This window comes from Oncorhynchus tshawytscha, linkage group LG22, assembly GCF_018296145.1.
Source record: "Oncorhynchus tshawytscha isolate Ot180627B linkage group LG22, Otsh_v2.0, whole genome shotgun sequence".
NCBI lineage: Eukaryota > Metazoa > Chordata > Actinopteri > Salmoniformes > Salmonidae > Oncorhynchus > Oncorhynchus tshawytscha.
This window is the reverse complement of record NC_056450.1, coordinates 5,233,088-5,305,176: the sequence shown is the minus strand read 5'-3', so window position 1 is coordinate 5,305,176 and position 72,089 is coordinate 5,233,088. Positions and strand designations below refer to the sequence as shown.

Here is a 72,089-nt window from a genome sequence, read left to right as displayed (position 1 = left end):
TTCCGCAAATATCACTATTAGTTTGGCTTGAAACTAAAGCTAGCCAGGTACATTTATGATTGTATCAGGCCTTACATTTGTCATCATTTACTCAATGACTAATATCCCATATCCAGCAGCTTCCCATCCTGTCACTGAGTCTGATGCGAGTCTAGAGCTAACAAAACATAGACACTGTACCACAGTGATTCATGACTGCTCATACTTTGCGAGACAGGTTTAGGAGACAGAATCATACACACTATGTTTACCAACACACAAGCCGTTGGCAAGGAACGTATGTCTAGAGGCATAACAGAGATTGAAAATGATGTATCCTTTACATTTTTGTCATTTAGCGGATGCTCTTATACAGCGGGACTTGCACTCGCTGCACTGAAACTGCTGAGTCATAGTAAACATTTCCTCACCATTTCAGTGATTTGCGATCATCACTCATTCATTTGCAACATTTTGACAGCAATATGTCCATAAATAACAGCCTTTGAAAAACAGTTGGTTGGAAAGCCTCACCTGGTAGGTGAGTCCAGTAGTGTTGTTGGAGACGAAATGAAGGTGTGTCTGGAAAAGGTCCAGGTAGCAGTCATGCACATCCTGGAGAGAGAGAGAGAGAGAGATCATAGCCGATATCGTCAAACCAATCTATGCAGGATTTAAGGTCTGGAACTTGAAGCGAGAACAGTATAACACCAGAATCCCATAATCTACTTTCAGTTTGTCTAATAACACCAACTGGAATATCACGTCATGACTATATGTCCATTACGGTCCTGAGGGGCAACATAGTCTTTGTTTCTACCCAGACCTCTGCACCTTTTTTTTTCTTAACCCAGTGCAATTTATGTGTCCTATTCCTTATAAATTACAAAAAAAATTGTTTGTTGTTTTTTGTTGTTGAATGTTACCCTCAATTTCGTGGTATCCAATTGTTAGAGCTACCTTGTCTTATCGCTACAACTCCCGTACGGGCTCGGGAGAGACGAAGGTTTTAAGTCATGCGTCCTCCGATACACAAACCAACCAAGCTGTGCTTCTTAACACAGCGCGCATCCAACCCGGAAGCCAGCCGCACCAATGTGTCGGAGGAAACACCGTGCACCTGGCAACCTTGGTTGGCGTGCACTGTGCACCCGCCACAGGAGTCGCTGGTGCGCGATAATACAAGGATATCCCTAGATATCCCTGTGCGTTGCCCCACGGACAGAGCCTGGGCGCGAACCCAGAGTCTCTGGTGGCACAGTTTATTAACAGTGAGAATCGAAGAATGGTGAACTTAACGAAACAACGGAGAGTTTTGACTGTGTGATATTAGATTGCTTCTTGTGTAAATATTTTCTGTCTGGATTTTAGTACAGTAGTACAGCGCCCTTAACCACTGCGCCACCCGGGAGGCCCCCAAATTACACTACTTTTGACCAGAGCCTAACATCCTCTTGACAACATGTTTCTAACGGGTTGCTCTTATTCTTAATGATCCTATAATGCTGTCAACATTGGTTCATTTTACACCCATTAGAAGTAGTGTGCTGGGACTTGGATTATAAGAACTTGTGTTATTATGAGGACTTGTTTTATTATGAGGACTTGTGTTATTATGAGGACTTGTGTTATTATGAGGACTTGTGTTATTATGAGGACTTGTGTTATTATGAGGACTTGTGTTATTATGAGGACTTGTGTTATTATGAGGACTTGTGTTATTATGAGGACTTGTTTTATGATGAGGACTTGTTTTATTATGAGGATTTGTTTTATTATAAGGACTTGTGTTATTATGAGGACTTGTTTTATTATGAGGACTTGTGTTATTATGAGGACTTGTGTTATTATGAGGACTTGTTTTATTATAAGGACTTGTTTTATTACGAGGACTTGTTTTATTACGAGGACTTGTGGGATTATGAGGATTTGTGGGATTATGAGGACTTGTGGGATTATGAGGACTTGTGGGATTATGAAGGATTGTTTTATTATGAGGACTTATTATGAGGACTTGTTTTATTATGAGGATTTGTGGGATTATAAGGACTTTTGTTATTATGAGGACTTGTTTTATTATGAGGACTTGTGTTATTATAAGGACGTGTGTTATTATGAGAGCTTGTGAGATTTCCCAAAGAGCCACTTGTGATTTACAATAACTTCCTGATATTTAATAAGCCTAGCCCTCAACTGTTTAAGGGTTCACCTCTTTTTTAACAAAACAGTGAAGAAATACCTCCTCGCTTTATGTTCGACATTGTATTGAGTTACCAAACAATGTGTTCTTTCTCCTATGACCTCATCCAACACTCCACTCTTTCAACCTTTTTCTCTCTCACTCTTCTTGACAGCATGGTTGCATCTGTGACAGATTCCCACGGTTGGGTGCCTGTTTTTCCATATACCTGTTCTGAGATCAGCCCTGAGTTTGTCTCAGGGAGGTGTTTCCCCTCAGCATGTTCAAACACAGGTCCCCTAAGCTGAACCCTGTTTTGATTCATCACTGCCGGTCACCGAGTCAATGTTAGCTAAGCGTTAGCTAAGCGCTTCACACTGCCACAGAGCATAGGCTACATCCTGTCCCGTCCACCTGTTTGTTTGGTTCACCTCCCGTCGGGGTGACTAACACACTGTTTCACTATGGGGCTGAGGCTTGTTTAAATACCTCATTTATCACAGTGACTGTGTGGAGATATGTTTATTGTACTTTATCGTTGTTTCTGTTTCATCAATGTAATTAGTTAAATACACTATATATACAAAGGTATGTGGACACCCCTTCAAGTTAGTGAATTTTGCCACTTCAGCTACACCCGTTGCTGACAGGTGTATACAATTGAGCACACCGCCATGCAATCTCCATAGACAAACATTGGCAGTAGAATGGCCTTACTGAAGAACTGTGACTTTCAACATGGCACCGTCATAGGATGCTATCTTTCCAATAAGTGTCAGTTTGTCAATTTTTCTGCCCTGCTAGAGCTGCTAGAACTGTTATTGTGATGTGGAAACATCTAGGAGCAACAACAGCTCAGGCACGAAGTGGTAGGCCACACAAGCTGACAGAGCGGGACTGCCGAGTGCTAAAGCACGTAGCACGTAAAAATAGTCTGTCCTTGGTTGCACCACTCACTACCGAGTTCCAAAATGCCTCTGGAAGAAACGTCAGCACAAGAACTGCTGGTCGGGAGCTTCATGAAATGGGTTTCAATGGCCGAGCAGCCACACACAAGCCTAAGATCACCACGCAAAATGCCAATTATCGGCTCTACTGGTGCAAAGATCACCGCCATTGAACTCTTGAGCAGTGGAAACGTGTCCTCTGGAGTGATGAATCATGCTTCGCAATCTGGCAGTCCAACGGACGAATCCGGGTTTGGCAAATGCCAGGAGAACGCTATCTGCCCGAATGCATAGTGCCAACTGTAAAGTTTGATGAGGAGGAAAAATGGTCTGGGGATGTTTTTCATGGTTCTGGCTAGTTCCCTTAGTTCCAGTGAAGGGTAATATTAATGCTACTGCATACAATGGGGAAGGCTTTTTCCTGTTTCAAGCATGACAATGCCCCTGTGCATAAAGCGAGGTCCATACAGAAATGGTTAGTCATGTTCGGTGTGGAAGAACTTGACTGGCCTGAACAGATTTGGGATGAATTGGAACGCCTACTCTGAGCCAGCCCTAATCGCCCAACATCAGTGCCTGACCTCACTAATGCTCTTGTGGTTGAATGGAAGGAAGTCCCAGCAGCAATGTTCCAACATCTAGTGGAAAGCCTTCCCAGAAGAGTGGAGGCTGTTAGAGCAGCAATGTTCCAACAACTAGTGGAAAGCCTTCCCAGAAGAGTGGAGGCTGTTAGAGCAGCAATGTTCCAACAACTAGTGGAAAGCCTTCCCAGAAGAGTGGAGGCTGTTAGAGCAGCAATGTTCCAACAACTAGTGGAAAGCCTTCCCAGAAGAGTGGAGGCTGTTAGAGCAGCAATGTTCCAACAACTAGTGGAAAGCCTTCCCAGAAGAGTGGAGGCTGTTAGAGCAGCAATGTTCCAACAACTAGTGGAAAGCCTTCCCAGAAGAGTGGAGGCTGTTAGAGCAGCAATGTTCCAACAACTAGTGGAAAGCCTTCCCAGAAGAGTGGAGGCTGTTAGCAGCAATGTTCCAACAACTAGTGGAAAGCCTTCCCAGAAGAGTGGAGGCTGTTAGATGTTCCAACAACTAGTGGAAAGCCTTCCCAGAAGAGTGGAGGCTGTTAGAGCAGCAATGTTCCAACAACTAGTGGAAAGCCTTCCCAGAAGCTGTTAGAGCAGCAATGTTCCAACAACTAGTGGAAAGCCTTCCCAGAAGAGTGGAGGCTGTTAGAGCAGCAATGTTCCAACAACTAGTGGAAAGCCTTCCCAGAAGAGTGGAGGCTGTTAGAGCAGCAATGTTCCAACAACTAGTGGAAAGCCTTCCCAGAAGAGTGGAGGCTGTTAGAGCAGCAAAGTGGGGACCAACTCTATATTCATACCCATGATTTTGGATTGAAATGTTCAACGAGAAGGTGTTCACATACTTTTGTATATAAAGTGATATATATGAGAGAGAGAGAGAGAGAGAGAGAGAGAGAGAGAGAGAGAGAGAGAGAGAGAGAGAGAGAGAGAGAGAGAGAGAGAGAGAGAGAGAGAGAGAGAGAGAGAGAGAGAGAGAGAGAGAGAGAGAGAGAGAGAGAGAGAGAGAGAGAGAGAGAGAGAGAGAGAGAGAGAGAGAGAGAGAGAGAGAGAGAGAGAGAGAGAGAGAGAGAGAGAGAGAGAGTGTGTGTGCGTGCGTTACCTAAATTAGCCTAACCTTTGTCGTTTGTTCAACTAACTGCCAATGTAAATTCTCCCCTTAACTCTCCTTGTTGTTATAACGCAACAAGCAACCTGGTCTTAGTGAAAGACGTATAATACTATAATTCCTATGATATTGTACGACCGTTATTCCATTTATATTATAAACATGGGTGGTTCGAACCCTGAATGCTGATAGGTTGAAAGCCGTGGTATAACAGACCGTATACCACTGGTATGACAAAACATTTATTTTTACTGCTCTAATTACGTTGGTAACCAGTTTATAATAGCAATAAGGCACCTCGGGGGTTTGTGATATATGTCAATATACCAGCACTCCGCCCTTAGCCGTGGTATATTGTCCATATACAACACCCCCTCGGGCCTTTTTGCTTAAATATAACCTACCGTAATGTAACATATCACACTAAATGGAGTGTCACTGATTTACGTACAGAATAATACGAATTGCTCCGAGAGCAAGTCTGTGTGTGTATGTCTGTGTGTGCATGTCTGTGTGTGTATGTCTGTGTGTGCATGTCTGTGTGTGTATGTCTGTGTGTGTATGTCTGTGTGTGCATGTCTGTGTGTGTATGTCTGTGTGTGTAGGTCTGTGTGTGTATGTCTGTGTGTGTATGTCTGTGTGTGCATGTCTGTGTGTGTAGGTCTGTGTGTGTATGTCTGTGTGTGTAGGTGTGTCTCACCTGGCAGTGGAGAAAGCGGAAACGGACTTTAGAATGGTGGACCATTCTGCCGTAGTTCTTGACATTGATGCTGCTCTTCTTCCAGCCGTGGACTGGGTCATAAGGGAACGGAGGGTCCCACTTAACGTTCTCGATCGTCTGCAGGTCTTTATGTGTCATTTCCTGCAACCGACAGTCACGTCAATGAACATTAGACCGATGTACACAACAAAATAACGTACCCCTTTCCTGTAGGTGTATATAAAGTGTCATATTGGGATGCAAACTCAACATGTAATACATTTTAACTCTACATCTGACATGGTACAGGTGTCTCCTCATTCAAAAGCCCTTAACCATGTGTGTGAGGTGTGTACTTGTGTGTGTACTTGTTTCAAAGTAGACTTGTTTAAGACGACCATGAATCACTCTGTGTGACCTTGATTTAGCCCACTACAGTAAAAGGTGAAATAAGTTTGGTTGTTAAGACAAGACTAACATAGAGGTAATGTGTTTCTTAAAGGGTTATTTGGTTGTCCCTGTAGGAGAACACTTTTCTGGTTCCAAAGGTACAGGGACAGAAGTGTAGCTCATTTGATATAGATATATACTGTATACAGGTACAGACATAATACATGTGCTGTCTGATATGGTAAGATGAGACAATATGACATGAAATATGTGTGTACGTTAATGAAATATGTCTACGGTAGAGAGAGAGATGCATATTTTCAGCAGTCCTTACCTTCCTCGGGGTGACAGTGCAGAGGATATTGATGATGCTGTTGGACTTCTCCTGTCCTTCCTGGGGATAGTTTTTACGGAACAAGCGGCTGCTGCTCGGGATGGAGAGGGAGGGAGGAGAGTGAGGGGGGAGGGAGTGAGGGGAGGGAGGAGAGTGAGGGGAGGGAGGAGAGTGAGGGGAGGGGAGGAGATTGAGGGGAGGGGAGGGGAGGAGAGGGAGGGGAGGGGAGGGGAGGGAGGAGAGTGAGGGGAGGGAGGGGGGAGGGAGGAGAGTGAGGGGAGGGAGGAGAGTGAGGGGAGGGGAGAAGCATGTGTTAGAACTTGTTTACCATACAGGCCTGTAGCTTATCTGCTTGCTGTGCTACTAGTTGGGTTCCCAATGGCAGATAAAAACAATGAGTTCAAGACAAACGTGTTTCTTTCTGAAGAGCTCTCTTGTCTGGTTTTTGTTTTGAAAGAGTGTGTGGAGTGTAAAAAAAAACTGCTTGGTGTCACATTGTAAATCTGGGCTTTTTTTCCTCTGGTTTCTCCAAGTGGTCAAGTTCCCATTCCAACACAACCTTTGCTCTTTTTTTTCTTGACAGCTTAATGACGTCGAAACGTGGTTTGTGTCTCACCGTGTCATCTCAATTGACCAGGAACCCCCTTGTCAGTTCCGTTCGATATCACCAATTTAAATTAGCAGAACAATCGGGGCTTGTGTCTGAGATAGGCAGGGCATGAATAGATGAATCAGGCTTCAATGTCTTCCTTTGTCACCACTGACCCCTATCTGTCATCATTAGTGTCCCATCTTTATAACGAAGCTTTTCCGGTGCATTGATAAGAGAGGGAGTCAACTTTTACAATCTCCCTCGAGTCTATCTCCCTGTGTCCAATCTGAATGTAGTTAGCATAACAACAAAGATATTGTTCGCACTATGTGGGAATCAACTTCGGATCAGTATCTGATAACTGACTAACATGACTGGCAAGCATCAATCATCAAATAAAGAGATCACAATTTGGCAGGGTCTTGTTCTTTGAGTTCTGAACAGAACCATATGTTGTGTACACTGACTGTCTGACGCAGTCCAGAAATGTAAATTCAAAGAGGAATGCAGATAATAGACAGGTAGCTGCGAACCTAGCATTCTTTGTGTCACTGGATTGGCATTGACATTCACTCCTTGGCTCTGTAGGGAATACCTGAACTGAACCTGGCCTGTTTCGCTAACACACAGGCAGCAGGACACTGATGTTATTGTTCCAAGTTGAAAAATCAATTCACCTGTGTATGTGTGAGAGAGAGAGAGAGAGAGAGCCCACTCTGAAAAGTTGATTTACTTGTAGAGTATATTGTTCCAAACAATGTCTTAAAATGAACAACATCAAAAAGGGTTGTTTTGAGATGTTCATATTAAATATATGAATGTGAAAATGTGTATTTCGACATTCTCCATATTTTAGAGCACAGTGGCATAGTGGTTAGAGCGTTGGACTAGTGACCAGAAGGTTGCAAGTTCAAACCCCCGAGCTGACAAGGTACAAATCTGTCGTTCTGCCCCTGAACAGGCAGTTAACCCACTGTTCCTAAGCCGTCATTGAAAATAAGATTTTGTTCTTAACTGACTTGCCTAGTTAAATAAAGGTAAAAAAAAAAAAAAAAGGAGTATAATGACACCAAGATGTTGTCTGTATCATATCCCATTCCCAGATCACAGGGTCTTTACAGGAGGCATATATACAGTAGGTCTAAAAAGGGCCTAAAATGGACACACTGTTCATGATGAAAAATAAATCATGGTTTGGGATACAAATGTAAAAAGCATGTCAAACATCCTTCTCCCAATGAAGTTTCTATGTGAGATTTGCCAGAACAATCTGAGATACCAAAAATATGTTCCGCTGTGGGGAATCGCCCATAAGAAAAAGCATTTCTCTGAGTGTCAGAAAGTCTTGACTTATTTATACTGATAGTTCATTAAAGTAGCATAAGAAAGTCTTGATTTATTTATACTGATAGTTCATTAAAGTAGCATAAGAAAGTCTTGATTTATTTATACTGATAGTTCATTAAAGTAGCATAAGAAAGTCTTGACTTATTTATACTGATAGTTCATTAAAGTAGCATAAGAAAGTCTTGATTTATTTATACTGATAGTTCATTAAAGTAGCATAAGCTTACAGCACCGCTAATCAATTCTTGAGCAGCCGTCCAACCATTACAAGATAATTCTTTCATGACCAGGATATTGACACTTCATGTTCTGGCAGTGTTCCTATTCAATTCGAACCAGTCTATTCTATTCTAATGGGGCTTAGATCCTGATAAGAGGAAGCAACCATATTATCTGACAACCGACATATCAGCTTAGATGCAAATAAGAGGCAAATGGTAACTGCAGTACACACATACAGTTTAAAACACCGTTGTAATTATGGTTCACACAGTCAGAAAGATATCACTGCTCATGTGCTCTCATGTACCTTTGTGATCCTGACTCTGACCCCATTTACCTCACAACCTCCATTTAAACCACACAGCTCCAACGCTGTGAAATACCAGGATTCCCTACAAGCTGAAACAGCCAGTCTAAAACAACACACCACAACAAATGAGCCAGACACGTATGACATTTAGGCTCCGTCTTCAAAAAACACCAGACGTACAGTGAAAAGACAAAGTTGAGTGTTTTGTGAGGGATTGTTATTCCTTCCTTACCTGTTCCTGCGTATGAAACTCTTGCTGGAGAACCTGAAGTTGTGTTGAGGAACACATGACATGCTGCTCCCCATGTTGCTCTACTGTTGTTGGGGCTGTAACCTCCTCTGTAGACGTCCTGGATTGTATTCCCTGTGTGATGGTGAATGTGTAATCCAAAGCAGACTGTATGGTGGTGTGCTCCTTGCTGAAGTCAGGCAGATACTGAGGGAGAAGTGGGCAGGGCTGAGTGCTGTATAGACAGACTGGTGTGTGTGTGAGGGAGTGAGAGCGTGTGTGTGCAGGGGGAGGGGCTTTGAGTTGTGACAGTGTGTGTGTGTGTGTGTGTGTGTGTGTGTGTGTGTGTGTGTGTGTGTGTGTGTGTGTGTGTGTGTGTGTGTGTGTGTGTGTGTGTGTGTGTGTGTGTTCGTGTTTGTGGGGTGAGGGATTTCACACCATGCCTGGGATCCCTCTGTTAAAGCCATTCCACAACAAAGACGGGGCCCAGCGAAATGTGCCATTTCACACTTTTCACCAGCCAAATGGCCTCTTCTCAATGTTTGAAGGCCATCATGAGAAGATACAGGTCACTTTGAGTGAGGGTGGTTGATGGTGGTGTCAGACTGGGGCATGTCTGAGCATGAAATTGCCTGTGGCCCAAAGGAGTGTTTATTATGGCCCCACATACTTTGAGCGCAACAAATTCATTCTGAAATGTATGTAATGTTAATTTATTTTACCTTTATTTAACTACGCAAGTCAGTTAAGAACAAATTCATATGTACAATGACGGCCTACCCCGGTCAAACCCTAACCCGGACGACGCTAGGCCAAACAACGGCATACAACACTCCTTCTGTGGCCTCCAACTGCTCTTAAATACTAGTAAAACGAAATACATGCTCTTCAACCAACACTTTACTCAGCAAATTGGATGCAGTCTATAGCAGTGCCATCCGATCGAACCCACAACCTTGGGGTTGCAAGCACCATGCTCTTCCAACTGAGCCACATGGGTCAACAAAGGAAAGAAACGTGTTAATATAATCAGTGTTGAGAAAAGTATATTTTTGAAAACATCACTTTAGACCCAAAATTAAATTAGTATATTACATGACATTTTACAAAATGAAGATATCATACTTGTACAGCAGACCATGAGAATATTATGTAATTACTGTATTTGACCTATTTGTCTCTAATATGTGTACACTGTTTAAGCCTTGTATGATTGTTGCATGTGAAATATAGTCCCACATTTAAATGAAATCCATCCTCATGATCCAATGCTGAAGCAGTTACCGGTCAGTGTGGGATAGGGGGATTCTACAGTTTCAGCAGGATGCCATTTGGTATACACAAGCTCCTGTTTACCTAAAAGAACACATTAGACAAATGATATCCTGTTTGATTTATCAAAAGAACCAGCCAGGTGAATTTCATTGTCATTCACACTAACATGGAACAGAGGAAAAGTGAAACAAAAGCGAAACAAAGTATCTGCTATATACTTCAGGACTAGGAGCGATGCAACTGTTTCCCGGATTTCATAAAAGCATAATTAGAGGTTATTATGAGTAGAGAGGGCACATCTTTGTCATACTGAAAAACCTAAAATTTTCCATTCAAAATTATACCCCAAAACAACATTTCTTAAATAGACGGTGATTGTTTCTCGGGTCAATCAGACAGTGAGTCACAAACTAATGATCGCCTGTGGGTCATCCCACATACCAAGGCTTTAATTCCAGTTTCTGTCCATGACTGGGCTTTAAATGTCATGGCAATGGATTCACCCCAGGCACTAATCAGTCATCATCCTAGTTAAACACACTATTGGGAATCTCCACTCTTCAAGATGGCAATCTAAAGCCTGTCTGAAAAGCCACATTTACCATAACAAGGTTAGGTGCTACTCAAGCATGAATAATTTAATCAAGGGGGAATGTGGAGTATAGCTGTAATTTGATAGAGACAAGCAGCCATGGTATGTTTCAGATGTAACATTGAGTGAGAAAAAAAACTAGAGGCTGTCCATGACTTTTCTGATGTAGCCTAATTGTATTTATTTATTTTATTTGACCCTTATTTGACCAGGTAAGTTGACTGAGAACACATTCTCATTTTACAGGAAGGAGCTGAGGAATAATTACAGGGGAGAGTGGATGAATGAGCCAATTGTAATGATGTTGCATACAATGACTGATAGTCTCTATGCCAAGCCACATAAGTACCCTAACACATAGTGCCCCCTAGTCTCTTATTATTCCCTTATCTTAGTATGAATAAAAATAAAAATAAAAATGAAAAATAAAATAACGTAAAAAGTATTTTCTAAAGTGCAATACAATTGATGAGGCAGTGGAGCTTGTAAAAGTGTTTCACCTACATTACAGCCTTTTATAGTTATAACTCCCCCGGAGCAAACAAGCCAACCACGAGTTGGCAGGTGTATACCAAAATCTGAAGCGATTTGTTGACTGTGTAGTATAGTGTGTGTGACGGATGAGTGAGTCTATCATAGGATGTCATGGAAAAATAAAGGTGCGCGCTTGTCAGCAACTACACACGAAATGGTGACTCACCCATGCAGTCACCGAGCGCACTCCAGTCCAACTCGCATATCCAAGAAGGAAGCAGTGCTCCTTATGAAAACTGACAGTTCGGGAAAGTTCTCTGCCGTCACTCCGGTCTCTGTCGGGTTTCGATTGCATTTCTGCTGAAGTGCATAAACTGTCCTACACAAAGACGTGATACCGTGAAAAATAAAATAAAATCGCCAAGTGCCAAAAAGCAATCCAAACCCTGATAAACAGGCCTACATATTTTCTGTTCATGTAGGACACTGGGCACACCTAACAGCTACCCAATTATCATATCAAACTTCTAAAACTAAACGTAAATAGTAGTATACAATCATTCAATTAGGTCAGTTTTGTGAAGATAAATGACCTACTTAATGTGATATCTTTCAAGATGACAGTCATTTATTTCATGCTTGCTGGATGGGGATTTTTCTTCTAGTGGGCCCTAAATGAGATACCATCTCTTTATTCCCAACAAGGATGGATTTTCACAACTTTGTCCTATGATTATGTGTCATAGCATGCTCAATGGGTAGAGGCAATAGGCTGCTTTGCCACAATTAACACTGTAGTAATAACAAGCCATTCAGGTCTTTTTGGCCATGTAGTGTACGATCCATATCAAATCTCATTTTATTGGTCACATACACATGATTAGCAGATGTTATTGCGGGTGTAGCGAAATGCTTGTGTAGGCCTATAGCGGTAGTAAACATATGAAATAATCTACTTTTGGCACCCAGGTATACTGAGATTATTAACCTTTTGTGACTAGGGGGCAGTATTTTCATTTTTGGGAAAAAAAACGTTCCTGTAGTAAACAGGATATTTTGTCAGGACAAGATGCTAGAATATGCATATAATTGACAGCTTAGGATAGAAAACACTCTAAAGTTTCCAAAACTGTAAAAAATACTGTTATTGTATAACAGAACTGATGTTGCAGGCAAAAGCCTGAGAAAAATCCAATCCAGAAGTGCCTCATGTTTTGAAAGCGCTGCGTTCCAATGCGTCCCTATTGAGCAGTGAATGGGCTATCAACCAGATTACTCTTTCTCCGTATTCCCGAAGGTGTCTAAAGCATTGTGACGTAGTTTTACGCATTTATGTTGAAGATTACGCGTAGGCGGCTACATTGAGCAAGTAGTCACCTGATGCTCCCAGAGAGATTCTCGTGTAAAATACAGAGGTAGCCATTGCTCCAATCGGTCCTACTGAAAAACTAATTGTCCCGATGGATATATTATCAAATAGATATTTGAAAAACCCCTTGAGGATTGATTATAAACAACATTTGCCATGTTTCTATCGATATTATGGAGCTAATTTGGAATATTTTTCGCAGTTTTCGTGACTGCAATTTCCGGGCGTTTTCTCAGCCAAACATGAAGAACAAACGGAGCTATTTCGCCTACAAAAATAATATTTTTGGAAAAAAGGAACATTTTCTATCTAACTGGGAGTCTCGTGAGTGAAAACATCCAAAGCTCATCAAAGGTAAACGATTTAATTTGATTGCTTTTCTGATTTCTGTGACCAAGTTACCTGCTGCTAGCTGGACAAAATGCTATGCTAACCTATCGATAAACTTACACAAATGCTCGTCTAGCTTTGGCTGTAAAGCATATTTTGAAAATCTGAGATGACAGGGTGATTAACAAAAGGCTAAACTGTGTCTCAATATATTTCACTTGTGATTTTCATGAATAGGAATATTTTCTAGTAATATTTATGTCCGTTGCGTTATGCTAATTAGTGTCAGAAGATGACAACGGTCCCGTTCATGGGATGGGGTGTCACTAGAGGTTTTAAGATATGTGTTCACATAACCTTCTAGTCCGCCGACTGAAGATGTCTCCCAATATGTGGTCTGAGTTGAACTTTGAGCCTACCCAGGAAGCCACCCGCCTGTGTTTATCCAGACTCAGTGGGTGACAGCAGGGGTGCTAAAGTCACACCAAGGCCCTTTTAAAATGGAGTCTGGGTAAGAGCCCCCCCCCCCATCATCAGGTGTCAAAGAGAGAACCGTTCGGGCCAAAGTTCTCACACACAGGAGAACAATAAAGGAATCTTAATTGGACTGTCTTTGAAGAGAAGATCAATCAATTTAGGATCGTATGAATCTATGAAGATGTCATAAGATATTTGAAAGGTTCCATGGCTCACTTCATATATGGTCCTCAAAAAGGTTCAAAAACATGAACAAAGGGGGGTGGGCTCAAGGAAGGGGTGTGATGTATCCGTGTATGTATCAAGGCAGGTAATACTGCATTTTGGATTATCCACATACAACACGTTGCAACTTTTTTTTTTCCCCCCATTGGGTACCACTGACATACATAGATTTCCACAGAGCAAGAATATGAATCAAAGTTTTGTTGTGACAAATCTAATGGACATTCACGCACACATTTTCCCCTTTCAGTTCTGAACCTGTAATCAGGTTGCCACATCTTTTTTTCAAGAATGATGACACCATTCCTATTCCACACCTCAAATTACCTATATTACCACCAAGACCAAGTTCATGAACTAGTATGACAAGGACTTTACATTAATTCCTATCAAAGTGGTTTAACCCTCCTGAACCTAATCAGGATGCTGCATCGTTTTTCAGAGAACATCAAATAACCAATATTTCCTAAATAACATTCTCATAAACCAGGAGTTTACATTGATTTATTAGGATTTGTGATGTTTTCAGAAGTAAAAAGGCCCCCAAACTTAGGCAACAGCCCCAAAAGCATATGGGTCCCACCCTTTCATGTTGTGGCACAGTTGACACTCCAACTTTTCCAGGGACGGTGGCTTAATCACCATAGCCAGATAAGGGCCGTTTGGCCATCGACACCAGTACAGGAATGTCAGTGGGTGACAGTCACAGAGGGACCAGGGAGGGGTGAAGGGGGTCTAGCTGTCTCTGATCCACTGTGTGACTGGCTACATAGCTGTGCCTGCATTTATGGGCCCAGGCTGTAAACTCATTACCATCCACCTATCAGCACAGGGGACAGAAGGACTACAGGGCAACCATTCATTTATACCCCCCCAAAGACATCAATAGGCTTCCATTTGACTCTTTACAGCAGATTGTTGTAGTGTAACAGTTCTTTCTGATGGCTCACAGTAAGCTTAATAAAAAAATGACCAACATAGTATGCACTTTTCATATCAGTGTGTGCATTTATATTCACATTGTGTATGTGTCTTAGTGTATTTGAGTGAGTGTGCATTTTATGTGACCGAGGTCATGAGGGGTAAAGTGAGAGTGCTCAGCTGTCCACTCAGCTTAGTGTGAAAGGAAAGCATGCTGGGACGATACTAAATGGATACTGTAGTGGGCATAGCAACACACACATGCTGTTAGCAAAGCAACCTTCAACTGAACTAGCGCCCACTGAGCAAAATTGGTTCAAAGACGTCTTAACGCCTTTTTAACAAAGACATATTTTCAACATCTTGTGCTTAGTGGGCTGTGTGTTCAAAATATAATCCATAGACAACACGGGTCCTCACACCGGAAAACATCTATTTATTTATTTTCTATACAGTGTATTGCTCCATTTTTACAACAGTGCAAAATTACTTAACAAGTGTCCTCATAAATATAACATATTATAAATAAACAATGAATGTGACAATGTGTTAACTGAAAAAGCTACAGTCACTTTGACATTGCACAAATGTTTTAATCCAAGAAATTGGGTAATTTCTGATTTATATTTGAATCAACAAAATGGAAGCCAAGGTCTTGTGTAGTTGAGTGCGGATTTCACTCATGGAACGTACATAAAGGAGTTCACACGAACCCAGAAGGCAAAATTTGCCATGGAATGTTATGAGTTATTTTTCTGGTTGTAAATGTGTTTTCTGGTTGTATGGTCAGATACCAGATTACAACTAGTTAAAGATGTCCTTTTCTGGTTGCTAAAAATACATCTAATCAGTATACAACCTGACCATGATGTCACAAAAAATATCAGTGCAACCACTTTTGCCCTTTGGGGCAAGACACTTCACCATTTCAGGAAATAATCTGTATTAGACAAACAGAGCTTTGTTTTCTAAGGGGGTCTTTCTACAACTAACCAATATTGGGTTGTTCCGGAAAAAACAAAACTAGAAAATCAAAATCCTTCTAAAAAAAAAATTTAAAAAAGGGAGAAAAAAATTACTTCTCAGAAGTTTGACATCTTATCACACTGTGCTACATATTTATTGAACCTAGTTAACCATGACTGAGTCAAGAACTCAAATTAGGACCCATTGTAGTCTATTGTAACCTTGGCTGACATAGCTCTTTCACCTCAGGCAAAGAGTCAGTATCAACTTTGTACAAATAGGTTCATTATTTTAACCACTCCACCTTTTAACTTCCAAAGAATCCTGGTATTATCTTACTTACGTGTTTCAGAGTATCATTCGAGCTTAGAGTTACAGTGGGGCAAAAAAGTATTTAGTCAGCCACCAATTGTGCAATTTCTCCCACTTAAAAAGATGAGAGAGGCATGTAATTTATCATAGGTACACTTCAACTATGACAGACAAAATTAGATTTTTTCCCCCCAGAAAATCACATTGTAGGATTTTTTATGAATTTATTTGCAAATTATAGTGGAAAATAAGTATTTGGTCAATAACAAAAGTTTATATCAATACTTTGTTATATACCCTTTGTTGGCAATGACAGAGGTCAAACTTTTTCTTTAAGTCTTCACAAGGTTTTCAGACACTGTTGCTGGTATTTTGGCCCATTCCTCCATGCAGATCTCCTCTAGAGCAGTGATGTTTTGGGGCTGTTGCTGGGCAACACAGACTTTCAACTCCCTCCAAAGATTTTCTATGGGGTTGAGATCTGGAGACTGGCTAGGCCACTACAGGACCTTGAAATGCTTCTTACGAAGCCAATCCTTCGTTGCCCGGGCGGTGTGTTTGGGATCATTGTCATGCTGAAAGACCCAGCCACGTTTCATCTTCAATGCCCTTGCTGATGGAAGGAGGTTTTCACTCAAAATCTCACGATACATGGCCCCATTCATTCTTTCCTTTACACGGATCAGTCGTCCTGGTCCCTTTGCAGAAAAACAGCCCCAAAGCATGATGTTTCCACCCCCATGCTTCACAGTATGTATGGTGTTCTTTGGATGCAACTCAGCATTCTTTGTCCTCCAAACACGACGAGTTGAGTTTTTACCAAAAAGTTATATTTTGGTTTCATCTGACCATATGACATTCTCCCAATCTTCTTCTGGATCATCCAAATGCTCTCTAGCAAACTTCAGACGGGCTTGGACATGTACTGGCTTAAGCAGGGGGACACGTCTGGCACTGCAGGATTTGAGTCCCTGGCGGCGTAGTGTGTTACTGATGGTAGGCATTGTTACTTTGGTCCCAGCTCTCTGAAGGTCATTCACTAGGTCCCCCCGTGTGGTTCTGGGATTTTTGCTCACCGTTCTTGTGATAATTTTGACCCCACGGGGTGAGATCTTGTGTGGAGCCCCAGATCGAGGGGAGATTGTCAGTGGTCTTGTATGTCTTCCATTTCCTAATAATTGCTCCCACAGTTGATTTCTTCAAACCAAGCTGCTTACCTATTGCAGATTCAGTCTTCCCAGCCTGGTGCAGGTCTACAATTTTGTTTCTGGTGTCCTTTGACAGCTCTTTGGTCTTGGCCATAGTGGAGTTTGGAGTGTGACTGTTTGAGGTTGTGGACATGTGTTTTTTATACTGATAACAAGTTCAAACAGGTGCCATTAATACAGGTAACGAGTGGAGGACAGAGGAGCCTCTTAAAGAAGAAGTTACAGGTCTGTGAGAGCCAGAAATCTTGCTTGTTTGTAGGTGACCAAATGTTTATTTTCCACCATAATTTGCAAATAAATTCATAAAAAATCCTACAATGTGATTTTCTGGATTTTTTTTCTCATTTTATCTGTCATAGTTGAAGTGTGCCTATGATGAACATTACAGGCCTCTCTCATCTTTTTAAGTGGGAGAACTTGCACAATTGGTGGCTGACTAAATACTTTTTTACATGTCACACGTTTATACATCTGTATCCCTGGTATATTTGTATCCTTTTCAACAATACATGGATGAGGGTATGGGTGAAAGTACAAACTGAAGTGTATGTAAGACAAAATGACAGCACCATAGGTATTCTACATTGACATGACCGTCGTTAGTGTCAAGTGTTCAGATTGGTGGCATGTGTTAACTTGCTAACTTGAACTTTACGCACTTAAGCCATTTCAAAGCTGCCAGAAGCATGATACCACTGTGTGTGTTTATGAATGATAATGATCTATACAGCACATTAGGCTCTTCTAATTAGCTAGTGGACAAGCAAGCTTGCATACCATAGCAACAGTATTGGACATCAGTTGCCCTAATTTTTATTTTACCTTTATTTAACTAGGCAAGTCAGTTAAGAACATATTCTTATTTTCAATGACGGCCTGGGAACGGCCTGTTCAGGGGCAGAACGACAGATTTGTATCTTGTCAGCTCGGGGATTTGAACTTGCAACCTTCCGGTTACTAGTCAAACGCTCTAACCACTAGGCTACCCTGCTGCCCCCATTAACTATTAATGACATTGGTGGTGTCATGCATGTGGCAGTGACAAGGCAATTAAAAAAACACACAAAAAATATACTTACATTTACAGTCAAGGTACCAACACACAAAAGAATATCCACGAGGACCTGTAAATGCATCAGCTAATTTCTCTCATGGTTACATGAACCACTGCATGAAAAAAATAAACCTTTATCTTTCAACTGTTTTCCATTACAAATAATAAAGAGATATTTCAGTTGACCGGGGTCCCGTATGTGTTAAGCGTCTCGGAGTAGGAGTGCTGATCTAGAATCAGTGTAGCCTTTTAAATCATTCAGAATAAGAGGGATGACCTGATCCGGGATCAGAATTCCTACTCTGAGATACTTTATGAATACGGCCCTGATATTGTCTTCAGTTTAAGACATCCTTATTAATCCTCTCTTCACTCTGATACACTCAACTCTCAAGCACAAACTGAATGACTAACAGTGTCACACTTTGACATTTTCGATGACACACTTCCATCCATGATATGCACAAAGTTAACGCAACAAAATAAAAACAATACGTCTCTCTTGAGTTGTAGCAGTGGTCCATTTGCTTTTCATAAAGCATCTTTGAAATTGTCTGAATATATTAGCTTTAGATTGTTTTACATTTAATAAATAAGAAATAGAATTCAACGTAATTGTTTTTTTTTATATAAAAAAAGGGATTTAAACAAATCTACAGTTTCGAGTAACGGTAGATCTAGTATCAATAGATCTATTTTTCAGTGTGACGTTTCCCCTAGGTACAGATCTAGGATCAGCTCCCCTTCCCCAATCCTAACCTTAACCATTCGTGGGGAAAATGCTAAACTGACCCAAGATCAGCGTCTAGGGGTAACTTCACCCTCCTCCCCACATGCGTCTGTGGGATTGGACGGTAAACAACATTGGCCGTTACTGCCACCTAGTGTGACACATTCAGCAGCACTATACATTTTTATTCCTGCTGGCCAGGACACGATAAGCATGCATGGCAGAACCAGTCTATAGCTACATTCCTTAGTTAAAATAATTAATTTCAATATCCATATATATATATTATTGCAAAAATGGTGACATTTACAGTACACATGATTCACAAAGTGACTGTCTTCAGAGACTGTGTTTCAAGCATTGGATTGCAAAGGGAAAGAGGGATAAAGGGAGGATGCTTTTTAGTTTTTAAAATCTTTATCCAAGGAAAACTCTACCGTGTTCTTCAAGAGACTAGGAGCTGGTATCTTTACGGTAATACAGCGAGACCTCAGGAAACGAGACCGCAAAAGATCCACCAGCAACCTCTGTGTTTCTCTCTCTCTCTCTCCCCATCCTTCACTCTTCCAACCTCATCACCTCTTCTCTGTTTAACTGCACCCCCTCCATTCCCTCCCTCCCCCCCTTCACACAGAGCAGTTACGTCTCTTGCTTGGGCCTGGCTGTGCGGGGGCGGCGGTGACCGAGGTGGGGGCTGAGGTCAGCCGGAACCTAGCCCCGTGTCAAAGGCTGGTGGAGGACACGGAGAGCGTGGGCGACGAGGGCGGCGGGAAGTTGAGCAGCTCCAGGACGGCCACGCCCACGCTGCTGCGTCGCGTGAACATGCAGGAGGCCGCCACCCACTTGTTGCTGCGGGGGTTGTACTTCTCAATGGAGTTGAGGCTGGAGCTGCCGTCGTTGCCGCCCACTGCGTACAGCCAGCCGTCCATGGCCACAAGGTCATGGGTACTTCTGGGAAAGGGGTGCAAGCATAACATGCAGACTCAGTAAGGCAGGTCAAATTCAAGGTAGGTCCCTCCCTGTTTCAGCCTGTTTGCTTCCGTTTGGTTGTAGTGAATACGACCTTGCTGTGACTAGATGGGGCCTGTTTTTAGATGAATATGAGCCACACTGCTGATTACAACAATGGTTTATTTATGGACTGGAGCATCCATTGTCATCAGGTTTCCCTGGTCAATTCATTTCCTGTTGACTCCGTCTATTTCCCTGTGTGTGTGTGTGATCTTGTGTGTGTGAATGTCTTCATGTTTGTGTGTGTGTGTGTGTGTGTATGTGCATGTTTGACTCCAATTCAATTTAAATATCCCAATCCTGGTCTCTAAGGCCCACTGCATGTGCAGGGTCCAGAAACCCTAAACATTAGGTGAGTAACGGCTGTAATGAACACCTCATCACACTCTGAGACTACTTTCAAATACTCTTGTATAACAGAATGGCATCAAGTATTGTGTACAACATAGCACCTTAAAGGCACTTGTGTGGGATACATTCTAAATGCATTCGCAGCCTTCATGTACATATAAAGGCACCTATGAGGAGCCAGAGAAGGCTCTATATATGCACTGGTAATGAAGGTATAGCCACAGGTGGTTGGTAGCGATTGTGACGTGGCTGGCGGTGCCCACCTGCGGATGTTCATGGGCGCCACGCCCTCCCAGGCATTGGTCTTGGGGTTGAACCGCTCCACTGAGTTCAGGCAGCTGGTGCCGTCATTTCCCCCGGCTACGTAGAGCATACCCTCCAGCACGGCCACCCCGGCACTGCTGCGTCGGCTCAGCATGTTGGCGATGGCCGTCCACGCGTTGCTCTGTTCCGACCAATCATAGAGGGTTGTTAGGAGTCACATGGTCAGTTGAGGGACTCATCAGTGTTGGTTCTACTTTTTGATCTGGGCAGAAGCTTTATGGGCCGGTTTTAACCAGATTAAGGATATTGACGGACTGAAAATATAGCCTGGTGGGACCAGCCTAATCACTACGTTCAGCATTGTATTTAATAGGATGGTGAACACAGCGATCAAGTTGGTTCTACCAGGCTACTGAAAATCTTGCTCAGTTAAGATTCTTCTATAGGCTTAATCTGTGTCCAGGAAACATGTTCATATTGATAGAGATCTCATTGTTTGTTTCGGTTTTTTACCTGTGGTTCATATTTCTCCACTGTAGCTAGGTGTGAGGAACTGTCATACCCTCCTACTGCATACAGACTGCCATCTAGAGAGAGAGAGAAAGAGTGTGAGAGATGGTAGAGTGACAGAGAGAGGGAGAGAGAAAAGAGAGAGAGGGAGCGAGAGATGGTGGAGAGAGAACAGAAGAAAAAGATAGAGACAGAGAGTCATGTGATGACAAGCTCCAAATACCAGATTAAAGCTCTCAAATGTTTGATGAGGCCCATAATAACCAGGTACCCAGTAGGAAAATCACTCTAGCCTACATTATATCCGTGCTCAATAGATTACATAATCACACCAAGGTGAACATCACATGCTCACCCAGAGTGGCCACACGGACATATCTCCTTCGGGTGCTCATGGCAGCGATGGAGGTCCAGGTACTGGTCAGAGGGTCGTACCGCTCTGCACTGTTGGGGTGGAGGGGACACTCATTACATACATGGATGGAGTACAACAATCTCAGCTCAGTATTTGTATATGTGAGTGAAAATCTGTTGAGACAACCAGTGTCGGATTTATTCACTGACATTCAAGGAAGTCTCCCTGTAGACAGCGGGCTAGAGGTACATTCGTATTTGTAGCACTTTATGGAGGTATACATGTTAACGTTGTAACATTTATGACGGTGTCCCTAAGTTATTATGGAGGAGTCCAAGTCCTGAGTGGGTAGATGGAACTTCTTCTATCTACTGTACTAAGTCAAAAGGCACGGGGCTAGATTTGAACCCAATCCCGACCCTGGCATATGTGTTCCCGGGGTCAGCAGCACTAACCGCTGGCCTAGTGGCCTAGTGAGCAGCGACAGAAGTGGACCTGTTGAGGCAGGAAGCTCCGTCGTAACCGCCAGCCGCGTACAGGAGGCCGTGCAACACCGCCACACCCAGACAGCTCCGCCGCGTCCCCATGGAAACCTCGGGTTGCCAGGAGTTGGTGACCGGGTCGTAGGACTCCACAGTCGCTAGATCGGAGGTACCGTCATACCTGAGCAAGAGAGAGGCCAGTGAGTGGGCTTAGGGGTTGTGTACCAGACACTGGTGGCAGAGCCCATCCTCCTATGATTGGTCTAGGATGAGTCCCAAATTGCACCCTATTCCCTATATATTTGTCATGGCTTATTTCCATCAGGGGCACCTGGATGAGACTCTGACATTCCAGACAGTGATAGTAGTCTGGATACTACTTTGTGCTACCTTTCACTTGATTTTGTACAAAAAATATACAATAAACCTTGAAATAATATGGATTTTAAATAAGGTTTTGTTTATTTATTTGTCATGGCTTATTTCCAGAGGGGACCTGGATGAGACTTTGACATTGAAAGTCATAGTAGTCTGAATAATTACTACCTTTCACTTGATGTACAAAAGCAAAGGGTATTAGTCCTTGTTTCCACATTCAACTGTTTATCTTATCATACAAAATAATATAATTCAATGTGTTTGGTTAAATAAGATTACAACAAGTTTATCTTATCATACAAAATAATATAATTCAATGTGCTTGGTTAAATAAGATTACAACAAGTTTATCTTATCATACAAAATAATATAATTCAATGTGCTTGGTTAAATAAGATTACAACAAGTTATCTCCCCTAATCCTCGTCTCACTTTTAAGACATTCATATTAACCTAACCGAGCTAGCTAGCTAGCAAAACTACCACTAGCATACTAGTGTTAAACAGTCCTATTTCAGATAGCTAGCACAACATTGGTTAAGATTTATTACCCACATCCACATCTATCCTCATCCTATCTAGGGGTCAAAGGTTGGTCAGATGAGTTCATCTCTTACCCTCCCACTGCGTACAGCTTGTTTCCTATGGCCGCCACGCCCACCCGTGCCCGCCGGGTGGACATAGAGGCTACCATATGCCAGCGGTCTGTCCGCGTGTCGTAGGCCTCGCAGTCGCCGTGGATGGCAAACAGACTGCCCCCACCTGGGCACAACACACACAGACAACCACCACATAATCATCATGGCTAACAACATGCACAACAGTGCTGAGGATGGTCCCATTTCAGTTATAATACGAACAAATATTCTATAGATGGTAGTCGCGAACTGTAATATTCCAAACTCATTTTGGATAATTGCCAAATCACATCTATTTAAAATGTTGTGTTTTGAATGTTACCCAGTATCTGTGAACCGGTTAGCCTTTAACCAAGGGCCAAATTCAGGATCCCTGTTTAAACAATGGAACTCTATAGGTAGAAAGTACTTCATAAAGTATGTGTACGCGCGTGTGTGTATGTACCCTGGTGGGTAATGGCTGGGGCACACTGACCAACGGCGAAGAGCACGGGGCTGGCGCCCTCGCAGCGACGAGGCCGGGTGCGGCTGTTGCTCAGCACGCCTCTCTGCTCGGGCATCAGGTGGTACTTGAGGGCTTCGATGAGCAGGTCCTTGCACTCCGAGTGGTGACGCACCAACTGCTCCGTGTCCACGTTGCTCATGAGGAAATCCCTCCGCAGTAGGGGCAGGCGTACACACTTCATCAGCTAGAGAGGGGAATGGGAGGTGGGCGGCGGGAATGAAACCCACAATCCTGACATTGTAAGTGTCATGCTATACAGACTGAGCTGCACAAGGTGCATATTTGATCTTACCCAGGGAACGTGCTGCCTGCGCCCGTCAATGTCGTGTTTGACCCAGCTCAGCACGGCCCGGTATACCTCCTCTTCCGACGGCACGTTCAGGTTGTCACTGGAGATCAGGTCCAATACCTTCACACAGAGAGGAGTGAGAGAAGGAAGGGGGAGAGAGAGGAGGAGGAGAGAGAAGGGGTGTGGGGGAGAGAGAGAGCGGGTAGGCATAGAGAGAAGTAGAGAAAAAGAGGGCAAGAGAGAGTATCATTTTACTCAAGAGTTACAAACACAGCAGTCTCTACACCTCTTGACATTTGCTAGCGATTCTCTTACATCAATGAAAGAAGCTAGTCCCCCACAAAGGGGTTCATCCCACATGGGATGAGTCACAAAAGTTGTCACAACAAGAAATTATAACATGAATTCATTCCTATTTATCTGGAATGAATGTTAATTTTGGAACATCTTGAAAAGGTCAGCTTTACTGAAATGTCCCAAAAAATGAAACAATGAGCTGAGGTAAATGTGTGTGTGTGGGATCAATTTATGAAGAAAATGGATTAGAATCGTATTTCCATTAGCACCACAAAGACATTGTGTATGCTTGCTATCCCCGGCCCGCTAGCTGTCTGAATCGCCGTGACTCCAACCAGCCTCACTACTCACTGGACCCTTATGATCACTCGGCTACGCACGCCTCTCCTTAATGTCAAAAAGCCTTGTTTATTGTTGTTCTGGTTAGTGTTTATTGGCTTATTTCACTGTAGAGCCTCTAGCCTTGCTCAACATGCCTTAGCTAATCCTTCCGTTCCGTAACCGTAAAAGCCTTGGTTTCATGCATGTTAACATTAGAAGCATCCTCCCTAAGTTTGTTTTATTCACTGTTTTAGCACACTCTGCCAACCCGGATGTCCTAGCCGTGTCTGAATCCTGGCTTAGGAAGACCACCAAAAACCCTGACATTTCTATCCCTAACAATAACATTTTCCAACAATATAGAACTGCCAAAGGGGGCGATGTTGCAATCTACTGCAGCGATAGCCTGCAGAGTTCTGTCTTACTATCCAGGTCTGTACACAAACAATTCGAGCTTCTACTTTAAAAAATCCACCTTTCTCATTGTTATCGCTTGCTATAGACCAACCTCTGCCCCCAGCTGTGCTCTGGACACAATATTTGAATTGATTGCCACCCATCTTTCTTCAGAGCTCGTGCTGCTAGGTGACCTAAACTGGGACATGCTTAACACCCCGGCCATCCTACAATCTAAGCTTGATGCCCTCAATCTCACACAAATTATCAATGAACCTACCAGGTACAACCCTAAAGCTGTAAACACGGGCACCCTCATAGATATCATCCTAACCAACTTGCCCTCCAAATACACCTCTGCTGTTTTCAACCAAGATCTCAGCGATCACTGCTTCATTGCCTGCATCCGTAATGGGTCTGCGGTCAAACGACCACACCTCATCACTGTCAAATGCTCCCTAAAACACTTCAGTAAGCAGGCCTTTCTAATCGACCTGGCCCGGGTATCCTGGAAGGATATTGACCTCATCCCGTCAGTAGAGGATGCCTGGTGATTCTTCAAAAGTGCTTTCCTCACCATCCTAAATAAGCATGCCCCACCCCACAATTAGAATCAGGAACAGATATAGCCCTTGGTTCTCTCCAGACCTGACTGCCATTGATCAGCACAAAAACCTCCTGTGGCGTTCTGCATTAGCATCGAATAGCCCCTTTGATATGCAACTTTTCAGGGAAGTCAGGAACCAATATACACAGGCAGTTAGGAAAGCTAAGGCTAGCTTTTTTTAAGCAGACATTTGCATCCTGTAGCACAAACTCAAAAAGGTTCTGGGACACTGTAAAGTCCATGGAGAATAAAAGCACCTCCTCCCAGCTTCCCACTGCACTGAGGCGAGGAAACACTGTCACCACTAATAAATCCACTATAACTGAGAATTTCAATAAGCATTTTTTATTGGCTGGCCATGCTTTCCACCTGGCTACCCCTACCCCAGTCAACTGCCCTGCACCCCCCACAGCAACTAGCCCAAGCCTCCCCCATTTCTCCTTCACCCAAATCCAGATAGCTGATGTTCTGAAAGAGCTGCAAAATTTGGACCCTTACAAATCAGCCGGGCTAGACAATCTGGAACCACTCTTTCTAAAATGATGTACCGAAATTGTTGCAACCCCTATTACTAGCCTGTTCAAACTCTTTCGTATCGATTGAGATTCCCAAAGATTGGAAAGCAGCCGAGGTCATCCCCCTCTTCAAAGGGGGAGACACTCTAGACCCAAACTGCTACAGACCTATATCTATCCTACTCTACCTTTCTAAAGTCTTCAAAAGCCAAGTTAACAAACAGATCACCGACCATTTCGAATCTCACCGTACCTTCTCCGCTATGCAATCTGGTTTCAGAGCTGGTCATGGGTGCACCTCAGCCACGCTCAAGGTCCTAAACGATATCATAACCGCCATCGATAAGAGACAATACTGTGCAGCCATATTCATCGACCTGTCCAAGGCTTTTGACTCTGTCAATCACCACATTCTTATCGGCAGACTCAACAGCATTGGTTTCTCAAATGATTGCCGTGCCTGGTTCACTAACTACTTATCTGATAGAGTTCAGCGTGTCAAATCGGAGGGCCTGTTGTCCGGACCTCTGGCAGCCTCTATGGGGGTGCCACAGAGTTCAATTCTCGGGCCAACTGTCTTCTCTGTATACATCAATGATGTTGCTCTTGCTGCTGGTGATTCTCTGATCCACCTCGACGCAGACGACACCATTCTGTATACTTCTGGCCCTTCCTTGGACACTGTGTAAACTAACCTCCAAACGAGCTTCAATGCCATACAACACTCCTGCTGTGGCCTTAAACTGCTCTTAAATGCATGTAAAACTAAATGCATGCTCTTCAACCGATCGCTGCCCGCCTGACTAACATCACTACTCTGGACGGTTCTAATACCTAGGTGTCAGACTAGACCGTAAACTCTCCAATCCAAATTTAAATCTAGAATCGGCTTCCTATTTCGCAACAAAGCATCCTTCACTCATGCTGCCAAACATACCCTAGTAAAACTGACCATCCTACCGATCCTACAGACTTCGGCGATGTCATTTACAAAATAGCCTCCAACACTCTACTCAACAAATTGGATGTTTATCACAGTGCCATCTGTTTTGTCACCTAAGCTCCATATACTACCTTCCACTGCGACCTGTACGCTCTCGTTGGCTGGCCCTCGCTTCATACTCGTCGCCAAACCCACTGGCTCCAGGTCATCTACAAGTCTTTGCTAGGTAAAGCCCCGCCTTATCTCAGCTCACTGGTCACCATAGCAGCACCCACCCGTAGCACGCGCTCTAGCAGGTATATCTCACTGGTCACTCCCAAAGCCAATTCCTACTTTGACTGCCTTTCCTCCCAGTTCTCTGCTTCCAATGACTGGAACAAACTGCAAAGATCACTGAAGCTGGAGACACATATCTCCCTCACTAGCTTTAAGCACCAGCTGTCAGAGCAGCTCACAGATCACTGGACCTGTACATAGCCCATCTGTAAACAGCCCATCCAACTACCTCATCCCCATACTGTATTTATTTATTTATTTATCTTGCTCCTTTGCACATTCATCTTCTGCACATGTACCATTCCAGTGTTTAATTGCTATATTGTAATTACTTCGCCACCACAGTCTATTTATTGCCTTACCTCCCTTATCTTACCTCATATGCACTCACTGTATATAGACTTTTTCTACTGTATTATTAACTGTTTGTTTATTCCATGTGTAACTCTGTGTTGTTGTTTGTGTTGCACTTCTTTGCTTTATCTTGGCCAGGTCGCAGTTGTAAATGAGAACTTGTTCTCAACTAGCCTACCTGGTTAAATAAAAGGTGAAAAAAATGTTTAAAAAAATTCACATATGCTGTGTGTACCCTTTTAACTGAAGCTAAATGGGTAAGGGCGTGTCCTGATATATTACAGCGTGACTATGTAGTGCGTGGGTGTAGTGTGTGTGTGCCTCTTTTAGGGCGATGTGTGTGTGTGTGTGCGCACTGCAGAGAGGGTGGCACAGCTCCTAGTCAGGCAGGGCAGGGCTGGAGTTGCCAGCTGCTGCTGAGATCAATAGAATAGCAGCAGCTTCAGGCGAACAGCATTAGCTAATCCACATGAACTAGAGAGCCATACAGCACAGAGCCAGCACAGTACAGAGCCAGCACAGTACAGAGCCAGCACAGTACAGAGCCAGCACAGTACAGAGCAGCACAGAGCCAGCACAGAGCCAGCACAGTACAGAGCAGCACAGTAGAGCCAGCACAGTACAGAGCCAGCACAGTACAGAGCCAGCACAGGACAGAGCCAGCACAGGACAGAGCCAGCACAGGACAGAGCCAGCACAGGACAGAGCCAGCACAGGACAGAGCCAGAGCAGCACAGAGCCAGAGCAGCACAGTACAGAGCACAGAGCCAGCAGTACAGAGCAGCACAATACAGAGCAGCACAGAGCCAGCACAGTAGAGAGCAGCACAGAGCCAGCACAGTACAGAGCAGCAGTACAGAGCAGCACAGTACAGAGCAGCACAGAGCCAGCACAGTACAGAGCAGCACAGAGCCAGCACAGTACAGAGCCAGCACAGTACAGAGCAGCACAGAGCCAGCACAGTACAGAGCCAGCACAGTACAGAGCAGCACAGTAGAGCCAGCACAGTACAGAGCCAGCACAGGACAGAGCCAGCACAGGACAGAGCCAGCACAGGACAGAGCCAGCACAGGACAGAGCAGAGCAGCACAGTACAGAGCAGCACAGTACAGAGCAGCACAATACAGAGCAGCACAGAGCAGCACAGTACAGAGCAGCACAGTACAGACAGAGCAGCACAGTACAGAGCAGCACAGAGCAGCACAGTACAGAGCAGCACAATACAGAGCAGCAGAGCCAGCACAGTAGAGAGCAGCACAGAGCCAGCACAGTACAGAGCAGCACAGTACAGAGCAGCACAATACAGAGCAGCACAGAGCCAGCACAGTAGAGAGCAGCAGAGCAGCACAGTACAGAGCAGCACAGTACAGAGCAGTACAGAGCCAGCAGTACAGAGCCAGCACAGTACAGAGCCAGCACAGTACAGAGCAGTACAGAGCCAGCACAGTACAGAGCCAGCACAGTACAGAGCAGCACAGAGCAGCACAGTAGAGAGCAGCACAGTACAGAAAAGTACAGTACAGAGCCAGCACAGTACAGAGCCAGCACAGTACAGAGCCAGACAGACAATGTGTCTGTGTCTGACATGTAAAGTGTACCAGTACAAGCGTGTTTGAGAGAGCCAGAAAGAACAGATACAAAATGTATATTTAATAACATGAATAAACCAAATATCTGTGTATGTGAGCAATAACACCGAGTAGTAGATGACCATAAGGTCTAGTCAAAACTCCAGTTGCCAGTGTTCGTGTCTAAAATGAGAAAATGTGGGGGCGCTTTTCATATGGCTCGGTGAGCTCAAAAACACTTAGAGCAGGTAAATAAATCCTGCCCCTGTGCAGATCTGTGACTGGCACACGACCGCTGCAGAAAGAGAAAGGAAGAAAAAGAGAGGCAGAAAGTAGAGAGCGACACAAAGAGAGAGAGAGAAAGAGAGAGACAAAGGAATACAAAGAGAAAGCAAAAGAGAGAGCAGAGTCACAGCTGGCAGCCCTACAGCTCCGTTTCAGATGTCACTAAGCCTACTCATTCTACTCTTGGCTAATGGATAGTTCCCAATTCATTTCAATCTGGCTGGGTAACATTGAGATGGAAGAGAATTAAAGAGCAATCAAATCATTAGTGTAGTGTTTCAGTCAGGAGGAAAATCCTAACAGCTGGTGCTGTCACAGCTGTCACATAGCTTGACCTGTCCCGTCTCTGATATTGTCTCAAAACGGATGTTCACCAACACAACTAGGCACGCTGCTAACCCCAACTCAGACCCTAACAGAGACTACTGACTCCTACCCCTCAACTCTGACCACAGAATGAAATGAGCGTTCACATCTGTCCACATGCTAGGTCGCTACTTCCCCATTCGCTTTTCATGGACGCGGTTCCTGTAGATGTTTCAGTCTCTTGGCACCACATACACCATGCCCGTGTTCTAAGGCTTCAAGACGCATGCCGGATCTTACAACGCCTCGATGGGTGTTTAACGTATCAGCTAAACATTACGATTCCGTGCCAGGACCCCCAAAAATGTTGGATATCTTATATTGTTCTGGCAATTCACACATAGAAACTTTATTGGGAGGAAGGATGTTTGACATGCCTTTGACATTTGTATCACAAACCATTTTTGGGGAAAATTCCTGACGAAGAGTTCATTTGAGGACCTTTTTTCAGACCTCTACATGCCTCGTGTAAGACCTTATGATCCGGGAATCGTACGCAATACATGCAACATCTTGGTGTCATTAAGCTCTAACATATGGATTTTGTCTAGATTTTGAAAACAAAAAAGTACCCTATTTGATTTAGCTTATTTTTAGACATATTGTTTGGAACAATATGTTTCTCACCACCTGGATTTGGTCTTATGTAGCAACATTTGAAATCGTTTTTTTACATTGGTAAAAAGTAAAGACTGGTATATCATACGCTGCATTTTTTAGGATCTTTTTTTTTTTTTTTTAAGTTGATAAACTGGCAAATTGTCAAACTTAGTTTTGAAGCTATGACCCATTTTATATATACATAGAATTGACATTATAACCAAATCACAACAGAGGGAGATCCCTTTTAATCCATTTCCCCATTCACTGTGTTGATGGTGCTCATTAAACGTATAAACACTTCAAAATGAGCAGGGAGCCCACTCTGGAAATTGTATGTACAGTATATTGTAACAAACTATATGTCTTAAAATGTACGAAATCAAAAAGGGTCCTTCTGAATTATTGATATATTTTATGTTAAATAAATGTAATTGTGTTTTGACAGGAGCTCGACATACTCCATAGGTTTGAGCACAGTATAGGGAGTGTAATGACACAAAGATGTTGTCCGTTATGCTTGAGCAAGGCACTTAACCCTAAATTGCGTTTGTAAATCGTTCTGGATAAGACAACTCAAATGTAAAGGTATCATGTACGGTTCATGCATCATAGGGTCACTTTCATCATGATTTTCTCCAAAATAGTTTGTGATAGAAAAAAAAACAAGTCAAAGATCCTTCCTACCAATGACGTTTCTATGTGAGAATTGCCAGAACATTCGGAAACAAAAAAATATTTTAGCCGTATCCTTTCGTGGAATTACCCACTAGAAATCGGATTACCGACTGCGCAGTCGATGATGTGGCAAGCAACCATTGGTCGATGCAATGCAACATCTGCAATGTACTCAGTCTGGAACATGAACCATACTTGGCAGTGCTCTGCCTAATTACCACTTCCAGGTCATACCCCTAAACTAGGCTGTCATTGGACAAGTCCAGACAATGAACAAGTGACTGCTATGCTGAGCTGCTATGACAGAAAAACTAGACGGAGAGCATAATGAGTAAAACTACAAGAGACACTGATTGACAAGGAGCCGAGGATGGAGCGATGTCTTCGTTTAATGAGTGTTCAAAAGGCAACTACACACTCTCGTCTTTGCTGCTTGCTCTATGAAGGACCTTCAGGGGGTTGAGGAAAGGATAGAACATGACAAGATGTTCTCCTCTTTCTGCAGGAAAGAGAGGGACAGTCAGAGTGGGAGGAGACTAATGCATCCCAGTGCAGCTGAGCATCTTTGTTTGTCTTTACCAATAACTGTCAGACGAGTGGACAGCACTGTAGATCACCTTGATTGATTAAGAGGTGAAAAGGTTTATATTCCTAGTGTGCCTAGAGCTTGCAGGCTCCCAACATCAGCGCACAAGTCATAAACCAAAGTGCCACAATAACTTTCAACAACTCCAATGCAAAACAATGACAAAATAAGATCCCATCGCTGCCACGTCATTCTGTAAGGAAAGGCATATGACATGCTAGCTCAGTATTCTGTCTGGCCTCTACCTGTTTCAGCGGCAGCAGCATGAACTCCTCGGTCTTGGACACCTCCACGAAGTGCTGCAGGACGTACTTGTGCGCCGACTTGAGCAGGTCGCTGCAGGAGTGTGTGTCTGCGAAGCCGCGGATGCCCAGGCAGTTAGAGGGGTCCAGCTGGCTGAGGAGGAACTTACAGCAGGCGTCCCTCACCCCGTTGAGCTGCAGCAGGCTAGCCGCTGGGAGTAAGGTCTAGAAGAAAAAGAGGACGATCGGGGGGAGCCATAGACGCCTGAGCGATGTAGCAAACGTAGCAGCTGCAGTTTTTGCACCCCCACTTTTTTTTACCAGAAAAGTATCATGATCCATTAGGTAATTTCTCATTTTCAAATGATTAGTAGTGTTTTGAGCTAGTCTTAAAATACATTATTATATAATACATCAAAATGGAAGTAACAGATTCCATTTTGCACCCCTTCCCCTCGTTGCCTCAAGATGAATGGTTTGGCCCACTTGAAACCGATGCTTCACTCCCTTGCTCCACTGTTTTGGCTCAGTGCAGTTAGAAAGCACTCGCTGCACCACTGGTGTTAAAAAAACAAACATTTGTATCACTGTTTCATGTCGGATGCACACAGGGTGTTATATATCATTTGAGAGGCAGCACCACGAGCAAAGTTTGCCATTTCACATTGCCTGTAAGAACCTTGATGAGCACGAGCATGTCTGATAAGGCTTTGCTGTATCGCAGCCTCTGAGAGAACCTCAATTGCTGGAGTCCTCTCTCCTCACCTCCTTCACAAAACTCATTGGAGGAGAAGGTCAGAGGGGCGGGACCTCTGGCTTTCTCATCCAATGCGATTTGAGAAGGAGGCGAGTAGAGGGGACGTGAGGAGTTTACACTTGAGATTCTCCCACTGACTGAGTAGCCTTCCATCAGCCTACCACCTTGGCGGAAAACGGCGTGTCCGGTAGCTGGCGGGCTGTCAATGAGTAGCTCACAAATAGATAGTGAGAAATAATCATTAGGCCTAATATTACATGATTAAATCTGTGGAATAACTTTTCTCCCCAAGCTGTTTACAGGTATTTAGCACAATTCAGCATTTTTGCCATCCATTTCCCCACAATACATTGTTAAGATGTTGTTTTCATTCAGTTACAAAAGTAAACAGCCTGGCTGAGCCCCATGAGAGTGCACCACGGCTGCTTCACTGTTACAATGTAGCCAAGCTGTGTTTATATGTGCCTGTGCTGATGAAACAGCTCTGCTTTGCTTGGTTGGTAATATCGACCCAATAAGCAATTTCTACCCTTGTTGCATCAAATATATATGCTGCCGAGACAGATTTTAAACATTTTCATGGTGACAGGAGCTAGGTTTCTATCCAATTGGCGACATATTTTCATGCGAATATTCTAAAATATGCATGAAGAAACATGTGCATTTTTTCACCAGTGGTGTGTTTCCACCAAACGGACTTGCAGATAAAAATCAGTGTGTTATGACGTAGAGCATATAAAAATTTACTTTTTTTGCTTAAGTTTAAATGTACTGAATAAAAATCTAAAAGTTCAATGTGTTTCCATTGTATTTTTGACTAAAACTGTTGGGGTAAATAGCAAATGTCCCTACTCTGGTCTTGGTACGTGTGCTCTAGCCAACAGCTGGAAGATAGTCTACAGTGTGGGTAGGCTGTGCGGGTAGGCTAATCTACGAGATTATTACTGATAAAATCGAGAACGGCAGTCAAGCATCGATCCTGTCACCAGAATTATAACCCTCAATATTTATTTGAAAGGAGCATCAAACTCATCACCTTGCACTTTCACCACCCTGTGAAGTTCAGAATAACTTATTTCATCTGTAACCTAATACACTGCATGGTTTCCCAAATCATAGTGGAAGGACCACACACCATATCATCATGTGAATCCAGGTTTACTTTGATATGATGGTTATTATATCAATATTTGCGTATAAATGAGTTTCCACCACCATTTCTCACAGAATACATTTTACCGACACAAAAAGATCCCACCTTGTCGGACAAACAAATTATCTTTAGGCAAATATAAACTTGTACCAAACCATCAGCTGTCCTGATTTTTTTTATATGGTATACCTTTATTTGCATAAAAACAACAGGGCCAAAAAGGCAGAACGGAAAAGTAATGTGCTTGCTGAGACTACACTTTGTTATTCCATTGTACTCCCACTTTTACATAAAGTCTGGTTCCAATGGGTGGAGCAATAGAAAACGTGAAGATGAGCATAGGATAGGATGATGTGGGGTGTGAGGATGAGCATAGGATAGGATGATGTGGGGTGTGAGGATGAGCATAGGATAGGATGATGTGGGGTGTGAGGATGAGCATAGGATAGGATGATGTGGGGTGTGAGGATGAGCATAGGATAGGATGATGTGGGGTGTGAGGATGAGCATAGGATAGGATGATGTGGGGTGTGAGGATGAGCATAGGATAGGATGATGATGGGGTGTGAGGATGAGCATAGGATAGGATGATGTGGGGTGTGAGGATGAGCATAGGATAGGATGATGTGGGGTGTGAGGATGAGCATAGGATAGGATGATGTGGGGTGTGAGGATGAGCATAGGATAGGATGATGTGGGGTGTGAGGATGAGCATAGGATAGGATGATGTGGGGTGTGAAGATGAGCATAGGATGATGTGGGGTGTGAAGATGAGCATAGGATGATGTGGGGTGTGAAGATGAGCATAGGATGATGTGGGGTGTGAAGATGAGCATAGGATGATGTGGGGTGTGAAGATGAGCATAGGATGATGTGGGGTGTGAAGATGAAGATGATGTGGGGTGTGAAGATGAGCATAGGATGATGTGGGGTGTGAAAATGAGCATAGGATGATGTGGGGTGTGAAAATGAGCATAGGATGATGTGGGGTGTGAGGATGAGCATAGGATGATGTGGGGTGTGAAGATGAGCATAGGATGATGTGGGGTGTGAGGATGAGTATGGGATGATATGGGATATGAAGATGAGGATAGGATGATATGGGGTGTGAAGATGAGTATAGGATGATATGGGATATGAAGATTAGTATAGGATCATATGGGGTAGGATGTAAATGGTTTGTGGCGTATGCTAAAGGATGTGACAATATATAAGAGATTAGGAACAGAAATACTTTAACGAAGTAATGTAATCATCAGTATCAGTGTGTTTTCGTGGAATACTTTTACGGTTTTTACTTTATGTTACTAAATGTATTAGTTCCAGAGAGGTACGTATACAAAGCTATTAAAACAAGAGCCAAATACTTCTCAAACCCGTTCAGATTTCATGCTCTCCACGAACATCAGAGTACAGAACTCTCACGTTATTACTTTGACAGCAGTCAGAGAAGTTTACAAACTTTGAGAGTGCTCGAGACCACCATGTAGAATAATGATGGTACATTCCCTACATACTGACTACTTTTGAATATATAGCGCACTACAAATGTAGTTTTATCTCAATCTCTTCATTCAAAGACTCAATAATGAACATTCTTACTGACAGTTGTGGCTGCTTTGCGTGATGTATTGTTGTCTCTACCTTCTTTACCTTTGTACTGTTGTCTGTGCCCAATAATGTTTGTACCATGTTGTGCTGCTACCATGTTGTTGTCATGTGTTGCTGCCTTGCTATGTTGTTGTCTTAGGTCCCCCTTTATGTAGTGTTGTGTCTCTTGTCGTGATGTGTGTTATGTTCTATATTTCATTATTTTTTATTGTTTTTTCCAGCCCCCGTCCCCGCAGGAGGTCTTTTGCCTTTTGGTAGGCCGTCATTGTAAATAAGAATTTGTCCTTAACTGACTTGCCTAGTTAAATAAAGGTTAAATACAAGTAAATAAATAAAAGTAGGGAATAAGGTGCTATTTGAGATGCAGTAGTCTTTTCTTCTTACCTGCACGTTGCCCTCCCCCACCACGATTTCTGCTGTGTAGGCATACTGAACCAGCTGTTCCAACGCCTGGGGGTCAATGTCATGCAGGGTCACGTGGGTCTGGCGACTCTCCGACATCTCATCTGCATGACCAGACAGACAACAGAGTTTTCCAGTTTTCCGTGCGGACAAACCATATGCGAAACCAATTCAACATGTCAAGTGAGAGAAATCAAATCAGAGTTGATTTCAAGTGCAATTAACACTCCATTTTAACTGAAAGATTTGTGTGTGTGTATGTAATGTGGTATATACTCTATTGCAGGGTTCCCCAACTGGCAGCCCATGGGCAGGGGGGGGGGGCATAAAAGACTGTAATAACACCAGCAACTCAGCTCAAAGTGATTCATTTTTTAAATATGTTTCAAAGTATTCCCACACATAACAGCTAGCTTTGAAATTATTATGTTTTAGTCAAATGTTATATCTGTTTGGGCTTCTTGCGCTCAATTTGCATTCTAAAAATGTTTTGTAACTAAGTTCTGGCCCCATGACCATTGTTTCAAGAACAAAAATCGACCTGCGGCTTAATCTAGTTGATGATCCCTGCTCTATTGCCACAGACATGAAGCACGTACCTCCCATTATACACAAATTCTCATAGGACAGTCACTGCATAGCACTATGAAATTGTTTAGCATTTGTAGCTGTCTGCGTCTGAGTGATTAATTGTTTTGACTGTCAGACAATCTGTGTGTAATTCCGATTCCTGGAACTATGAGGCGCTTGTGTTACACCAAACACAGCGAAGAAGCATATTTTAGCATGGAAGGTAAGTCCATTTGTTCCAACAGGTCAAAAGAACCAGCACACACGCACAACAGCGTTTTGGTTATATTGATTAGATTGTTGGCTGTACAGGGCACTTGGAAAGAATTCAGACCCCTTGACTCAAGCTCTATCAGGTTGGATGTGGAGCGTCGTTGCACAGTTATTTTCAGGTCACTCTAGAGATGTTCGATCGGGTTCAAGTCCGGGCTCTGGCTGGGCAACTCAACGACATTCAGAAACTTGTCCCGAAACCACTCCTGTGTTGTCTTGGCTTTGCGCTTAGGGTTGTTGTCCTGTTGGAAGGTGACCCTTCGCCCCAGTCTGAGGTCCTGAGCGCTCTGGAGCAGGCTTTCATCAAGGAGCTCTCTGTAATTTGCTCTGTTCATCTTACCCTTGATCCTGATTAGTATTTCTTCCGCTGAAAAACATCCCCACAGTATGATGCTGCAACCCCCATGCTTCACCGTAGGGATGGTGCCAGGTTTCCTTCAGAAGTGACGCTTGGCAATCAGGCCAAAGAGTTCAGTCTTGGCGTCATCAGACCTGACAATCTGGTTTCTCATGGTCTGAGTCCTTGAGGTGCCTTTTGGCAAACTCCAAGCGAGCTGTTGTGTCCTTTTTACTGAGGAGTCGCTTCCGTCTGGCCACTCTACCATAAAGGCCTGATTGGTAGAGTGCTGCACAGATGGTTTTCCTTCTGGAAGGTTCTCCCATCTCCACAGAGGACCTCTGGAGCTCTGTCAGAGTGACCATTGGGTTCTTTGTCACCTCCCTGACCAAGGACATTCTCCCCAGATTGCTCAATTTGGCCGGGCAGCCAGCTCTAGGAAGAGTCTTGGTGGTTCCAAACTTCTTCCATTTAAGAATGTTCTTGGGGACCTTCAATGCTGCAGAATTTTTTTGGTACCCTTCCCCAGATCTGCGCCTCAACACAATCCTGTCTCGGAGCTCTACGGACAATTCTTTCGACCTCACGGCTTAGTTTTTACTCTGACATGCACTGTCAACTGAGGGACCTTATATAGACAGGTGTGTGAGGAATGGAAACAGGATGCAGTTGAGCTCAATTTCGAGTCTCATAGCAAAGGATCTGAATACTTAAGCAAAGAAAATAAAGTAATACATTTGCTAAAATAAAAATAAAAACTTTTCGCTTTGTCGTTATGGGGTATTGTGTGTATTTTGATGTTTTTTATTTTGTATTTAATCCATTTTAGAATAAGGCTGTAACGTATCAAAACGTGGAAAAGGGGAAGGGGTCTGAATACTTTCCGAAGGCACTGTATCAGCAGACTTAAATAGGCCTAGGTTTAGAGCATGGTAAGTTGAAAATGAGTCTAGTGGTGAGTCTTAAAGCCTCATACCCTCACAAGGCTCTTGTCTGAGCTGCAGGAGGGAGGAGGAAAACTGGGACACACCTCACCTGGTGATCTATGACCCCAACAGGAAAGAACGCACACAGACAACAGGGAGGAAGGAAGGAAGTGGTCACTGACGAGGAAGCAAGCAAACAAATGAGGTGTTGCTCACAAGTTGAGGTGCCACTGCCACTCACACACATTGAGCAAAATGTAGCGCAGTTCAATGTCTGAGCATTCAAGCAACAACCAATAATCCCCACAAACCTCTCACACCACTTTGTTCATGGTGAAGAGGGGGAGACGGTGTCCCAAAGTGAGTGACTAACACTAGTAGTGAACACTTGTGAGGGCGTGGAGAAACAGAATAGCAGTCTCAGTAGCTGTGGGTGCGGACTCGGAGGAGGGATACTTACTTGTAAACATGGCGTGGAAGTAGGGACTGCAGGATGCTAGCACCACCTTGTGTGCCTTAATCTCCTTGTTGGAGACGTGCAGCACGATGTCGCAGAGCAAGCTGCGCTGGCGCATCCTGTTCATGGACACGAACGAGTCGTGGTAGTGGCGCTTGGAGTTGTGCGAGATGCTGTGGCCGTCACGGTTCAGCAGCTGCATGCCCCCCTCCATCATGGTGCCCTGCTCCGCTGCAGCCGGCTCCTGCCTGGGCCTCACTCTGGGAGACTGCAACACACAAGGGGATCAACAAATTCTAAGAATTTTACCCAGATTCCCAGGTTTTCTAGAAATTCCAGAATGAATTTTGCAGCCCTAGGTTCATTCCTATTAAATTGACCCAATTCGATAAATCTCTGTTTTGTCATATGTGACTGTTTGTCATCAAAAAAACTCTTACATCACCACTGCTGTAATAGGCATGACAGGTGTCATAACAGTCATAGTAGCTGATGTGACAACTGACTGTACAATCATGACAGCCAGGTATACCAAAATGTAGGTTAGCTAGGCCAGCATGGTTAGTTTGTATAGCACTCTGTGCTAGCCAGTAATATCCACATCATAATACTGACATCAGCGATCAAGACTGCTTGATTCTACTTTGCTTTAAGTCTGTCCGTCAATGTCATTGAAGATGTTGATGTAGGCTAGGTCCTAATCATGTATGTCAAATCAAAAGTACAATACAGGTCAAGTTAGTTTGACAATTTCACAAAAGCAAGCTAGGACTGATGGTTTGGTTAGCTAAACTTGCAAGTCTGTGTGTTTGGTTACCAAAGCATCTACTATCGCAATCTAGTGAACTTGCTAGCTATGGATGAACACATTTCTAGTGGGAAATGTGTTAAATTATGGTATAAAAGGGATTGTCAACTCGTGGCTCTATGCTTTCTCTGGAAAATAACTCCGTGGAAGTTCATTATTTCCATAGAACGCATAGCCTCTTGTTGATTATCCCTTATGTAATCTTGTTCAATGTTATCCTTGCTTATAAGGCAAGCTTGATATATTATGTATTGTAATAGAATAAGGTCTTAGCTCATTGCCAGCTGCAGCTCCTGGCAGGGTGTGTGGGGTAAAGAAGGATGCGCGCGGGCGGGCGCACACACACACACACACACACACACACACACACACACACACACACACACTTTAGAATGGTGCATAAGCATCTAGATGCCCTATACTGTACTCTGTAAAATTGTGTTATAATGAATATTTACATTCCTCTCAACTGTGTGTGTCATGCCACAAGTGGCTAAAAGTGTCATTTAATCTGGTCCTCTTTCTACCAAATGTAAAATTATTCTGCTGGAAATTATATTGTTGGCAATATAGCCTACCTTTCTGATAGGCTGGATGTTTGTTGATTGAAGGCTGTGTGTACACACACGCCATAAGTTTGTGCATTCTGGGGGTGTAACCAGTCTGAAAGATAACGGTTAAACCTATCAGTCCTGTGACCCCAGAAAAAGATTTGTCTTTTCATTATCTGACTTTCATTTATATGTAAAGCCCTTATACTTCGCCTCACAAGTGTTTTACCATGTTCTTTTCGGGACAACCAGGGTTACAAGCTGAACACAAAACTATTTGACAAAAACAGTTGAATTCATGAGTTTTGTTGACAAATGTCAATTTAAAAATAAGGTCCACCAAAGCAAAAAACAGATAAAGATGAATTTATATGAATTCTGTAAGTACCTAAATTGTTTGCTCACTAAGAGCAACATCCAACTAGTCAGTGACAACTGTGTGGAGTTTGTGAAAGCAACTATGTGAGCTTATTACAGTACTATAGAAACTATGTCCTGGGATTTCCTATCTTCTTCGTAAAAGCTTGTGAGCTTTGTGAGAGTCTCAGCTTTTAATACAGATTTTAATAGTTTGTAGTTCAAACCATTCGGACTCTACAGCCATGTTTGTAAAAAGACCAGGCCCTGGGCCCCTTCGGGATCCACCCTGAACATATTTTTGGCAAACTGGACTGCTGTGACTGTATGCTTGTTCTGGGACCCTACTGGCAGTAACATCTTGACAGTAAAGCATTTCACCTGGCCAAGGTTGTACTTCAGTGTGTGTGAGAGGGTGGGGTACTACAAGAACAGTGGAGTTATGTTACAACTGGATAACGGTAACACTATCTTTCATTGGTTCTGTGGTAACAGAGTGTAAGTTTCATGCCGTGATAACCTAGACCTAGCTTACACTTTAGGAATCCACTGTCCACTTCTATGAGGCCTATGCCGTAGATTATATAGACTCAATGGAGACTTTGTAGTATGTATCAGTGTGAAATGCATTACTTTTTGCTCCTTCAACAAATTCATTTTTTAAACTGATAGAGAAGCATCTTAAAATGTCACCACTACTGCATAACAGGGCTTGTTTCTTTCTCTTTCTTTCTCTCTCTCACACACACACCACACCCACCCACACGTTCTAATGCCCTGGGCAAATAGCTAGCATTGGGCTATTTTGCACATTGATAATTTCCAAATGTTGACATGACATTCATTCAAGTTCATATTTTCAACAGATACAACAAGGTTGCCAGCACCAATGAATAAGAATGCATTGTTGTCACTGCAGCGATGGGTCATTAACTGACACACTGACTATTATCCGTAGCCATGCCTCCGTCAGTGTCACTGAGGGGACACACAAACCTATTCACACACACATAACGATACCTTTCCTTTTTCTGACTCACTAGGTATTCTGGATGACTGCCAGACGTACTGCTTCAATTTCTGCAGACCATTTCTCAGCTTTGTTTGTTTATCAGCATGCATTTGGTCATTTCACCTTCCTCCTTGAGGTTGTTTCTATTCATTTCTATTCCTAAAGATGTGGCATTGCACCCCAACACCATCTAGTTTGAATAACCGTATCATCAGCAAGAAAAGCCTTTGGCAGAAAATACAAATTACCAGTGGTAAACGTTGCAGTTTAGTGGAACCAGGGAAGAACTGACGACGTGACGGTGGTAGGCCTGATCACCGACAACGAGACAGCCTATAGGGAGGTCAGAGACCGGGTAGTGTGGTGCCAGGACAACAACCTCTCCCTCAACATCAGCATGACAAAAGGAGCTGATCATGGAATACAGGAAATGGGAGAGCCGAGCACACCCCCATTCACATCAGTGGAGTGGGTCGAGAACTTTAAGTTCCTCAGTGTCCACATCACTAAGGATCTATCATGGTCAACACACACCAACACAGTCGTGAAGAAGACACGACAATTCCTCTTCCCCCCCCAGGAGGCTGAAAAGATTTGGCATGGTTCCTCAGATCCTCAAACAACTCTACAGCTGCACCATTGAGAGCCATTGAGAGCCTCACTGTTTGGTATGGCAACTGCTTGGCAGCCGACAGCAAAGGCACTACAGAGAGTAGTGCGTGTGGCCCACTACATCACTGGGGAAGAGCTCCCTGCCATCCAGGACCTCTATAACAGGCAGTGTCAGAAGAAGGCCATAAAAATTGTCAAAGACTCCAGCTACCGCACAGCAAGAGGTACCGAAGCACCAAGTCTGGAACCAACCGGAACATGAAAAGCTTCTACCCCCAGGCTATAAGACTGCTAAATAGTTCATAAAATATTTAACCAAATAGCTAGCTGGACTATCTGCATTGACCCTTTACGCACAAACTTTTTTGACCCCTTAAATACACTGCTGCTACTGTTTATCATCTATCCTGTTGCCTATGCACTCAATTACCCCTGCACATCAACTCGGTACTGGTACACATAATAATAAATATATATAATATATATAGGCAAGTTATCATTACTCATTGTGTATTTATTATTATGTGTTATTAGTTTTCTATTTTCTCTTACTCTGCATTGTTGGGAAGGGCCCGTAAGCAAGCATTTCACTGTTAGTCTACACCTGTTGTTTACCAATGATATTTTATTTAAACGACTGATCCCTCTCAATGAAGTCACGGACGTTCAAGGCCGACCGTGGTACTGCAGGCATTGTTAGCAGGAAACAGGTTCCTCCATTATAGTGAATGGAAAAATGGCGATAATTGTGGTCAATCTTCATATCAATATATTTTTTTTTAGACAATCATGGTACTAATAATTGCTTCTAATAGACCAGAAAGACATATGTCTTTGAACCAATATGGCCAAAAGTATCTGGACACCTGCTCGTCGAACATCTCATTTCAAAATCATGGGCATTAATATGGAGTTGGACCCCCCTTTGCTGCTATAGCAGTCTCCACTCGTCTGGGAAGGCTTTCCACTAGATTTTTTAACATTGCCTCGGGGTCTTGCTTCCATTCAGCCACAAGCAGACATTGTGCTTCCAGAGGCAGTTTGGAACTCGGTAGTGAGTGTTGCAACCGAGGACAGACCATTTTTACATGCTTCAGCACTAGGCGGTCCCATTCTGTAAGATTGCGTGGCCTACCACGTCACGGCTAAGCTGTTGTTGCTCCTAGATGTTTCCACTTCACAATAACAGCACTTACAGTTGACCAGGGCAGCTCTAGCAGGGCAGAAATGTGATGAACTGACTTGTTGGAAAGGTGGCATCCTATGACGGTGCCACGTTGAATGTCCCTGATCTCTTCAGCATGAGTCATTCTACTGCCAATGTTTGTCTATGGAGGTGGCATAGCTGTGTACTCAATTTTATACACCTATCAGCAATGGGTGTGGCTGAAATAGTCATGTAGAGTACTTAACATGAGGGGGCAGCACTGAGCTAGTCTGCAACATCTTTTCCTGGAGTACCTCAAACTCTCCATGAGACGCCAGCTTAACCGACTTAATTTGGCTTCAATTCACATAGGAATTAATGGAGTCACGTGAAGCATCCAATTTGATAATCGCTACGGTCTGTCTCGGTCCATATTTGTGTAAAGCATATGATATATGAAGAAAGCCTCCGTTCAATCCTCTGCAGGGGTGTTGTGCTGCCGGAGCGCAGGCTCCTTCCCTTTTGACTTGAGAATACACTGAGCTTATAAAACTATTTCTGGAAAATTAATTCTGATACATTCTAAATAAATTATATTTAATTACCACTTAAATTCAATGAAAAACTATAGAATGACAAATAAAAATGTATAGCAGCCTAGAGGTAGGTAAATTGGTGGTTTCTTCCCTGTCTTCTCTCTGGCGGTGGCAAGAATAAACTATTAGGCTACCTGTGTGCACTGCAGAGGCCAGTAAGACTCTTGCCCACTTTGGCCAATCAGAACGATGGGAAAAAAAGTAATTCACTGTGTGTCTGCCTCGAGGATGTTCATAAAACTCCATGGACCCTCTTGCACAGTGGAACCCTGAACAATATGTGACCACTTCTTAAGGCGACAATGTTTTGCTGAAGACTCCCAAACCAGAGTGGCCAAAGGGAGACACAAGGACCATTCTAGTTTGGAATGTCAGGGTAGACAATTGGAAATGTGAATTGGGCCAAGTTGGAGGTAAGTTGGAGGCATTTAGGTTATAGTTTGAGAAGCATGAATACACCACACCAAACACTTGATTTTATGGCTGTGCAATTCTACATAGTAATGATTTATGTTCACTACTTGGTCAAATGACTTGATAGAATGTAATTGCATAGATTAAAATGCAATGAATTGATAGTTGCCTTCTCGTTATTTTATTCTGTAAAACGGTACGATACATTCGGAAAGTATTCAGACCCCTTGACTTTTCCCCCATTTTGTTACGTTACAGCCTCATACTAAAATCAATTAAATAAAATGTTTTCCTCATCAATCCACACACAATACCTCAATAACAAAGCGAAAACAGGTTATTAAAGTGTGCAAATTTATCAGAAATAAAAAACTAAAATACCTTATTGACATAAGTATTCAGAACCTTTGCTTTGAGACTTGAAATTGAGCTCAAGTGCATCCTGTTTCCATTGATCATCCTTGAGATGTTTCTACAACTTGATTAGAGTGAACCTGTGGTAAATTCAATTGATTGGACATGATTTGGAAAGGCACACATCTGTCTATATAAAGGTCCCACAAATGACAGTGCATGTCAGAGCAAAAACCAAGCCATGAGGTTAAAGGCATTGTCCGTAGATCCCCTAGACAGGATTGTGTCGAGGCACAGATCTGGGGAAGGGTACCAAAAAATGTCTGCAGCATTGAAATACCCCAAGAACGCAGTAGCCTCCATCATTCTTAAAATGGAAGAAGTTTGGAATCACCAAGACTTCCCTGAGTTGGCCGCCCTGCCAAACTGAGCAATTGGGGGAGAAGGGCCTTGGTCAGGGAGGAGACAAAGAACCCAATGGTCACTGACAGAGCTCCAAAGTTCCTCTGTGGAGATGGGAGAAACTTCCAGAAGGACAACCATCTCTGCAGCACTACAACAATCAGGCATTTCTGGTAGAGCGGCCAGACAGAAGCCACTCCATAGTAAAAGGAAAATGACAGCCAACTTGGAGTTTGCCAAAAGGCACCTAAAGGACTCTCAGACCATAAGAAACAAGATTCTCTTGTATGATGAAACCAAGATTGAACTATTTGGCCTGAATACCAAGCTTCACGTCTGGAGGAAACCTGGCACCATCCCTACAGTGAAGCATGGTGGTGGCAGCATCATGCTATGGGGATGTTCTTCAGCGGCAGGGACTGTGAGACTAGTCAGGGTCGACGGAAAGATGAACGGCACAAAGTACAGAGAGATCCTTGATGAAAACCTGCTCCAGAGCGCTCAGGACCTCAGGCTGGGTCAAACGTTGACGTGGAATATTCCATTCAAACAATCATCTTTATTCAATGTTGATTAATTATTTCAATAATGAAACCATCGACTCAACATTCTTGACTATCGGGCCGAGAGCCTACCCTTCACAGACAATGCACAGTTTATATAGCTGATACCAGAATGCTTGGTTCCACCCATCCCATATAGATTGGGGGGCACCATAAGCCATTTTGGGTTCATCCTCTGGTCATCTGCCTCTGGTGTTGTCTCCCAGATCCCAGGACAATTAAGAATACTGAGGCCTTTGTTCTGTTCCTCCAGGCTCTCTCTATTTTGGTGAGACCCACCACATATGATCTATGGAATGCCAGCTGTAGGTTTTATATCACCAAGCCATCACTTAATCAGTTGCCAGTCCAAGTTCCATAAAGACTCCTCTCAGTTAACGCAGAAAGGAGCGAGACAGTCCTAAGAACCTTACTCTATTAAATAAAACAACCATTTGGTGCATAAATATAACATCATCTTGTATCCACAATGTAGAAAATAGTAAAAATAAAGAAAAACCCTTGAATGAGTAGGTGTCCAAACTTTTGACTGGTGCTGTATGTAAATGTGATATTTAAGTTTATTTTATTTATACATTTGCAAAAAAATTATATAAACCTGTTTTGCTTTGTCATTATGGGTTAATGTGTGTAGATTGATGAGGGAAAAAAACTATTTAATATATTTTAGAATAAGGCTGTTACGTAACAAAATGGGGAAAGAGTCAAGGGGTCTGAATGCAACGTTTGTTGTAACCATGTGTTCAAGCTAATCAAATCAAAGCGTATTCATAATACAGCGTGTGCTATACAATGGAAGACCTACACGCAATAAAGCCTTCCTTGCAAATAGTGCAATGGTATTAAGCTATATGTATTTAGCTTAGGCTATAGCCTACAAATAGCTATACCATGTAGTCATAGGCCTATTACAAATGATTGTTGTTGTGGAACTGGCCAAATGGAAGAGCTATCCTTCAGCGCCACAAGTTGGTTCAACTTCTTTAATTGACATCATTGCACGATCCTGGCGCTGTACTTTCAGAACCTTTTAATTAAAATATCCCTTTAAAATGAAATTTCATCAAGATCTGTTGCCTATGCCTATAATAGTCATACTCATCGCTTATTATTACAAATAGAAGATTGCCCCTTCTCACAACGGTGCTCGTTTAGTAAAGCTAGATCAAATAATAAATGTTGTGTTACATAACCAAATACAATACCAACATAGGGCTGTAACATTCCTGCTACACCAAAAGCACCTCCTTTTCTAATGAGATTTCAGAATGGTTTAGCTGAAACCGAATAGTCATATTTCTTTCTCATGCACCACAACTCCACAGATCGTGGCACTAGGCAGGATATGTGCTTTGATTGAAACAAAATACGAGAAAGGGTAATAGTTTAACACCATCTTCTCTCATTCACTCAGGAAACAGTAATTAAAGAATAACTAAATGCCTATTCCCATGAAAATGATTGAGATCAATAAAATAATCAGAATGGAGATACATTTGGACGTTTCACTGGTAAAACATTAATAATGATCATTCATGATTGACAGTGATGATGGCCTAACTTGATGTTTGAGAGGATTACAAATATTTAGACAATAGCCTGTGTGTGGGCATAGGCAGACGTTGCAATTGGATGCATTTTTTATAATGATTCAATTGGCTACATCTGTCGGTACACACTGAGTGATAAAAAAAAAAGTGACTTCATATTTTTAAGTCTCCCTCATCTAAAAAAAAAAATAGCACTACACCAGTGATCCTTTATGACGTTGCTGACTGCATGAGCAAGGACATCAAATTTAAGGTGGATCTGCAGCAGTGACGAGATCCTCATCGTTGCGGCGTGAATAAAATTAGACACTGATAGGAATAAATCATGTTTTTTTTGTTGCTGTAATTGTGATATCGACTAAAAGGCGCTTATGACATTCATACATTATCATTAGCTATCTACTATGTGCAAGGTGCTATCTCTACACCACCTTAAATCGCTGGATCGTCTGGTCTGGCCACTCAAGAACATTATCGCAAAACAGGGCACTCCAACTCTGTTCCTGGGGAGCTATCCTCCTGAATGGTTTCGCTCCAACCCCAGGTGTAACTAACCTGATTCATCCATCTTATCAACCAGCTAATGATTAGGGTTGGAGTGAAAACCTACACTACAGGATGGTAGCACTCCAGCAACAGGATTGGAGAGCCCTGTCCCAAAACATAACCTGCAGCAAATGATCATCCTCTCTCAGACAGACAAATCGATATTGAAGTCAGAACATCGAATCCTAACTATATTTAGCCGCTCTATTGAGATTACGTTCCCACAGAAAAAAGCTGTACTATAGCTAGAAATAAGTGACTGCGTCTGGTGTCCCACGAGATGAACATAAAAGTGCAATTTTGAATTTCCAGAATGGCTATTTAGCTAGCGACAGTCTTCCATATGGTTAGCTAAACGTTTCCCTTTTCATCTGTGGCTAAAACATAACTGTCATTGAATTTGCTACTATAGCTAACTAACCGATAGCTAGCTAGCTATATGTTTACTACATAGCCACCGGCAGCCGTGACAAAATGACATGGCGATGTCGGGATTTAGCTAGTTAAAGTTAGCTAGCTAGCTACTACACAGTAGAACTCAAGACTCACCAGCCGTCGTCTGTGTCGCAAGGACAGCACAAACGTATTTCTAGCTGTAACCTTTTCCAGTTTCTTGATATGTTATAGTCCAAGTTCAGAATGTAACTTATTTGATTTATCAGTATTTTGAATTGCTAATCATCACGTCAACATTACATGATGTCGCATCAAAACAATGCTTGTATCGCTCGCTCCACACAAGTAACACTGACAAATACTTCGTTTCTCCTTCTTTCAGACTGTGCATTTTAAAACAGTTTTGATATCTTGCAAAAACACAAAGTGAACTAATACGTGTTTTACTATTGCACATGATACCGATTGAAAAGCGAAATACAAAATCAATTTAGATGAACTACAGTCTCTGCTTAATCTACTGGATTTGCATAAACCTTCTCAAATTGAACGTCACCCATAATATCAATGCTTTAGATTGGTGAAGTTCGAGGTCGTCTTCTTTTGTAGTCACGGTTGGCTTATTATCAGTCTCACAATACCCATGTTCGAGAGGATCAAAACAGCAATGTATCATGAGTAAATTGTGTCTGACGGATCTGCAAATAATAATGAGTAGTTATTTATGATGCAAGGTTCTTTGTAGATTATTTGGCTGCAGTGTTGAACAAGCCCACAGAATGGAAAAGCATTTAAAGGGGCAATCTGCATACATTTTTTTATTTAGAAATGTATTATACAGTATGTACCCATTGATTCTTGAAGAATGTAACTTAGAAATGCCTCATGAGCTTAGATCAACTGTCGTACCCCATCAGAACCCAAAATATAAACTTGTTTTACTCCAATGTTTTATAAAAAAAAAAGTAAATCTAAACAAACACTATATAGCCTCAAAACATGGTTAAAACCCAGATGGTCCCGGATGGTCAGTCCTTGCAACCATAGCACTATCTATGAATTTAAGAGTGGTTACATTTCTCCAGCCCCATCCCTCATCTTTTTACCAAAACAGGGGCGGGGACTCTGCTTTGTTATTGTTCCCCGTCAGTCAGTAACTCGATACAATATACTATGGAAAATCAACGACTAATCATATTCACATGAAGAAAACTGAAATCACACCTATCAGGAAAAATGGATGCCAAGCCCACCCTCGGAAGCCCCTCTTTTCTGGCTATAATACCAGAGCTCGCATTCATTTCCTGAATTTTTCTCTCTTCAGCTTGGCAGTAGAAAGAACACGTCATGCAATTTACAAACTTTTCAAGCACACAAAGACTACTAGATTGGGCTCTGACTTAGGTGTCTGTTAGTGGGGAGACATACACGTCCCTATAGATGTTGCGAGTTTTGGGTCTTGGTATTGGTTTTTGTGTTTGCTAAAATCTAACTTCACTGAACAAAACTTTAACAAAAACATAAACGCAATATGTAAAGTGTTGGTCCCATGATTCATGAGCTGAAATAAAAGAGCCCAGAAATGTTCAATACACACAAAAAGCTTATTTCTCTCAAACTTGTTGCGTAGATTTGCTTACATCCCTGTTAGTGAGCATTTCTTCTTTGCCAAGATAATCCATCCACCTGATAGGTGTGGCATAACAAGAAACTGATTAAACAGCATGATCACTAAACAGCTGCACCTTGTGCTGGGGACAATAAAAGGCCACTCTAAAATGTGCAGTGTTGACACACAATACAATGCCACAGATGTCTCAAGTTCATGCTGACTGCAGGAATGTCCACTAGAGCTGTTGCCAGAGAATTGAATGTTAATTAATCCAACATTGTTTTTGAGAATTTGCTAGTACGTCCAACCGGCCTCACAACCACAGACCACATGTATGGAATCTTGTGGTTGAGTGGTTTGCGGATGTCAACGTTGTGAACAGAGCTTGATCAGCTCTATGTGAAGGAGATGTGTCACGCTGCATGAGGTAAATGGTCACACCAAATACTGTTGGGTTTTCTGATCCACACCCCTATCAAGAGTGTGGTATCTTCCAGTTGTGGGCATAACAAACACAGTTCCTTCCCCACATTCAGACACACAGTTGGTTGTCAAGAGTGGTAGATATGAAAACAACAATGACAATAAAAATGAATTATCCCAGTCCTCAGGTTGGCACCTTCAGGAGATAATGTATGGGAGACTGGCATCGTTGATGAGGACAGTGACATGGAGGTATGGTCTGCAGGTCGCTGTGCATCCTCCTTTTCGTAGCTAAATGCGAACCTCCTCAGAACCGCCGAGTCCAGAACGAGACCCAGTAACTGAGTGCGCTGAGCCGGAGTGAAACAACATTTCATTTCTTGTGATATGGGAAACAAGCGTGGCAGGGTGGAGCTCCACCTGTATGACCAGCCAATCGTCCAGATAGGCCAATAATCTGATCCCCTGGCATCGCACCGGTGCCAAAGCTGTCTCCACCACCATAGAAAAGGTGCAGGGCGATAGGGAGAGCCTGAAAAGCAAGAACAGATACAGATTAGGCCACACCCTCGAAATGAAACCTCCAAAACTTTCTGTAGGGAGGATGTGTAGCCACATGAAAATATGCATCCTTCAGATCTATGGAAGTGAACCAATCGCTGGGAAGCACCGACTGCAATAGCCGGCGAATTGTGAGCATTTTGAACTTGCAAGCTGTGAGGTGTTTGTTTAAAACACTCATATTCAGGATAGGATGCAACACAGCATTCCATAGCTCTTGGGAACAAAGAAGAAACGGCTGTACCAACCGCTCTGTACTTTTGACACCGGACCACCCAAATAGACTGCTTTTGAAGGAGAGAGGAAATAAAATTGGATTAGCTAACACACTTGCCATTGGAACACAGGAGTGATAGTTACTGATAATGGGCCACTATACGCCTATGTAGATATTCCATTAAAAACTTCTTGTAACTGGGGGGCAGTATTTTCATTTTTGGAAAAATAACGTTCCCAAAGTAAACGGGCTATTTTGTCAGGACAAGATGCTAGAATATGCATATAATTGACAGCTTTGGATAGAAAACACTCTAAAGTTTCCAAAACTGTAAAAATATTGTCTGTGAATATGACGGAACTGATATTGCAGGCAAAAGACTAAGAAAAATCCAGTCCGGAAGTGACTCATGTTTTGAAAGCTCTGCGTTCCGATGCGTCCCTATTGAGCAGTGAATGGGCTATCAACCAGATTCCTTTTTCTACGTATTCCCCAATGTGTCTACAGCATTTTGACGTAGTTTCACGCCTTTATGTTGAGGAATGGATATATTATCGAATAGATATTTGAAAAACACCTTGAGGATTGATTATAAACAACGTTTGCCATGTTTCTGTCGATATTATGGAGCTAATTTGGAATATTTTTCGGAGTTGTCGTGACCGCAATTTCCGGCCGATTTCTCAGCCAAACGTGAAGAACAAACGCAGCTATTTCGCCTACAAAAATAATATTTTTGGAAAAATGGAACATTTGCCATCTAACTGGGAGTCTCGTGGGTGAAAACATCCGAAGCTCATCAAAGGTAAACGATTTAATTTGATTGCTTTTCTGATTTTCGTGATCAGGTTGCCTGCTGCTAGCTAGGCATAATGCTATGCTAGGCTATCGATAAACTTACACAAATGCTTGTCTTGCTTTGGCTGTAAAGCATATTTTCTAAATCTGAGATGACAGGGTGATTAACAAAAGGCTAAGCTGTGTTTCAATATATTTCACTTGTGATTTCATGAATAGGAATATTTTCTAGTAATATTTATGTCCGCTGCGTTATGCTAATTAGTGTCAGATGATGACAACGCTCCCGGACCCAGGATGGGTAGTTACAAAACTGCAATTTCATTAGTCATTTATAACATTAACAATGTCTACACTGTATTTCTAAACATTTTGATGTAATTTTAATGGGCAAAAAAAGACATTTCTAAGTGACCCCAAACTTTTGAAAGGTGTTGTAGGTATACTTGTTAAAAGGTAATTGTAGGTAAGTATGGATGTTTTTAAAGGCCACTGCAGATACGTATACAGTTGAAGTCGGAAGTTTACATATACCTTAGCCAAATACATTTAAATTCAGTTTTTCAATATTCCTATCATTTAATCCCAGTAAAAAATCCCTGTCAGGTCAGTGGTCACCACTTTATTTTAAGAATGTTAAATGTCAGAATAATAGTAGAGAGAATGATTTATTTCAGCATTATTTTCTTTCATCACATTCCCAGTGTGTCAGAAGTTTACATAAACTCAATTAGTATTTGGTAGCATTGCCTTTAAATTGTTTAACTCTGGTCAAACTTTTCGGTAGCCTTCCACAAGCTTCCCACAATACGTTGGATGAATTTTGTCCCAGTCATCATGACAGAGATGGTGTAACGGAGTCAGGTTTGTAGGCCTCCTTGCTCACACAAACTTTTAATAGGATTGAGGTCAGGGCTTTGTGATGGCCACTCCAATACCTTGACTGTTGTCCTTAAGCCATTATGCCACAACTTTGGAAGTATGCTTGGGGGTCATTGTCCATTTGGAAGACCCATTTGCAACCAAGCTTTAACTTCCTGACTGATGTCTTGAGATGTTTCTTCAATATATCCACATAATTTTCCGTCCTCATGATGCCATCTATTTTGTGAAGTACACCAGTCCCTCCTGCAGCAAAGCACCCCCACAACATGATGCCCCCGTGCTTCACGGTTGGGATGGTGTTCTTCGGCTTGCAAGCCCCCCCCTTTTTCCTCCAAACATAACGATGGTAATTATGGACAAACAGTTCTATTTTTGTTTTATCAGACCAGAGGATATTTCTCCAAAAAGTATTATCTTTGTCCCCATGTTCAGTTGCAAACCGTAGTCTGGCCTTTTTATGGCGGTTTTGGAGCAGTGGCTTTTTCCTTGCTGAGCGGCCTTTCAGGTTATGTTGATATAGGACTCGTTTTACTGTGGATATGGATACTTTTGTACCTGTTTCCTCCAGCATCTTCACAAGGTCTTTTGCTGTTGTTCTGGGATTGATTTGCACTTTTTGCACAAAGTACGTTCATTTCTAGGAGACAGAATGCATCTCCTTCCTGAGTGGTATGACAGCTGCGTGGTCCCATGGTGTTTATACTTGCGTTCTGTTGTTTGTTCAGATGAACGTGGTACCTTCGGGCGTTTGGAAATTGTCCCAAGGATGAACCAGACTTGTGGAGATTTACAATTTCTTTTCTGACGTCTTGGCTGATTTCTTTTGATTTTCCCATGATGTCAAGCAAAGAGGTGCTGAGTTTGAAGGTAGGCCTTGAAATACATCCACAGGCACACCTCCAATTGACTCAGATGATGTCAATTAGCCTATTAGAAGCTTCTAAAGCCATAACATAATTTTCTGGAATTTTCCAAGCTGTTTAAAGGCACAATCAACTTAGTGTTGTATAAGTGAAATAATCTGTCTGTAAACAATTGTTGGAAAACTTACTTGTGTCATGCACAAGTAGATGTCCTAACCGACTTGCCAAAACTATAGCTTGTTAACAAGAAATTTGAGGAGTGGTTGAAAAACGAGTTTTAATGACTCCAACCTAAGTGTATGTAAAATTCTGACTTCACCTGTACATGTTTAAAAAGGCATGCAACTAAAAGCCTATATTTAAAAGGCTGCTCAGGGTAAGTATTCATGTTTTTAAAAGTCCACTCCAGGAATTTATACACGTTTTAAAAAGATTATATATGTATTTGTTTTTTATGTAAAACATTCTTAATAGCTGGCAGCCTCTATGGTTCTCCATAGGTGGTTTGAAATTAGTTTTGATTGTAAAAATGTATATGTCAGCCTCCAGTGTTAAGAGTTATGTGAAAAAAGAAATCAACTTAAATTGATCAAAATCAGTATTATAGCCGGGAAGGCGGGGCTTCTGAGGGTGGGCTTGGCATCCGTTGGCCCATTGGGCGTGATTTCAGTTTTCAGGTGGATATGATTGTTCGTTGACTCCCCTTGGTAGATTTAAGCAATATGGCACGAGAGGGTGTGGTATATGGCCAATATACTAAGGGATGTTCTTATGCACGACGCAATGCGGATGTGCCTTATTGCTTCTATAAACTGGTTACCAATGTAATTAGAGCAGTAAAAATACGTGTTTTGTCATACCTGTGATATACCACGGCTGTCAGCCAATCAGTATTCAGGGCTCGAACCACCCAGTTTATAATATACCTTGTTTGCTCTTTCAGGGAACAGTAGTTATATTCATCAGTGTACGTTTAATCTGCTGATTGCCCCTTTAAAGCCATAAGAACCACTTTCATATGATACAAACATTGGGGCCATACTTGCCATCTTAAGCAACCATTTAAATGTAGACAATGGGCTCGCTTGAGTGGTAAAGCTGAAGCTCCGACTGTAGACTAAAGTCTTGGAGTGTAGTCGGGGGAGGTGCTTCTGGGACAGCCAAAAGTCTGACATTAATGTGGTTTTCCAACAGCAAGGCTCAGTTCAACATGGCAGGGTTGTTATTGTTTAAAAAATATTTTCTTTATAATGTTGAAATAAACATGCCCCCAACCCCCATATCACACACTAACAAACTAAAATCAAATGTGTGTACACTGTACAATCAATTAGTGAGAGAGTATCAAATATCACATGAATTTGTGTATACCGACTCTAGCCTATACATGAATGGTGGCAAAGTTGGTTCCTCTTTCAGTCATGTCTTTGGTCACGTTCGTGTAGGTCAAACAAAAACACCCTAATGATTGTGTGACAATAGAGCCACCCACAATGCAGCCGATACTGCAGAATGAAGTTTGTGAAGAGTGACTACAGAAACTTAGTTGACTGCAGTCAATACGTCATGACCTTTGATTACATGATTATTGTAAACTTCATGTCATCGACCACCCATGTGGTCACTGTTACCCTTTGACCTTGTCTTCTGTGGTTTTGAGCCATCGGCTTGTCCACCTTTGTACGTATGCAACGAGAAACTCATGCGGTTCACACAACCAGTCTCCTGCACACTGGAACTAAGTGGTCGTGTTCCCCTGTTCAGGCGTTGCTATCGCATGTCAGATCTTACAACTCCGGGATAGGTATTTTACATATTAGCTAACCACATAATTTGTTATAGAAATCAGGTGCCTGACAACACAGTCGATGACGTAGTACACAACCATTGGTTGATCCATGCAATGCCTGAACAGGGGAACACGACCAGTGTCTTTAGGCGTTCCTCAACAACCAATGGGAGAACTCTCCCTGTACAGGCTGGGTTCATAACCCAAAAAAGTGACCATGTGGTCAAGTATAATTAAGCCGCCCACGGAAGTAGAGTCTAGGGGCGTGCCAATCTTGTCATACTCGTAATCATATCCGTTTTATCACACTTGATACTCGTAATCGGAATCATGCCACGTTCTAAACACCTGGGAACTCAAAGAAATACGAGGCCAAATAATGACGTCAGTGATCTTCAGGTCGGAAAGTCGCAAATCTAAAAAGAGGCCTGAGTTCCTGAGTTGGAATTCTGAGTAGGATGGCCATTCAAATAGATTTTTCCCAGTCAGAGATTTTTCCCCTGAAGTTCTCAGTTGTTTTGAATGCAACTCGCCAAACCAGGAGTACGCTTTTAATGCCATTAAAGCCTATACCTCAATTGAGCATTATTTTTTGTTTCTGCTTCAATACCCTGTACAGTAAGTGGGGTGTAGTTTGCCATACAACTTTAAAGAAGATGATCACAGAGTGCTCCTTCACTCATTCTCACACATTGTGAATGCACATGAGTTTCTTAGTCCTATTCAATTATCAACGACATAGGCTAATAAATAGCCTAACGGATGGCTGGCTACTACTGGCTACATTTATTCCAGACACAGATTTAGATGATAGTAGGCTAGTGCACTTGTCCAATATATTGTTTCACTTTCGAGAGGAGCAAAACTTCTACACAACACTTATGCCATAACATTTGTACAATCATCATAAACAATCTACATTTGTCATTTTATTTTCTTATGATCAGTGGCTCGGTAAACATGGCTCAAATAATAATAGAAGGCAAGCATGGGTTTGGATCAAGACGTAATGACAGACGTCGTCAGCAATGGAATAATTACAGTGCATTCAGAAAGTATTCAGACCCCTTCCCTTTTTCCACATTTTGTTACAGTACAGCCTTATTCTGAAATGGATTAAATATATTTTTTTCCTCATCAATCTACACACAATACTTCATAATGACAAAACGAAAACAGGTTTTTAGAATGTTAGCAAATGCATTACAAAAAAAAATAAAAAATACCTTACTTACATTAGTATTCATGACCCTCTGCTATGAGATTTGAAATTGAGCTCAGGTGCATCCTGTTTCCTTTGATCAGCCTTGAGATGTTTCTACACCTTGATTGGAGTCCACCTGTGGTAAATTCAATTGATTGGACATTATTTGGAAAGATATACACTTGCCTATATAAGGTCCCGCAGTTGACAGTGTATGTCAGAGCAAAAACCAAGCCATGAGGCCAAAGGAATTGTCCGTAGTGCTCCGAGACAGGATTGTGTCGAGCTACAGATCTGGGGAAGGGTATCAAAAAATGTCTGCAGCATTGAAGGTCCCCAAGAACACAGCGGCCTCCATCATTCCTAGATGGAAGACGTTTGGAACCACCAAGACTTTTCCTACTGCTGGCCGCCCGGCCAAACTGAGCAATAGGGGGAGAAGTGCTTTGGTCAGAGAGGTGACCAAGAACCCGAAGGTCACTCTGACAGAGCTCCAGAGTTCCTCTGTGGAGATGGGAGAACCTTCTAGAAGGACAACCATCTCTGCAGCATTCCACCAATCAGGCCTTTATGGTAGAGTGGCCAGATGGAAGCAACTCCTCAGTAAAAGGCACAGGACAGCTCGCTTGGAGTTTGCCAAAAGGCACCTAAAGGACTCAGACCATGAGAAACAAGATTGTCACGTCTGATGATGCCAAGACTGAACTCTTTGGCTCAGTGAAGTTATCCTCGCCAGGGGAGTTATTATTGAAAGGTTTTAAAACAGGGTTGTCAATAATTTTGACCCCTACCTTTTATGAGACAAAAAAGGACTTTTTAAACTATCTTTCTCTGAGCAATTGTATTAGTGTAAAATAATGGAATTTACAAATTGTTTGTAGCATACAATGTAGCTCAGTATTAAATTGAGTAATTTCTGCTCATGTTTATCAAGGGTGTGACTAATTTCAGACCCCACTGAATATAGTGAGTTGATGCAAATTATTTTTCTGTTTCTAATATGTATGCCTATGCTTTATTTAACAATATAGCCAGAGGATGAAAATGTCACTCTACACTTGCAATTATATATATATATTTTGTAATTTGACAGGTCCATTAACCCAGCTTGTCTTCAGTTACTTATTTATGTGATTTGTGTCCCTAGGCATGCACTGTTTTTCACATTGCCTTTATGCCCTTAACATTCTTCAGAATCATGCTAACTTGAATCTTTTGTGTGACCCTAGGAGGCCAGCTCTGATAATGACGAGGAGGAACAAGGAGAGTCTGCCAAGAAATCCAAGAAGACAGCGGAGGTTATCAAAGTCACGGAGAAAATGGTTGAGTGGAGAGCTGCAATCAAGGTAACATTTTTCTACAGGCTGTCCACCAAGCATAGACTTCCACCTTGACCTCTACCAAACTTTAGGTGTAGTAATGAGAACAGACTTGATCCCATACGGATGCAGGCTGCATGATGGTCCTTATCACTAGCCCACTTTTAGAGCATTGTTTTCTTCATGATAGAATGGTACTTTAATTATCCATCTTCCACCTCAAACATCTGGGCTACCTACCTGTAGCATAACATATTGAAAACATAACGTAATATGGAGTGAAGGGGCTTCTTCTTGGGTGTTAAGAGTTGTAGCATGTATATAGTGTACCACAATACCAGGGCTTTTGCCCTTCATTCTCATCCTTATGTCGGTCAATTTTTCCCCCTCCCCTCCCTGTCTTTGTCTTTAGGATGAGCCTACCCCTCACATCTTCAGAGAGGTCACACAGGCCTTCAAGGCTACTGTGGCGACCACCAAATGAAAGGGGGGGGGATATCTGTGTCGATACAAACTGGCTGATAGTGAACTTAACCCATGAGTGTGCATGATCCCCTATTTAGTAACATCAACTGAATTTAGGTCTGTACACGTCCAAAGGCCATGATAGAATTGTCTGTTTCTTTGTTTTCTTTCCAACAGTGTTCAACACCTTGGTCCTGTTCTGTATCCAAGACGTATACGTGGCTCTGCAGAGGAATGCCGAACCTAAAGGCAGATAAAGACCAGAAGAAAAAACGAGCAAGGCTGCTGGCCCAGACGGCATCCCTAGCTGCGTCCTCAGAGCATGCGCAGGCGAGCTGGCTGGTGTGTTAACAGACATATTCAATCGCTCCCTATCCCAGTCTTTTGTCCCCACATGCTTCAAGATGGCTACCATTGTTTCTGTACCCAAGAAGGCAAAGAAAACTGAACTAAATGACTACCGGCCCGTAGCACTCACTTCTGTCATCATGAAGTGCTTTGAGAGACTAGTCAAGGATCATATCACCTCCACCTTACCGGCCACCCTAGACCCACTTCAGTTTGCATACTGCCCCAACAGGTCCACAGACAACGCAATTGCCATCACACTGCACACTGCCCTATCCCATCTGGACAAAAGAAATACCTATGTAAGAATGCTGTTCATTGACTACAGCTCAACATTCCACACCATAGTACCCTCCAAGCTCATCAAGCTAGAGGCCCTGGGTCCTGGGCCCTGTGTAATTTGGGTCCTGGACTTTGTTACGGGCTGCCCCCAGGTGGTGAAGATAGGAAACAACATCTCCACTTCGCTGACCCACAACACTGGGGCCCCACAAGGGTGTGTGCTCAGCCCCCTCCTGTACTCCCTGTTCACCCACGAATGCATGGCCATGCATGCCTCCAACTCAATCAAGTGTGCAGACGACACGACAGTAGTGGGCTTGATTACCAACAATGACAAAACAGCCTACAGGGAGGAGGTCCGAGTGTGATGTCACAAAAACAACCTCTCACTCAACAAAACAAAGGAGATGATCGTGGACTTCAGGAAACAGCATAGGGAGCACCCCCCTATCCACACCGAAGGGACAGCAGTGGAGAAGGTGAAAAGTTTTAAGTTCTTCTGCGCACACATCACAGACAAACTGAAATGGTCCACCCACACAGAGTGTGGTGAAGAAGGCGCAACAGCCTCAGGAGGCTGAAGAAATTTGGCATGTCACCCAAAACCCTGACAAACTTTTTACAGATGCACAATCGAGAGCATCCTGTCGGGCTGCATCACAGCCTGGTACGGCAACTGCACCGCCCTCAACCGCAAGGCTCTCCAGAGGGTGGTGCGGTCTGCACAACGCATCACCGGAGGCAAACTACCTGCCCTCCAGAACACCTACAGCACCCGACGTCACAGGAAGGCAAAAAATATCATCAAGGACAACAACCACCGCCACGTTCCAGAAGGCGAGTTCAGTACAGGTGCATCAAAGCTGGGACCGAGAAGCTGTTTTTCATTCTGTATCTCAAGGCCATCAGACTGCTAAACAGCAATCACTAACTCAGAGGCTGCTGCCTAGATTGAGATCCAATCACTGGCTACTTTAATACATGGATCACTAGTTACTTTAAACAATGCCACTTTAAATAATGCCACTTTAATGATGTTTACATATCTTACATTACTCCTATCACATGTATATTCGGTATTTTATACCATATTTTGCAACTGTCATGAAGTTGGCCTGATAGGGGAGGATTATGACCCCCATAAATACCTTTCCCCCTTTCTCTCTCCCTACTCTACAGAGTGACTCTTGGAAAGTCCTTTGTTAACATAGAGAGAGTCTTATAACATCAAAAGGGTGGGGAAAGGAACCATATTTCAGTAATCCAACCAGCTGAAAATATGTTACTGGTACTTAAAGAATATGATGCCAGATCAGTTGTCATCTGAGACATTATTACTAATGATAGGATGACATAAACTGTATCTTGGAAAGTCTACACATTATAGTTCAGATTCACATGGAATTGTTTAAATATGAAACTATTTGTGAAAAGATTAAATGTAATTTAGCTTCTTAATGAGAGAATGTTTTGTCATAGAGTAAACTCTGCCAACTCAGTGGCCCCGTCCATGTGAACAGACAGTGGTTGTAAACTATGAAACAAGGCCCTCTCTTCCAATCCTATATAAGCCCCTTGACGAAAATGTAACTTTCTGTTCCAAGGATGTGTGGACTTGAGGTCCCCATGTTGAAAGGACAAAGACCACCTACAGAACTTAGCCAACCTTAGAGAACCTAACGAAATTAGCATCGAATTTCAATGTGAAGGTGACGACCTACACGTCGGAAGGATGAATTTCGACAATACCAGCCAGAATATAGCATCAGCATATAGCATGGCAACCTGGTATGAACTTTGAACCCTTATTCACTAAAGAAGTGATACCTCCCAGCCGTTGCGTTAGTGCAGCAACTGTAGACTTGGGCTAGGAGAGGAAGGACAGAGTATCTGTTCTACCAAACGATGACGGTACTACCAAGTATACAGTTGACCACCATAGATATTCTTCAAATTACACACTGGCCTTCCATCGACAACCAATCTACAGAAGCGCAGCTCAGAGTAAATATTTATTGCATTCTCCTTTTTCAAATGGGCGGTTATTTAGAATGCATAAGATTCTGTATTTACAATAGCATAGCTTCTCCCTTTGTTACTCAGTCTTCCCGCTCTTTCACTCAAACCCAACCCCCTCTCTTTGTGTAACCAGCCATCGCATCTGTTCCGCTTGCAGCGAGTTCCGGTTACAACATCGTCAAATAACGCAGAAAAGGGTTTGAACATAATATGTTATGAGTAAAACCTTTCCCTTGCCAAGGGAATTCTATGTTATGCCTGAAAAAATGCACAAAGTAGGAATAGCTTGCACGAGATGCTAAGCTAACGAAGGCAAAACAACCATTTTGTTTTCCTGTGCTTGTTCAAATTCCTCCTCCTTGCGGAACGGAAGTCCCGCCCGGGTACTTCCGCTTGATTTCAGCTTGTGCCAGCAGTGACCTCTGAGGAATGTGGTGCCATATATCTGCTTTACCAAATGAGGAGAGTTACAAACTTCACACACCGGTCAGAGTTATACTTAAACTACATCTTTAATAATAAGAGCTTTGCAATAGCCTTTTTGACTTTCAATGATGCGCTATCTCTAATGAACCATTGAAAAGTACCAACATAAAAGTACAAAGATATTTTATAGCCAAGATAAACCCCTCTCAACCTACATGACGAACCACAGATCTTAGGAACAGTTCAGAAAGGTTAAGATTTGTATGAAAGATATCTATAAAACATAGCAAACAGTTACTGCTGTGTCAACAGTTTTCATTGTAAAGACCAGTGTCTGGCCCGCTTACTCCGTCTCTCCCTGGTACGGCATAGAACAGAACCATTAGCTCATGTTCTCTGGAATGCTCTTTAGTTTTTATCACCCAAAGACATTGTAAATCTCCTCTGTCAGTGTTCTCATAGAGGCCCATCCTCAGTAGAACACTCACACACAATAGTGTCAGATAAAACAACCATTATAATGCAATACAAGCATTATAATATAATCTTGCAATTTTCCATGACAGGAATCACCAGTACTTTCCTTCAAGAAGAATTAGTCAGGTGACACTCAAGTCGTTACTTACGATATCCAGACGGATATCGATGTCTCATTCAATTTAACTAAAGTAAAATTGCCAGACTTACATTCTCAAGTGGATTTTTAAAATCATATCCAAATTGATTACGTGTCCAAAATCAGTACTCTAAGCGCTCAAGTGGACTCTGCAATGCAGCAGAATACCACCCTTAGGTACCATATGGAGAATGTCCAGAATGGTCACGCTCTACAGCGTGACTATCCATCCAAGCAACTGGAGCCCTGTACTCAAAGGAGTAAAGACGATAGGTTTCAGACTTTACCTCCATCATGTGTCCCTCAGTCTTCTCTTCTTGGCATTTGGGCCCCAATTTCCCCACAGGATGAAGCCAACCCTCTCTGCCCGCTTGACGCGGAATACCTTGACAAACTCGGCAAGAACTTCCCCACCTTTGACCCCGTTCCAGGTCAGCCAAACGATACTGAGACGTTCCTAGCTGACATAGAGGATGCACTGGATGGCTACCTGAATGCTACGGGTTCTGACAGGGTTTACCTGTTGAAGCGAATGTCGAATAGACACGTGACAAAGTTAATTCGTCTACAACAGCAACACGTGCTAAATGACTACCCTAAACTTGCCACAGCTTTGAAATTAGAATTCAGTGGTTCTGCGACTCGCAAACACAACAGCTCACTGGCTAACACGGTCAAACAAGCTCGGAACGAACACCCACAAGCTTATTATCATAGGATTCGTTCAGCTTACTTTGGCCCACTCACTGAAACAGGAATGGAAGAGCTGTTACCATTAAAACAAATGTTTCTGTCGAACATGTATCCCACCTTCATTACCTACTTGGGCACTGCAGCACACGTTGGCTTGCCTATCTTACAACTCAGAGAGCTTGCAAGCACAGCTTTTGAGGCATCAAAAGCTCGCAACGCCAAGAGCCCTGACCACTCGGTTTTGAAGTTTGACCAGGATCACTCACTCCAGTTAGAGGGTGCATTATCAGGTATTTGAGTGTTAAGAGATGACGCACAACAACAGTTTCTACCACGAAACCACGATTCCAATAACCACCGCTGGCGATTTTAACCGTAAAGTACGTCGCCATAAAAAATGACTACCGCTACAATCGACCTGTTCTCTATGTTCCTGCACCCAACCCACACAAAGTAGCAAAGGGTTGAAGGGTAGCAAAGGGTCGAAGGACAATCAAAACGTAGACCAATGTTCTCCAGAAGTTCCACTACGTGAAGAACTAAAGCGAGAAATACTTGAGAAAAGGGTCAAAAATAAGTTACAAGGACTAAATGGGGAATTACCGGACACCAGGTCCGCAGGAATTAACATCCATAGCAAGGATGTTAAAATAAACATTTCTCCCACAGACCCTACCCAGGGCCTGCTTGATCAAGAAACAAGCCCACGGGCTTTTTCTATAGACTCTGATACAAAGGTTGTGAAGAAAAAGTTTAAACACTTCGTTAAAGCCAAGCCCACTCAAAATCTGAAAAGTCGATCTGCTTCCACCTTGAACAGAAATGACACATCACCACTAAACATGAATCTAAATGCCCATACATGGAAACAGTCCTAGAGGAATTCTTAACTTGTCATGCGCCAATTGATTCAGGTGCGACAATATCACTCATCTCTCAAACATGATCTCAAAAGAGCTTTGAAGCCAACTAAACGTTGGTTAAAAGTGGAAAGATGCGACACTACACTTCGAGAGGTCACTCAGACTACCTCGCCTCTCACATTGAGAGTCGTGCTGAAACTACACTTCCAGGGCGTATCGCTCGTTCACCCTGTGTATGTTACCAGCCTTGAATCTGTACCCCTTCTACTTGGAGCAGACTTGATGGATCGGTTACTCCCGTTGATGGATTGGAAAACCAACAATGTATGGTCACAGGCTACAGTGCCTTCTCCACTGACCACACTGTCCTCCCCTAATGCTAGCTGCAACGCAGTCATTCACGAGGGCTATCTGTTGAAAGCACCCATTGGGAAAAAGACATTTAGAAACCTCTTGGTGCAGAATCCGATCCAAGAAGATTTTACGATATCTCGACACATTCCATCAGCCAACCTGATTGAACATCTTGTCATAATTTCAGGCCAGCTCTCTCTGTGAATGAGCAACTTCCTTCCTCCTTGCAGTTGTGCAATACGGTAGTTGAGATTAACTTCTCTTGCTCTTTGGGCACTTCCGCAAGCACTGCGGCCGTCTCAGCAAGAAAAACATTGATGCGCAGAGGATACTCTGCTTCCGATGATACACCTTTCGCTTTGTGGTGGACTGTCACCCCTTACAATTACACTAATGGTGTCAGTCCAGCAACTGACCCGATGACTCCCACTGGTGAAACACTGCGATATCACAGACCGATATCCTCGTCTCAGTTCGCAGGTACTGAAGAGGTTGCCACACGCGGACGAGGTGGTGACTAACAGACCTCGACAGCCACTGAGCGTTTTTAAGCACAAACACCAGGAGATTTGGTTTAAAGGTTACAGCCATTCTCATAATAACGAGGCCACTGACAACTCGTACATAGGGTCTGAACTTTTCGTTTGCGCCTTGGATACCAACACCACCCGCTGGTGGGGGGGCCCCGAGAAACAAAGGGAGAGAATAGTAGCCCAGACCCATGATGAGCCTCATCGAGGCTGGTGGGGGGGGGTCGAGACTACGGACAACCCTGTACGAGGCCACCAGAGCATAAATCAAATCTAGTTGTAAACTAGAGAACAGTAAGGAGCAGACAGGCCCCTAGACGGGGATTATCTTAGAACACATCTAAGATAGTACTGAGGTGTACCACACTGGTCGTAAAGGAAGTCCAGTGCACTTGTCCACCTCCAAAACAAATGGCAACAACAATCATTCCTTGCCATGTGTAGTAGCCAGAACAAGACAACTAGTAAAATGCTCTAATCATGTTTTCCTGTAGGATATAATTTCAGAAGAAATTGGTAGGACAACTGGTCCCCTTGAGTACCAGTACCAATACCACAGTCAGTCCAGCAACACTCAGTAAGAGGATTAGTAACCTCACAAGTTAAATTGCAATTGATAACAGCAACATAGCAGTCAATCAGGGTGCAACACGGGGAAGGGAATCTCCATTGCACTCTTCCAATGGTTAACACACGCCACTAATAAATAGAACCCTCCGTTCAGGAGAAAAGTTACTAGAAGTCATGAACCATAATCACACCGCATACGACTGGTTCTGTGCTTAGAGAGTACTTCCGTCGTGAGGTTAGCTCCTCCATGGATAACATAGCTATGAAGTAGACTTCTTCATACCTACCACCACTACAATAGTGGAAGACAGTAACTTGTAGTAAAACCACTATAGACTCCCTCGACACCAATTCTGACTGACCTCCAGGCATTGACTACGTCAGACTCATTCTGAACAAGTTGTAATCTTCCAGGATACTTGGTTTTCTTCCCTTGACATGTGTGCTTGCGTAAGCATAAACGCACCTACACAACGGAACATCCAATTAGGATTTATGCTAGGATCACTTAAGGGTCCGAGCAAAATACCAGCCTTAGTAAAGTTGAATGTTTATTTTGAGGCCTTTGACGCTACAGCACTCACCAGTTTTCTTCCCAGAAGTCCATAGGTCATCCCAGTAGACTGCCCACAACTAGTGCCTTACAGCTGTAGACTTATCTTGTAGTTATCAACTTAGGATAGTGCCCTAATCAACACCCCGCAAATTAGGAAAGCCCTAGATATGACATTAGACAATGCCATGATAGGGTCATATATTTCATGAGTGTGTGTGCGTTGACATCTGCCTAAGTTACTGCCCAGATCTTCCAGTCTGGACGACCAGACGACGGGTCCGGAGCGGCGATGCCAATCTGGACATCCGCTGCCCAGCCATGGAGCGGACTTCTTCATTTGCAGACACCCTACCCGGTTCGACCACCAGAGGGGGGACTGCAACAGCGATCACCAACTGGACATCTGCTGCCCAGCCTTGGAGCGGACTTCTTAATTTGCAGAAACCGTACCCGGGTCGACCACCAGAGGGGGACAACAACGATGGTCCACAACCAGGACAGGCCTGATGGGGGGAGGTTTATGACCCCCATAAATACCTTTCCCCCTTTCTCTCTCCCTACTCTACAGAGTGACTCTACAAAGTCCTTTGTTAACATAGAGAGAGTCTTATAACATCAAAAGGGTGGGGAAAGGAGCCATATTTCGGTAATCCAACCAGCTGAAAATATGTGTTGGTACTTAAAGAATATGATGCCAGATCAGTTGTCATCTGAGACATTATTACTAATGATAGGATGACATAAACTGTATCTTGGAAAGTCTACACATTATAGTGATCAGATTCACATGGAATTGTTGTGCAATTTAAATGTTTAAATATGAAACTATTTGTGAAAAGATTAAATGTAATTTATGTTCTTAATGAGAGAACGTTTTGTCATAGAGTAAAATCTGCCAACTCAGTGGCCCCGCCCATGTGAACAGACAGTGGTTGTAAACTATGAAACAAGGCCCTCTCTCCCAATCCTATATAAGCCCCTTGACGAAAATGTAACTTTCTGTTCCAAGGACGTGCGGACTTGAGGTCCCCACGTTGAAAGGACAAAGACCCCCTACAGAACTTAGCCAACCTTAGAGAACCTAACGAAATTAGCATTGCATTTCAATGTGAAGGTGATGACCTACACCCGGAAGGATGAATTTTGACTATACCAGCCAGAATATAGCATGAGCATATAGCATGGCAACTTGGTATGAACTTTGAACCCTTATTCATTAAAGAAGTGATACCTCCTAGCCGTTGCGTTAGTGCAGCAACTGTAGACTTGGGCTAGGAGAGGACGGACAGAGTATCTATCCTACCACACGATGACGGTACTACCAAGTCTCCAGTTTACCACCAGAGACATTCTTCAAAGGACAAACTGGCCTTCCATTGACGACCAATCTACCAAAGCGCAGCTCAGAGTAAATATTTATTGCATTCTCCTTTTTCAAATGGGTGGTTATTTAGAATGCATAAGATTCTGTATTTACGATAGCAGAGATTCTCCCTTTGTTACTCAGTCTTCCTGCTCTTTCACTCAAACTCAACCCCCTCTCTTTGTGTAACCAGCTGTCACATCTGTTCCGTCCACCAGGGATGTTTTCTTTATGACATAATTTGTAATCAATGCATGATCCATTCTGTGTAGATGTAATTCTGTGTGATTATTTAGGCATTTAGTAAATAAATAAACCAATTTTTGTATTGCTGATTCAACTTGCTGATTCAACTTGTTAGATAACCAAAAATTTACAACTTTCAGATGAGTAAATATTGACTAATATTGATGTAAAAGATTACTAGGTCTTAATAAAGAGTTTATTCAGAAGATAACAGCTCTATAAACATTATATCGTGGTGCCGCAACTTGGTGCCGCAACTTTCTAGTTAATTACATTCACCAATCAGGTAATATGAATTACAGAGAAATGATTTTATAAAATAGCATGTCATATCACTTAATCCGGCATAGCCAAAGACATGACACACCTTACACTACACACCTTACCTATGCCGCTCGGCCGTCGCTCATCCATATACTGCACTTATACAGTGGGGCTAAAAAGTATTTAGTCAGCCACCAATTGTGCAAGTTCTCCCACTTAAAAAGATGAGAGAGGCCTGCAATTGCTTATTTTCCACCATCATTTGCAAATAAATTCATTAAAAATCCTACAATGTGATTTTCTGGATTTTTTTTCTCATTTTGTCTGTCATAGTTGAAGTGTACCTATGATGAAAATGACAGGCCTCTCTCATATTTTTAAGTGGGAGAACTTGCACAATTGGTGGCTGACTAAATACTTTTTTGCCCCACTGTATGTACATATTCTCATTCACCCTTTTATATTTGTGTGCATTAGGTAGTTGTTGGGGAATTGTTAGATTACCTGTCAGATATTGCTGCACTGTCGGAACTAGAAGCACAAGCATTTGGCTACGCTCGCTTTAACATCTGCTAACCATGTGTATGTGACAAATAAAATTTGATTTGGATACAACTTAGGCTCTAAACCCCTTGTAAAGCTAGGGGTTATTTGTCCACTTTAGTTGTGATACAAACCTTATCAAAACATATTGGCCTATGAGCTAGGCTACATGAGGCATGCAACTATGATTTTAAAAAGTTGCAGAAAAGAAAAAGACATGCCCTGTTTCTTGCCTTACTGCACACAAATATTGGCACCCATCAGACTATTCTTGAGTTAGTGTCTTTACATATACTAAATAATATATGTGGAATTAGTTTTGATTTAGAATGGACCATTATCATGCACTTGTCGGAACAGGGGCATGGGTAAAACATTTTTAAATAATCTATGCACTTAAATAGCGAATGGAGGACTCTTTTCCCGTGGTTAATTTTCATGCCATGCAGGTAGGCTATACTCCTGTTGTAAAGCGCAGCAATGTGCTTAATAATACGAAAGTTGATAAATATAGTAGGCCTAGCCTATAGAAAGCTGATGGGATCCTCATTTTAATAGAGGTCATCAAAACTCTTTTCTCAGGCAGTTGCATAGCCTACAGAAATGTTGTGCACCCTGAGCTTATAGGCTCACATTTTGTGCACAAATTTGTTTACATCGCTGTTAGTGAGCATTTCTCCTTTGCCAAAGATAATCCATCCACCTGACAGGTGTGTCATATCAATTAGCTGATTAAACAGCATGATCATTACACAGGTGCACCTTGTGCTGGGGACAATAAAAGGCTGCTCTAAAATGTGCAGTTTTGTCACACAAAACAATGCCACAGATGTCAAGTTTTGAGGGAGTGTGCAATTGGCATGCTGAGTGCAGGAATTTACACCAGAGCTGTTACCAAATAATTTAATGTTAATTTCTCTACCATAAGCCGTTTTTGAGAATTTGGCTGCACGTCCAACCGTCCTCACAACCGCAGACCACGTGTAACCACGCCAGCCCAGGACCTCCACATCTGACTTCTTCACCTGCCAGATGGTCTGAGACAAGCTACCCTGAAACTGATGAAACTGTGGGTTTGCTCAACCAAAGAATATCTGCACAAACTGTTAGAAATGTACATCTGTGTGCTCGTCATCCACACCAGGGTCTTGACCTGATTACAGTTTGGTGTCGTAACCGACTTCAGTGGGCCACTGGCATGCAGTGGGCCATGCAGACAACATGTGTGGCGTTGTGTGGGCGAGTGGTTTGCTGATATCAATGTTGTGAACAGAGTGCGCCATGGTGCTGGTGGGGTTATGGTATGGGCAGGCATAAGCTACAGACAATGAACACAATTGCATTTGTTTGATAGCAATTTGAATGCACAGAGATACCCTGACGAGATCCCGATGCATTGTTGTGCCATTCATCTGCCGACATCACCTCATGTTTCAGCATGATAATGCACAGCCCCATATTGCAAGGATCTGTACATAATTTCTGGAAGCTGAACATGTCCCAGTTCTTCCATGGCCTGCATACTTGCCAGACATGTCACCCATTGAGTATGTTTGGGATGCTCTGGATCGATGTGTACGACAGCGTGTTCCAGTTCCCACCAATATCCAGCAAATTTGCACAGCCATTGAAGAAGAGTGGGACAACATTCCACAGGCCACAATTAACAGCCTGATCAACTATGCGAAGGAGATGTCATACTGCATGAGTCAAACGGTGGCCACACCAGATACTGACTGGATTTCTGATCCAGACCCGTACCAACATATGCATATCTGTATTCCCAGTCATGTAACAATTTATTTCAATAGACTGATTTCCTTATATTGACTGTAACTCAGTAAAATCTTTGAAATTATTGCATTTTGCATTTCCGGCGCCGACAGAGATGGCCGCCTCGCTTCGCGTTCCTAGGAAACTATGCAGTTTTTTGTTTTTTAACGTGTTATTTCTTTCATTGGTACCCCAGGTCATCTTAGGTTTCATTACATACAGTCGAGAAGAACTACTGAATATAAGAGCAGCGTCAACTCACCATCAGTACGATCAAGAATATGACTTTCGCGAAGCGGATCCTGTGTTCTGCCTTTCACCCAGGACAACGGAATGGATCCCAGCCGGCGACCCAAAAAAACGACTTCGTAAAAGAGGGAAACGTAGCGGTCTTCTGGTCAGACTCCGGAGACGGGCTCATCGTGCACCACTCCCCAGTATTTCTCGCCAATGTCCAGTCTCTTGACAACAAGGTTGATGAAATCCGAGCAAGGGTAGCATTCCAGAGGGACATCAGAGACTGTAACGTTCTTTGCTTCACGGAAACATGGCTCACTGGAGAGACGCTATCTGAGTCGATGCAGCCAGCTGGTTTCGCCACGCATCGCGCCGACAGAAACAAACATCTTTCTGGTAAGAAGAGGGGCGGGGGCGTATGTCTTATGGCTAACGAGACGTGGTGTGGTCACAAAAGCATACAGGAACTCAAGTCCTTCTGTTCACCTAATTTAGAATTCCTCACAATCAAATGTCGACCGCATTATCTGCCAAGGGAATTCTCTTCGATTATAATCACAGCCGTATATATTCCCCCAAGCAGACACATCGATGGCTCTGAACAAACTTTATTTGACTCTTTGCAAACTAGAATCCATACATCCTGAGGCTGCATTCATTGTAGCTGGGGATTTTAACAAGACTAATCTGAAAACAAGACTCCCTAAATTGTATCAGCATATCGATTGCGCAACCATGACTGGCAAAACCTTGGATCACTGCTATTCTAACTTCCACAACGCATATAAGGCCCTGCCCCGCCCTCCTTTCGGAAAAGCTGACCACGACTCCATTTTGTTGATCCCTGCCTACAGACAGAAACTAAAACAAGAAGCTCCCACGCTGAGGTCTGTTCAACGCTGGTCCGACCAATCTGATTCCACACTCCAAGACTGCTTCCATCACGTGGACTGGGATATGTTTTGTATTGCGTCAGACAACAACATTGACGAATACGCTGATTCGGTGTGCGAGTTCATTAGAACGTGCGTTGAAGATGTCGTTCCCATAGCAACGATTAAAACATTCCCAAACCAGAAACCGTGGATTGATGGCAGCATTCGCGTGAAACTGAAAGCACGAACCACTGCTTTTAATCAGGGCAAGGTGACCGGAAATATGACCGAATACAAACAGTGTAGCTATTCCCTCCGCAAGGCAATCAAACAAGCTAAGCGTCAGTATAGAGACAAAGTAGAATCTCAATTCAACGGCTCAGACACAAGAGGTATCTGGCAGGGTCTACAGTCAATCACGGATTACAAAATGAAAACCAGCCCCGTCACGGACCAGGATGTCTTGCTCCCAGACAGACTAAATAACTTTTTTGTCGGCTTTGAGGACAATACAATGCCACTGACACGGCCTGCAACCAAAACATGCGGCCTCTCCTTCACTGCAGCCGAGGTGAGTAAAACATTTAAACGTGTTAACCCTCGCAAGGCTGCAGGCCCAGACGGCATCCCCAGCCGCGCCCTCAGAGCATGCGCAGACCAGCTGGCCGGTGTGTTTACGGACATATTCAATCAATCCCTATCCCAGTCTGCTGTTCCCACATGCTTCAAGAGGGCCACCATTGTTCCTGTTCCCAAGAAAGCTAAGGTAACTGAGCTAAACGACTACCGCCCCGTAGCACTCACTTCCGTCATCATGAAGTGCTTTGAGAGACTAGTCAAGGACCATATCACCTCCACCCTACCCGACACCCTAGACCCACTCCAATTTGCTTACCGCCCAAATAGGTCCACAGATGATGCAATCTCAACCACACTGCACACTGCCCTAACCCATCTGGACAAGAGGAATACCTATGTGAGAATGCTGTTCATCGACTACAGCTCGGCATTTAACACCATAGTACCCTCCAAGCTCGTCATCAAGCTCAAGACCCTGGGTCTCGACCCCGCCCTGTGCAACTGGGTACTGGACTTCCTGACGGGCCGTCCCCAGGTGGTGAGGGTAGGCAACAACATCTCCACCCCGCTGATCCTCAACACTGGGGCCCCACAAGGGTGCGTTCTGAGCCCTCTCCTGTACTCCCTGTTCACCCACGACTGCGTGGCCACGCACGCCTCCAACTGAATCATCAAGTTTGCGGACGACACAACAGTGGTAGGCTTGATTACCAACAACGACGAGACGGCCTACAGGGTGGAGGTGAGGGCCCTCGGAGTGTGGTGTCAGGAAAATAACCTCACACTCAACGTCAACAAAACTAAGGAGATGATTGTGGACTTCAGGAAACAGCAGACGGAACACCCCCCTATTCACATCGATGGAACAGTAGTGGAGAGGGTAGCAAGTTTTAAGTTCCTCGGCATACACATCACAGACAAACTGAATTGGTCCACCCACACAGACAGCATTGTCAAGAAGGCGCAGAGGCGCCTCTTCAACCTCAGGAGGCTGAAGAAATTCGGCTTGTCACCAAAAGCACTCACAAACTTCTACAGATGCACAATCGAGAGCATCCTGGCGGGCTGTATCACCGCCTGGTACGGCAACTGCTCCGCCCACAACCGTAAGGCTCTCCAGAGGGTAGTGAGGTCTGCACTACGCATCACCGGGTGCAAACTACCTGCCCTCCAGGACACCTACACCACCCGATGTTACAGGAAGGCCATAAAGATCATCAAGGACAACAACCACCCGAGCCACTGCCTGTTCACCCCGCTATCATCCAGAAGGCGAGGTCAGTACAGGTGCATCAAAGCTGGGACCGAGAGACTGAAAAACAGCTTCTATCTCACGGCCATCAGACTGTTAAACAGCC

At 43.0% G+C, this 72,089-nt stretch overlaps 2 protein-coding genes across 4 annotated transcripts in view; both read right to left on the bottom strand.

Annotated features, from left to right (window-relative positions):
* Positions 1–9,135, bottom strand: part of LOC112221589 (pleckstrin homology domain-containing family N member 1-like) — a 24,524-nt gene extending 15,389 nt beyond the window's left edge. For both annotated transcript variants that reach the window (XM_024383741.2, XM_024383742.2), the window contains exons 1-4: positions 8,918–9,135; positions 6,215–6,305; positions 5,491–5,652; positions 514–594 (exon numbers count right to left, since the gene is read on the bottom strand). In XM_024383741.2, the coding sequence (XP_024239509.1) occupies positions 514–594; positions 5,491–5,652; positions 6,215–6,305; positions 8,918–8,991 (408 nt within the window). In that variant the 5' untranslated portion in view covers positions 8,992–9,135. The remainder of the gene's footprint in view (positions 1–513; positions 595–5,490; positions 5,653–6,214; positions 6,306–8,917) is intronic.
* Positions 9,136–17,442: 8,307 nt separating this feature from the next.
* LOC112233880 (kelch-like protein 17) lies at positions 17,443–47,971 on the bottom strand. Of its 2 annotated transcripts, XM_024383738.2 has the most exons (12): positions 47,612–47,970; positions 38,154–38,418; positions 35,570–35,691; positions 31,668–31,889; positions 23,634–23,750; positions 23,312–23,525; positions 22,816–22,960; positions 21,834–22,001; positions 21,339–21,427; positions 20,987–21,060; positions 20,473–20,654; positions 17,443–19,798 (listed from the first exon to the last, which is right to left on the bottom strand). In XM_024383738.2, exons 2-12 carry the CDS (start codon positions 38,365–38,367, stop codon positions 19,570–19,572), a joined length of 1,776 nt encoding a protein of 591 aa, XP_024239506.1. In that variant the 5' UTR covers positions 38,368–38,418; positions 47,612–47,970; the 3' UTR covers positions 17,443–19,569. The 2 variants fall into 2 exon arrangements, with proteins under 2 accessions (XP_024239506.1, XP_024239507.1); XM_024383739.2 differs by lacking the exon at positions 31,668–31,889 and having other exon boundaries at positions 47,612–47,971.
* Positions 47,972–72,089: the final 24,118 nt, after the last annotated feature.

Coding starts and splice junctions, on each gene's coding strand:
- LOC112233880 (XM_024383738.2), bottom strand. CDS start 38,367: ATGATGGAGGGGGGCATGCAGCTGCTGAACCGTGACGGCCACAGCATC. Junction 23,751..31,667: donor TGCTGCTGCCGCTGAAACAG/GTAGAGGCCAGA, acceptor CTCTGTGTGAAG/GTATTGGACCTGATCTCCAG. Junction 22,961..23,311: donor CCCCGTGCTCTTCGCCGTTG/GTCAGTGTGCCC, acceptor TGTTGTGCCCAG/GTGGGGGCAGTCTGTTTGCC.